We start from the raw sequence: 68,714 nt of genomic DNA, 5'->3' as shown, positions 1-68,714 counted from the left end.
TTGCAAAGGTTTACATATAAATTCTTAAACCATTATTTCCCCCGTGTTACACGCACAATCGGTTTCATTGAATATGAAAATTTTAGATTACATGTATGCTAATGGTTAAGGACAATTTTAACAAAAGATCTTAAATATCATATTATATGAATATCAAAAAATTATAATTTTTTTAGGTGATATTGTGCTGGAAAGAAATAAAAGGATCGATAATTAGTCACACAAAATTTTCAAAAGTCAACCCCGGTGATTGGCCGCAAATTTTGGGTGAAGCTACTTTCTTGTCCTTGTGATTCGACTTTTTTTGCTCAGTTATGGTAGCTTTCACAACCAAAGTTGACCTTTAAGTCTTGGGCGTGTCCCAAGGGTGAAGGTTCGGTTTTTCGATTAATCTTTAATTCGAAAAAATCTCAGTCAATCGATCGATCTATTTTGGATGAGTATGGGTTTATATTAGTACAAATAAGCATACTTTTGCATGTGTATATGAGTTGTGATTATCAAATTGATAGCGGGAGAGACTAGAGAGGATAAAATATTGCAGACTGGCCACAGTTTCATCCGCTCACCCGTTAATGCCATAGGAACGCTGCAAACAGCAAGTTGACTTTTTTAACTTTGGATAATTGGAGTTGACTTTGATCACTGGTCAACTGATGAGAGCTGGCTGCCAAGACCCAAAAGAAAGAGAGAGAGTCACGTGGGAAGAGATGAGCAGAACATGGCGCCGCGGGATGAGGATCGCCGCCAGCTATTCATGTTTTAAAGTATATAGCTTCTGCCCCACTTTCTTAAACCTTGATAATGATTACTCCGATGATACAAGGTTAACTTAGATAAGGACTGCTACAGTGATAAAAGTTAGAATTGTACTTAAGATTCCGTTTATTTCATGAAAAGTGAATGATTCAAAAAAAAATTTCTTAAAAATACATATTAGTTAATGAAAAATATTTTTATTATTGACAACGATTACTATGAACGATGAAACTATTTTTATTCATTCATTTGATAAGCAATGAACGATGAAGTATTTTTAATTTATTCATTTGATAAGCAATATAAGGAATAATTTTTAAGTAAATATTTTTGAATTATTTAATTTTCGTGAAATGAATGTACTCAAAATGCTTAAGCATTGACAACAAAGTGATGGGGACTTTCCAATGTGCATGCAAAAGGTGTTGTGAAGAGAAAATAGAGGAAATTTATAAATTTTTCTCTCGTCTTTCTTCCTCTCCATGCTTTCAAATTAATCACTATAGCATTTATTCAATTAAAGTTATTTATAACATATGTATTTACGTGCAATTTTTAGTAAAATTTGTAGGCATAAGTGCATTATAAATCCTAAAACTTGTCATGAAAGTCTTTCAAAAAGTACAATTGATTCTTCAAACTTGTCACGAAAGTATAATTGAGTCATAAAATTTTCAAAAAGTGTAATCAAGTCCCAAAATTTATTATGAATGTGCAATTGAGTTCTATAACTTTCAAAAAGTACTATGAACGAATGGACTTGATTTGATTAATTTGACAAATTTTAGGATCTAATTACACTTTTTAAAAGTTTTAGATTAAATTGCACTTTGTTGATAAATTTTAGGATTTTTAATACATTCATCCCGAGTGCAACAACTTTTGGCCACATAATATGCATATCTTGTTATATAAACTCCATTAACAGCATTTCAATTTTTCTAACCTGTTTCACATCTAATTTTTTTTGTCAAGTAATAGTGCTGCATATTGATTTTCACTTGTATGCAGGGTATCTGAAGATTTCATTTCAAATCCACACGAATATAATAAAATACTATCAGATAATCTCGAGTTTGTCATTACAAGAAGTGGCAACAAAATTAACCCATCGCTTCACATTGATAGCTTTCCTCAAACAAAAGATACTTTAAGCATGTGCGTATATGCTCGAGAGATAGCTATCCATAGTTCATATATTGATTAGGGATGTATGCAGAGAACAAAGAAGCCATGGTAGTCCCATCCCAAATCCAGTGAATTAACATGTTAAATCGCCTCATCCAATCGCCTCATCTAACTATTTTAGAAACTTTCATTACCAACGTGGTTGTACATAATGCGCTAATCCACGAGACATTGAATTGTACTTGGGCATTAAGAGGCCTTAGCACTCATGTAGAAACTTTTAGGTTTAGAATTACATGAAAGGAATCATGAGAAATTACCTTTCTATATTATAAAGTAAAAAAGAAAACCCATAAAATCCGAGGGAGGCATGTAGACCTAAAAAATTCCATGACTCTGATCTATGACTTTGCCTTATTTTTCAAATTTGCATGACTAGACAACTTCCCATATCATGAGAATTCTCATCTAAAATGAAAACTTTCAGTCCTAGTAAAAAAACATGCACATTTTACTCGATATATCCCAACTTGGCAACTTGCATTAATGAAAAACATTGATGCGGCCCGCCTCCGTAATGTAGTGTACATCTCGATTTCTCGCATTTTAAACAAAGCGTTGACCGACCGACCGAGATAACGCAATTCACGTCAGTGGCACGACCGTAATAATCCCCCAATCCGAGCCTAATCTCGTAAACCGAGAGACTACTTGTACCGTTGTGCGTCCCCCTTTCGCTCCGTTCAAGCACGACGTTCCCGATCGCTCTCTACGGCCGCTCTCCGCGCGCGTGAGCTCTCTCGCGAACAGAATGGCCGGATACCCGAACGCGCCGCCGAACTACGGCTACGGGGCGCCGCCGCCACCGTACGGCGCCGCTCCGGCGTACGGGCAGCAGCCCTACGGCGCTCCCGCGGCCCCCTACGGCGCGCCGTCCGCCCCCTACGGCGCGCCGCCCCCCGCCGCGGACAAGCCGGCGAAGGACAAGCCCCCGAAGGACCCCTACGGAGCCGCCGCGGCCGGCGGGTACCCGCCGCCGCCCGGGGCGTCGGCCTACGGGAACCCGTTCGCGGCGCTGATGCCGTCGCAGTTCCCGCCGGGGACGGACCCGAGCCTGGTGGCGAGCTTCCAGATGGCGGACTTGGACCGGAGCGGGTTCATTGACGACAAGGAGCTGCAGCGGGCGCTGTCGACGTACAACCAGAGCTTCAGCTTGAGGACGGTCCACCTGCTGATGTACCTGTTCACCAACACCAACGCGAGGAAGATCGGTGAGTCCTATTTCCCCATCTCTCTCCAGTCGATTCGTGCCTCGATCTTTGCTCGATCGATCGATCGCGAGGGTTGCGAACGATGTGCGTTGCGTTTAGCTGTTCGATTTGGGGTTTGAAGGGTTTCGCTTTGTTCTTGCTCTGTCTTACCCGCGACGACGCGCGTTTTTGGGTCTTTGCGATGAGCCCGCGAAAGCGATCCCATAACCCTGCCCTACTGGAAGTCTACCGGCGAAACGGCGCCGTTACACTCGACCTTCTTTTGGATTGGCGGCGATTAATACATTTAAAGAACTAGATCCAATAATATTTTCCCGCCAAAAGAATTAATGCATTCTATAACACTTTGTTTTCCTATGTAAAAACTTTCCATATTTGTTGTTATAGAATCTAAAAAAAAGATGCAATTACGCTTGCATTTTTAAATTTTCAGTGAACGAGAAAAGCTTGTATAATATATATTGTAACAGTTTGAATTATGAGATTTTTGAAAAATTATTATACTTAATTATTGAACTTTATTGCTACTTCAATAATTCGTTACAAAAAATTAATCAAGACATCTTGATAAGTATACTTGTAGCAAACCTTTCACAAAAAAAGGAAGGTATATTTGGGCTGCGTTTGGGACTAGCTTTACCGGTATCCAAAGCCCATTTGCTCAAATATTGGGAGTTTGGGAACATTTTTAAAACCTGCAAATGCTGGCCTTCCAAAGAGGTGCTAGGTTGTTTTGGGTTTTTAGCATTTTTGGAAGGCCCGATGCACTGTTCATCCTCTTCTTTGTCAGATTCTCATATGTCGGCCGATGAGGTTGCGATGGGACGGCAACGGGCTGGAGAGAGGTCGGCGTGATCGCGGCACCTCGGCAACCGTCGTCGACTAGTCGCACGACCTAGATCTGGGTCACGTCAGTTGCCTAGGTCGTAGCGAGGTTGGTCACTACGGCCTCCGGTGACCCACGACCTCGCCATGATCCAGATTTGGGTCTTGAAGGTCGCTGGAGGTCACGGAGGTCGCTAGAGGTCATAGTGACCTAGGCCACCCACAACATTGTCATGGCCCAGATCTGGGCCACGGAGGTCGTGGAGGTCACCTGGGTCACTTGTGACCACGCTGTGTCCTCCGCATGGTGACCCTAGCCGGACGTTGTCCTTCGCCGCACCACCTCCCCCTCGTTGGACCACCTACCCTTTGTCGGCGGTAGCCGGCGATAACGGCGAAGCCCTTGGTCAGCGGTAACCGGCAAAGCCCTTAGCCGACTAACTCTCCTTTTTTTTAATAACAAAAGTTTTTTGCAAATTTAATTTACCCAAATACTATTTTGCACAAAGATACTTCACACAATGGACTTTCACAAATAAATTTACCAAAAACACTTTGTATTTTGAAAAATTCTTTTAACTTAAAAGTCTTTACATTTTCTCAAGAACTTTTCTCAAAAGTCTTTCCAAACGCACCTTAGTCCCTTAGTCCTGTGTGCAAAAGCCGACTCAAAGGACTACCTATGCAACATCATGAAGAATTTGGTCAAAGCTACAAGTTCACTTTCTAATATTCCCAGTTAAGGGGCAAAAATGCAATTTTGCACAAGATATTCCTCAATGGCCATTATATAAGTTTTACTAGCTCAATTGAAATGAATTTGCTCTGATTATGACCCAATTTTGTAAATTTAAGCTGAAATATTTTTGACTAATGAGTTTGTTTGGTATGATCATTGACTAATGTAATTGTTTGTGTCGTAACCCTAGTGTGACATGTTGTGATTTACTAAGTTTAGTGATACATAATTTAAAATTGTAGCATCTCAAAGTTTTGGGAATTTTTTTATGTTGTAGTGTTTGCTTAACACCTTGAAAAGGGGCAACAACCCTCGTTGCAACCAAAGTAGCTACTAGAAAAATGTAGGGATAAGCATAATAGAAGTCTAAAACTTGTCACGAAAATACAATTGAATCTTAAAACTTGTAAAAAAAAATAATCAAATCCTAAAACTTGTTAAATTATTTTAACAATTTTAAAAATAAATTTTAGCTTTTCTTTTTTTAGTTTTTAAATCTATTTTTAAAAAGTTGAATAAAAAATAATTAAAAAAGCCATGTGGAAAATGAAAAATGATTTAAAATGCCATGTTCGCGTCATGTCGGGATTTTCCATTAAAAAGTTGACGGTGTTAATTCTAAAACTCGATTGAAACAATTTGACAAGTTTTAAAACTTGATTGTACTTTTGCAAATTTTAGGACTCAATTGGATTTTTGTAACAAGTTTTAGGATTTCTATTACACTTATCTAAAAATATATGTACCTAATTGATGCTAAACACAAAAAAGTATTAAAGAAAATACATATACTAAATACATATTACACATGGGCGGTGGAAAGAAATTTTACATGGTAAATCTTATTAATTAATATTTAAACATTCTCAAGTCGGATTAATTTTATGCTTAAAAACTAGTTGAACGCTTTAACTTGTACGCAATCTGTAACAATTAAAAGATGAAAAGGGATTAGTAAATCGCATACAAGTATCTAATAATTTGTGCCTAATAAATTTCACGCCTGTGATCTACGACTTTAGGTAAATTTCTTATATATGAAAATTATTTCATTTAATTACCGTATATATCGATGTCTTAGACAACGCGTTGACCGGACCCACCAAGTAAAAATGCAATTCACGTGTGAGTGGCACAACCGTAATAATCCCTCATCACGAGAACGCTCCCTTTTTTTGGGGTAGAACGCTACCTTTCACTGTCCAAGCACGAGGGTCGCGACAGCTCTCGACAGAAACTCTCCGCTCGCGTGAACTCTCGCAATCAAAATGGCCGGATACCCCAACGCGCCGCCGAACTACGGCTACGGAACGCCGCCGCAGCCACCGTACGGGCAGCAGCCCTACGGCGCTCCTTCCGCTCCCTACGGCGCGCCGCCCCAGGACCCCTACGGAGCCGCCCCGCCACCGCCGGTCGTCGCATACCCGCCGGCGCCGGGGGGGTCGCCGTACGGGAACCCGTTCGCGGCGCTGATGCCGTCTCAGTTCCCGCCGGGGACGGACCCCAGCCTGGTGGCGTGCTTCCAGCTGGCGGACCAGGATAAGAGCGGGTTCATCGACGACAAGGAGCTCCAGAAGGCGCTGTCGACGTACGACCAGAGCTTCAGCATGAGGACGGTCCACCTGCTGATGTACTTGTTCACCGGCACCAACACGAGGAAGATCGGTGAGGGTTAATTTTTCCGGCGATCTTGCTCGATCGCTCGCGACGATTATAATTATGATGTGCATTTAGTTGTTTAACTTTGGGTTTGAATGGTTTCTCTTAGTCTTGCTCTGCCTCGTGCGCCACGACGCGCGTTTTGCTCAATGCGATGAATCTGCGCAGAGACCGCTCTAATTTGGCGGGTCGTGCGGCGGGTCGTCGACTGTCACATTTGACCATCGAAACGCAAGGAGCACCAGTTTAGGCGCGTAACAGAAGTGTCTTATTTTCATTTTTCGTAGGATATATTTAAAATCTGCCGAGCGTATGTTTGTCGCCAAGTTTTGCTAGGAACATCAAAATGGATATACAAAATCCATTTGTTAGTCATGATTGATGTTTAGCTGAGCACCAAAAGAGGTGAACTTCCGGACGATTCATCTGCGATGCCGGTGGATCTGATTGTTGTGGTACCCGTCTTGAGATGTTTGAGTTTTCATCAATTCATGAAGTGATCATGTTCCTATCTTGATGACCTATGAGGACGTCCTTTGCAAATTCTCATCTTTTGGCAGGACCCAAGGAATTCACCCAGGTGTTTTACAGTCTCCAGAACTGGAGGGTAAAGTCCTAAATCTGCAGCTATCCATTTGTAAAATCTCAAACGGCACGAGATATCCACATATGCTTCCCGCGTTGCTGATTTATGTTTATGTTGTTACCAACTTCCGCAGGGCATATTTGAGAGATTTGACAGGGATAGGAGTGGGAAGATCGATGCCAATGAGTTGAGAGAGGCGCTTCTGAGTCTGGGATTCTCCATCTCGCCTGCCGTTCTTGACTTGCTCGTCTCCAAGTTCGACAAAAGTGGAGGCAAGAACAAGGCCATTGAATACGACAACTTCATCGAGTATGTACCGTGCCCATTATGTCATGAGTCTATGCCTCGTAAATTATTGGATTTTCACCACTCACTAACCGATGCTTGAATTTTCTTTGTTTGATTTTGATGCAGGTGCTGCCTTACTGTCAAGGTGAGAGTTCCCGCTCTACATAATCATTCTTTCCAATTTCTAATTGGGTTTATGCACTGGACTTTGCTTCACAATCTTTGGCCTAACTAGTATAAAAAACCGCATCTTGCTTAACTGGGCTCTTCGCTGGAAAATTTAGCTCAGAAGATGCAGCATTTATTCACAGGGGCACTCACTGTTTGCCTAAATCGAGTCTTGATTGATGTCTAAATTGGTTTTAACCAAAAGCGAAGGAGTGAGAACTTGTTGATCCTCATTGTTCACATGATGTGCGCAGGGGCTGACCGAGAAGTTCAAGGAGAGGGACACCATGTACTCGGGCTCGGCAACTTTCAACTACGAGGGCTTCATGCTGACTGTCTTGCCTTTCCTCATTGCTTGAGTTTGAGATCCTTAATATGGTTGTTGGGCAGTATCGTAGTTGTTTCCTAAGTAGTTTTCGCCGTCTTTGGGGCTTCTTTTCCCCACAGTGAACTGGTGTTAGTTTATGTTTGCTTCAGTCGAATGAACTTCCCACTTTTCAATGTAAGTTTTACTTCTTCGAGGGCTTGCCAATGCCATCAGTCGCTCCTCTACCTTTCTTAATAGAACACTTGCAAGAAGTTGGAAGGGCAATTTAGAACAAGGACGGACAGAAAGGGCGACCGACTTTAAATTGGTCCTCAGATGATGATACATTGTTGCCTTTCTTCGATCTGATTGTTGCCATGAAAGGTTTTTCTCTCTGTCTGATCTGGAACTGTTGCCAAAAATGGTGCTGCAGTGCTACTATGGCCATTGCTAGTCTTGTATGTACCTTTGCACTACTCTGACGATGCAACAAATGTACTGGTGAAGATGAAGTGTAGAATCAGACTAGGCAATTGATAAGGGAATGGCAAATTCCAGAGGTTGTTGTGGATCACCCACAATTACTAGTTTTTCCTTGATTAGATTTTTAGAAAACTTATAGCGAAGATTACTAATCGTGTATTTTTATGAGTATTATTAATTAGATTAAGTTAATGAGTCACATAATTTTTTTTAAAACTTTTCTAAGTTAGAAATGGTATTGATCAAGGATAAAGACGGAATCGGTGCTATTATATGATGCACTTTCGGTGCATGATGAAGCACAATAATTTAGATTGATCTGGTATTAAATTTTGAAGTATAGAACTTTAGTCCTAGGATGTCTAGGACATAATTTAGACACATCCTTCACAACAACTATATAATTCAAGAGCTTAGAAGACAATTCACAATCATGACTCTTTAAAACTATTCGGATAGATGAACATTTGAACTCATTCTATTGGATCGAGTTATTCATATATTGAGAATATAAAATGCATTTATATTCAAGAGCTTAGAAGATTCTTCGAATAGACATGTCCTTCACAACAATTGTATAATTCAAGAGCTTAGAAGACAAATCGCAATCACGGCTCTTTAAAACTCTTCGAATAAATATGAATAGATGGATATTTGAACTCCTATTAAATCAAGCCAATCATATATTGAGAATATAAGATGACTTTATATTAAATCTTACTAAAAACAGAAGCTCTTATATAATATTTATTTTGCGATTGATTTTTGTTCATCAAATCAATCGTACAATAACTTTATATAAAATGTTCTCTTTCTTTCCTCCACTAACTAAGATTTATCTAAGATTTATCATTGATGCGAGGAAAAAAAGGAACAAGGACAATGGAGAAAATCTATCTAGCGATGTGAGCAATGAAAGAGTCCAGCTCGGCCCGAGAAACTCCGCCCTCATCCATCGACCCCCGGACAGCTGCCCCTAACTCGGCCGCCCTCTTCCTCGCCTCCTCCCCTTCCTCCGTCACCATGAGCGCCTTCACGGCGCCTTCGATGATGGAGGACTTCACGACGTCGTCTTGGCTCATCCAATCCTTGACGATGAGTCCAATCTTGAGGACTCGTGTGATCAAGACTGCATTCCGGGGCTGATCCGAATGCATCGGCCACGCGAGGATCGGCACTCCCATGCTGATGCTCTCCATGCAAGAGTTCCACCCGCAGTGGCTCAAGAACCCGCCGGTTGCCGGGTGCCCCAAGATCTCGAGCTGAGGCGCCCAATCCCTCACCACCACCCCTAAATCTCGAGCCGCTGCCATCTCTTCAAACCCCTGGGGCAGTTCGATTATCCTCGCCTCTCCTCCTCCGCCGAAAATGTCGGCCTTATCAGCTTCCCTTAATACCCAGATGAACTTCTGTCCACTACGTTCTAACCCCATAGCGATCTCACGGATCTGCTCGTCGCTCAGCGCTGTCGTGGTGCCGAATGACACGTATATCACCGAGCTCGGTGCTTGCTTGTCGAGCCACTCCATGCACCAGTGAGCCGATCTTGTCGAAGTCTTTTCAGGTACTTTAACCGGGTTGAACGGCCCGATTGCCCAGTGCTTGGTTGCAGTGCCGTTCGCTGTTGCGCTGGCATATAAATCTACGAAACGGCCTTCAACGACCCTGCATGTGTTGTAGATACACCCCGAGTTCAACTTCTTGCACTCTTTCTGCGACGCCCTGAACTTCAAGAACTCGTCGGTGGAGGAGTCCTGGATGGACGGGAAGCCCTTGGAGGAGATGAGCTCCGCGATGTCAAGCTCCACCTCCGGTGGGGCGCCATCCCTATCCTCTCCCACTTGAACGAACAGAGCGTGAACGCGGAAATAGTTTTGAATTCGTAAATCTCGGCGTTGGGGACCGAGGCAGCGTCCTGGACCACAGACGCCATCAGCGAGTCGTGGACCACTACGACCCGCCTCGACCCCGAGGACAGGGATTGGACGAAGGAGGCGACAGGGCTGCGGAGCGACAAAGCGGCATCGAACGCGGGCTGGAGGTGGGAGGGGAACTTGTGAGGGGAACTAAGGCTGGGGGCGGGGGAGGGGATGGGCGGGGTCGGGAAGTCGTGGAAGCGGATGTCGCCGGGCGCGGATGAGGGCGGGACGTGGGAGCGGAGCTTGGCCTGGCGGTTGTGGGTGGCGGAGCCGACGTAGTGGACGGGGACGCCGTAGGAGGAGACGAGGTGGGCGAGCTGGAGGAGCTGGTTGAGGTGGCCTTGCGCCGGGAGAGGCACCATGATCACCGCCACTGATCCTGGGACGTCTTTGATATTTAGGCCATTTGGTGGATCTTGGGAGGACATTTCTCCTATGGTGTCTAATTCTTCTAAGAATGGTGTTGGCTTGAGATGCGAAATTTGGTCTGTGGTGTGCTTGAGGACCTTTAGGTTTTTATAATTAGGGAAGACGGGTTCGCTGGGAGGACATTTTTTTTTTCCTTTCAAAATTTGGGGTTTGGTCGCTTTCGGTGGCCACTAGCCGAAAGAGGTCACCTTCGTGGGGCCCTTTGTTGACTTTTGGTCATATATAATATAAAACTACGAAGGAAAAAAACTCTCTTTAGACGTGCACGATCCGTGAGATTGCTGAACCCGTAAGTCCTTGAAGCCGCCGAAGCCTACAAAAGCAGAGAAAGAAAAAGGAGCCGCAAGCCGCACAAGTCAAGCTGAAGAGAGCCGGGCGCATTTTTGTTTCGACCTCGAACGCGTGCTAATTTTTATGTCATGAGTTTATGTTCAAATGAGTTGTTTATTTATAAATACTTTGGGTTTGAGGTTAAATCTAGATATTAGAAACATTCGAGTGTGTGAATGATGATAAACTCGATTCTTCAGATTATAGTGAATTATTTCTTGTTGTTGGGCTATAAAGTGAATATAGTCTAAATATTTGATCGAACTACGTAAATTTCTGGTATCCTTATTATTTCTCGTTTATTTCTTTAACGATTTCGCGTTAACGTAAGTTGCAAGATCATTTCGTTTCTGCGTATTATATTCCAACATCGTCAATGTGAAGCAAAGCAAAGGTCCAGATACGTCAGAAGCAACTTCGTGAGAATTGGGTTCTACAGCTTTGGTAGTTTTCAGTTGTTGGGCTACTATATTGGGGCCAATAGTATAAGCATATTTACCTTTTTTTTCTTGTAATCCTTTTTTGAGGAGTAATTGCATGCGAATGACCTGACTTGATCCTATTTGTGGACCAAAGTGCATAAATTGAAATGATCTGAAACCAATGCCAACCAACTTTGTGATTGAGTCGAGACCAACTCGTTTGTCACCTCCAAATCCTATGCTTACACACTCCAAGGAAAGGGGAAAAAAAACAACCATTTAGGACTTAGAATTTGTAAGTAGCTTCGATCAAATAGCTTGCACACAATCGGTAAATAAGAATAGAAAACTTTAGCTTTTGAATTAGAAATCCCACAACCTTCCAACAAATCTCAGCAACCGTTTTTTTTTTGAATTTTTTTCCCATATTTGAGATATTTTCATATCATGTGTATTTACTAAAGTGCGAGACCGTGTTCACACGCATATTTAGGGATTTAAGTATATACTACTAACTATGCAACAAAGAACTTTCCACGAGTGGCTCGATTTGGGGTTTAGCTGTCCACTCTCACTAACCATCTAATTAGGGGTTTATCAGATGGTTTATGGAATTCTTTGCATACGGATGACATATGATATAATTAAACTTTATTTAATTATAGAAAAAAAAAATGAGTACTTGACATTTGGAGTGTCAAAACTTTGTACAAAATGATATTTAAGTATCAAAAGTTATGAAAGTGATACTTAAATGCCAAAATTGGACCGAAATGGATTACTTAAGTGCTAACGGCGAGAAAATCCAACCAAAATACTAGCGTGGTGATTTTTCGATTGTTTTGCATGCTGACATGGCTAGACAAGTGCAAAAAAGACATGGTTTTACTAGCTGATGTGAGTAAATAATTAATATAAAAATTAATTATATTAAATTTAAAACTAAATTTATTTTAAAAAGAGAGAGAGAGAGAGAGAGAGAGAGAGAGAGACCCTCTCGCTGCCTTCTCACTGTCCCCGTGAAGGGCCAATGAGAGACCCCGTCACTGCCTTCTCACTGTCCTTGTGAAGGGCCTCATCCCACCGTAGCTGGCCCTTTTTGGCGACGATGAGGAGGTGGCGGCAGCAAGCAAGGGCATAGCCCTTAATCGCTTGTAAGTGTCTTCATTTCTCTCTCTCTCTCTCTCTCTCTCTCTCTCTAAATAATTTAAATAATTTAATTTATATAACTTTTTTATATTAAAATTTAAATCCTTGCCAAAACGACATTGTTTTTTCATTTCGTTATTGGGTCAATTTTTCAGCGAGCCACAGGCGAGCAAAATTAATAAAAAATTGTCATGTAAGATTTCCGGCGGGGAAATTCATTGGAAGTGGCACTCGAGTGTCCTTTTTTTTAAAAAATGGTATTTAAGTGCTACTTTTTTAACTCTTGGCACTTAAATGTCATATCTTGCAAAGTTTTGATACTTGAGATGTACTTTTACCTAAAAAAAAGTGACAATTATTATAAGATGGTGGCCGCTAGTTGAAGTTTCCCAGTGTCTCGAAGAAAATACTATTATATTAAGAGGGTGGCTGGTTGGACTTATCACAATTCTTTCTTCCTACAAACTTTCCAATTCCATAGTCAAGCTAAACTAGTGGCCATCCACGGAAAACTAAGAAATGGTCAATTCAGCTATTACCTAACATGTTACAAAAATTTCTTTGAAAATCTAATTCTTTTAAAAAATAAGGTTGGCCATTGACGATAGCTAAAATTTGATTGTGGGAAATCATGGATTCAATTTGATACTCTAACCTCGAAGTACCATTATTTTATCAAATAAAAACTCAAAATGGACCTTGTTTCAAATAAGGGCTTGAAATGCATATATTAGCTTCAAAATAAGGGCTTGAACTCACAAATTGTGAAGGGTAATTTCGTCTTTTAGAATTTTTATTTTTTTTTTATAAAAAATTACAAAAAAGAAAACATAGGTGCGCTGCCGCCCCATTGCTGGTGGGGTGGTAGCAATGGTTGGCAGGGTTGCCGGCCTTCGCCTTTGATCGCCTAGGGTTGCCCGCCCTCCCAGATGTTGACAACCTTGTTAGTCTTTGTCACCACCCCACCAGTGATAGGTAATGGCCATAGGCGAGAGGAAGTGCCCTCCGCTTGTGTTCTCTTTTTTTTTCCTTTTTTTTTTTTTAAATTTATAATCTAATCTAATCTAATTTAATTTAATTTAATTTTGGATGGAAATACCCCGATTGGTCAGAATTTTTTGTCGTTGGCAAACGGGCGAGACTAGTCCCTTATTTGAAATGGCCATAACCACTTTGTCGCGATCTAATATTTCGGGTGAATCACCTAAAATTTGGCTAATGGATTGTTAAGCACTTAACTCGAGCTCTTCCAAATCCATACAAATTCGCGACTTATGTTTAAATTCTTAACATGCAAGTGGATTTTTCAATCAGAGTCGCCACTAATATATTTTTGTGAGTCGATTAGAAATCCAAGTAAAGTGACGGGAGGTTTACTTTATTCCTACGGACCGAGAGATTTATGAGTTCGAGAACTTGATTACGCTAGATTTCTCTAACACCCTTTCAGTACCTTTCTATTTTATTTTGAAAAAATGTTTGGCAAGTACCTTGAATTGATTTTAATTTATCTCCTTAACATGTGATGTCATCATGCGAGTGCGCAAACCATCAATTTAACATTCAAGAAAAGCAATAAATAAATTGGAGGACTTATCTTATAACAATGAAAGCATCTACAGTTTTAGCTTAAAATTCACATCGACAATCCTAGATATGATTCCTAATTAACATGCAATGTCTTTTTTTTTTTTTTTTTTTCTATTTTCACTTAATTAATGAGAATCATGCTTTGTGCAATGCATGCTACTAATCTAACATGAAATGATGTGACATAGCAATATGACTTAAGCTATATGTCAAAAGTGAAATATGAACAACAGTGAAATATGAACATGCACCCTATCCTAAAGAATGAAATTGATTCACTCTAAAGGCAATTTTTTCGTATTTTCCATGAAATTTCGAAATTAGAAATGCAATCTAAATGTGCAATCTAAATTAACCAAATGACTTAATTCTAAGGAAAAATCCCAAATAGGGACTCAAAGTGCATATTTTTCTTAAAAGAGGACTGAAATAGAGTACATGTCTCAAATAAGAACCAAAAATGGTTATTTAGTCTCAAAGAAGGACTTTACTTGTCGGCCGGTGAACATATGCATCTCCAATGCATATTCCGATGACTTTGATTAGGAGTATCTTTGTCCAAAAATATTCTTTTTTATTTTCGGTTTGTTGTTCTTCTTTTTTTTTTTTTTTTTTGGTCTATGGTTGCACTTGTTCATCATCTTCTTCGTCCCCTCTTCATTTTCTTCTTACCCAGATCAAGAAGATTGGACTTGGGAAGGGCCGGGGAGGGTTGGACGCCTATTGCTAGCAGTGGGCAAGGACTGCCAAGCCCTCGCCGGTCACAGGCGAGGGCTTGTGGCCGACTCTTGCCAAATGGGCGAGGGTGGCCTCGGCCGCGATCGGTGAGGGCCGTCGAGCCCTCGCGCTACGGGCGAGGGCTTGCAGGCCCTCGCTGGCCCTTATCAGTGGCTGGTGAGGTGGGTGAGCCCTCGTCGGCTGTGGGCGAGGCCACCCTCACCAGATCTGGCAAGGGTTAGCCTCTCCCAAGGCTAATGAGGGGCGACCTCCCTCGCCTCCACCCGCCACTCCATTGACAACCTCGTCTTATGCTAGGACTACGACTGGGACGCCCATGTCATCTTCTTCGTCCCTTCCTCCCACCACCGCTCCTAGATCTCCAGCTTCTCCGGCTACCCCTTTTGCCCTCGAGCACCTCCTTGTAGGGCCTCAATTTGGACAGCTCCCCTCCCCCACGGCTAGCGAGGGCTCGATGGCCCTCGCTCGCTGCTAGTGATGGGTGTTAAGCCCTCGCCGGCCTTTCTGAAAGTCCAATGTTTTTGATCTGGGCAAGAAGATGAATAGGGAGAGTGGAAATCGTTATCAAATCTTCACTTTCCCGTCGTTTCATTCCGACTCCTTTGCTGTTCTAGGTGACGATGTCCGAGAACCTATTCCTTAGTCTCTTCCAAAATCTTGAGAAGATATCCAACTCCATCCAGAACCATCTCTCTACCTTAATCGCTCGTCCCGCTAACTTGTCGCAGACTAATAACAATGCTCTCTTCTCCATCTCGAGCTTGCCCAAACTGAGCGCGCCGAGCACAAATTTCCAGGCTTTTCGACCAGAAGAGGTGCTCAAGAAGGTGGGCACTTCGTTTTCCTTCCCCTTTGCTTTGTGTCATTATCGTCTCGAGTGAATAGTTCAGGGTTTTGCATGTTTTGGATATAATGGTGTGTATGCTCGGTTGGTGTTTGTTGATATTCCTAAGTGAAGGCAGCAAATGGGTGCCTTTCGAAATGCATCACTGCAGTGTGTTGTTTCATGGGGGAAATCAAAGGAACCGTGCCTTGAAGAAGACGATGAACAGAACAACCAAAAATGAAAAAAAAAAAGTTGGATGAAAATACCCTAATCAAGCCACCGAAATATACATTGGAGATGTAACTATTCACCGATGATGGTCGAGGTCCTTCTTTGAGACTAAATGACAACTTTGAGTTATTATTTAAGACAGATTTCACTTTAGGTCATCTTTTTGAGAAAATGAGAGCATTATGAGTCCTTATTTGAGATTTTCTCTAATTCTAATGACAGTCAATTTCTAATCAAATGGACCTAGATGACGTGCATTTCATAAACCTAAATCTATATGATATGTTCATGATTTTTTTTGTATTTTTTTTATGAAAATTCGTAATTAAAATCAATATAAATCTAACTAAAGTGAAAACTAAAGTGAAATGTTATCTATTCTAAATGCCTTCTAAACATGCAGAAATAAATAATCTATCATGCAATTAATCCTAATCTACATGGAATGCAAAATGCAATTTTTTTGTATTTTCGAGATAAATAAAGCAATTGAGAGACAAACCCTCAAACCATCCATAGTCATAAAAAATGCTATCCACCGTTCGAATTGAAATTCAAACTTGATTATTTTGCTAATAAAAACGATAAATTAATCTTAAGTATTAAAAATCAAGATATCAATTTTACTTCCATGTGAAAAATATATATATATATATATATTTTTTTTTGTTAAAGTCCCCACGTGAATAATTATTCCATTTAAACCTTTATAGATAGAATAAAAATTCAGGCGGTTGCGATTTGGATGTTACATCATGGAACTTCAATCATGCATTGGAAAAATTTTCACCAAAAACCAAACAAATAAATAAATAAATAAACAAAAACACTACCTAATTTAATTTTCCTTTTTTTCTTTTGTCTTTTTCTTCCCAAGCACGGCTTGTGCTCGTGCGGCTGGTCACCGGCTCCGGTGAGGGGCGGCGGCTGTAGCGGTGGCGTCACCGTCGATCGAAGGTCGTGGAGGTGCGGAGCTCCGGCGAGGTCCGGCAATTCGGAGCTGCAGGAAAGAAAAATCAGTGACTGGTTCGGGCTCGAGCAGAGGTGCGGAGCAGAGAGCTGTGCCGAGGCGAGCGAGTGCAGGCGCGATGACTGGCTCGGGCGCTGCGGAAGGGTGCTCGTGCTGGACCGAGGCAGTGAGGCGGCAACGCGGCGTCCGGCGGGGCAGCAGAAAGGCAGCGAGGGTTCCTGTGGCGTCGGGCAGCAGCAGAGGGTGAAACTGCAGGGGCGTCGGGTCGCGGTTGCTACAGTGAGGTGGCCGTCACGGGTGAAGGAGGACGAGGTGGTGAGCAGCGGCGGGTCGCGGACCAGTGCGGCGTGACGGGTGCGGCGAGACGGGCGCGGCGACGAGCAGCGGTGGACGGCGGGCGGAGGCGCGGCTGCTGCGGCGATTCGGCGAAGGATCGAGCGCTGCAGGGGTCGCGGAGAGGACGGCGACGGGTTGCAGCGGCGGCGAGGCTGGTGCAGTGGTGGTGCCGGTGCGGCGGCCGGCGCAACGGGGGCCTCGAGCGGCTGCGGGGCGGAGCACGAAGAAGACGAACAGTGCTGCCTTTTCTTTCTTTTCTTTTCTGCTTTCTGCTCATGTCACTCACCGGTCTTCTCTCTCCCTACTACAGACCGGTCACGTTTCTCCTCCTTTTTATATTTTCTCCTTTTTCTCTCACTCTCTCGTACGAATTTTTCTCGGCTCTTTTTCCCCGAAAAATCCCCCCATTTGTCACGAAAATTGTGGCCCTTTTATAGTGTTTCCGGACGACCGCTTTGTACGTAATTTTCCGAGTTTCTATCTTCTATTACATTAAATCAAAAGTGTAAATCGGAGCAGCGTGATTTCGATCGCCCGATTTTCTTTCATATTTTTTTCATTTTATAAAAATTCTTGCCATTTATTTACTTAATTTTTAAATTCTTCGCATTTAATAAAATCCGAATATTCATCGGAATTTCAAGCTTTTATGCATCAACTTGATGCCCACTTTGGTATCAAATTTTTTTTCAAACAATTTTATAAAGCAATCAATTAGGTGACTTGGGTGATGGAAAATATGACATGGCTCACAAGTATCTCCTAAGTAGATGCGTTAAAAGAGTTCAGGTACTGAATTGATCATTCATAAAGTCGTGGTATTAAGGTGATTATTCTAAAAGTGTCCAAAAATTTCAGCACAAAAACAATCTAGAAATATGTCGTGCTAAGTTATGCGTCGAACAATGTCTTTAAATGCATCAAAAGGATCTTTCAAAAAATGGATTTGTATTCGAATAGTGCATAACTGCGCTAATTGAAAATTTTAGATTAAATTAGATCTTGAATGTTTCCTGACATTAATCGCCACAGTGATTAAAGAGACATTCATTTCCACAACGTTCAAAATTCTGTCATTCAATCTCAAATAAAGCAAGTTCAAAGAAGAAAAACAAACACGAAATTACGACAGAGGCAAAGGAGTTTTTACTAGCTTTGCTATTTTTTTTTTTCTGGAAAACAAACTGACCTTTTGTTATTTTTGATGATTCTGCGTTTTAGTCTAACAAGACCAAGAAAAAAATGGCAAAGTTAGAATTGGAATAAAATTGTCAATCTTGCATGGTGCTTTCATTGGTGTTTCAGTCGGTCAATTTGCATAGACAAATTATGCATCGATGGTCAGGATACCCACGGCCATGTAAGACCCTGCAGGATAGAAGATCCGTGTCTCATGTATGAATTTTATTCAAGCGTAATATTATTTGAATCAAGATTATTAAAAAAAAAAAGGGGAAGCTAATGGCAAGAAACTGGGCGAGCATGGGCGAGTTATTTCCATCCTTTACATGACTAGACCCACTTACTTTCATTTAATAAACAAAATATTCCTAAATCATTCAATTACAAGTTAAAGTGACGGCTTCAAATTTATTTACTTTCCTATTTTGTAGCTTTTCTATTTGTACATAAGATCTAGTTGCCATAATTAAAAATATCACATGCTTTGATTTTTTATTTATTTATTGTGGGTATCCGAGGTATGTTAAATGTGTTATTTTTTTTGTATTTTAAAATTTTAGTTCAGTAATAATTAGCTTTGTTGAAAAGTGAAAAATTTAAGGAACCTATTTCTTTTGTACAATATTGAGCAAATTTATGGATTAATTGTCAAGTAATTCAAAAAGTTCACGACATAAATAGCTGCTAATATATTCACATGTTTGTGAGCTTTTTTTGTGTACATATCATCACCAAACTCTTTTTTATCAGTTATCTTTTATACATATAATTTGATGATTTATGAAAGATAAATCTTGTATACAGATATTTTAGAACAAAACCATAACTACATTCCCTTGAGTAAAACTTTAAAATTTGAAATTTTGATTTAATTTAATTTTGCATAAAATAAGATTTCTTTAAAATGCTGTTGAAATGTCTGGATGTGCATAATTTTCCCACACCAATGGTTTCAGTATATTTCTAAATACTCATATACACATTATGTGTAGAAGTGTTTCGCCAATAACGAGGACAAAACATAAATTCTTTCACAAATGAAACTAAACAGTAAAAACTTCATTATGAAAGTAAATATTGAAAATTGGAGGGACGAAAAATAGATAGTTGTTTTAAGAGTAATGATGACGAAGAAATCACTTTTTATTTCGTAAATAGCAAAGAGTTTAATTTGATGAAAAACCATTTAAGAAGAATAACTACTTTAGGGAAACTGTGCAATATAATGGGTGAAAATAGCCCTCCAATTTTAAAAGTACTCATTTTTTTCCACATTCACTTCTCAATTATTCTCTCCTATCATTCCTATTCCTAATTTAAAATATCACTCAACTTACGGGTCGGATCTCGGATCCAACTTACGAAACTTGACCCGGGAAATCCGAGGAAAACCTAAGCGCACGCAGAAGCCTAAGCTCTTCTTCTCTTCCTCCTCCTCATCTTCCGTCGGCGGTCGAACGAAGGAGAGGGACGGCAGAGCCATGGCTTCGTACGACCTCACGCCTCGCATCGCGCCGAACCTCGACCGGCACCTGGTGTTCCCCATGCTGGAGTTCCTGCAGGAGCGGCAGCTCTACCCCGACGAGGAGATCCTCAAGTCCAAGATCGAGCTCCTGAGCCAGACCAACATGGTCGACTACGCCATGGACATCCACAAGAGCCTCTACCACACCGAGGACGTCCCTCAAGGTCTTCGGTTTTTGTTTTATGTTTCCTTTTTCTTTTCCTTGTTTTCTTGATCGATTTTTGTGCGTTAGCGCTAGGGTTTTAGATGATCCGGCGTCTTGATTCGGGGGTCGTGTGCGCTGTTTGTCGTGTGTAGATATGATGGAGAGGAGGGCGGAGGTGGTGGCGAGGCTCAAGGCGCTGGAGGAGGCGGCGACGCCCCTCGTCAATTTCCTGCAGAACCCTAGCGCCGTCCAGGAGCTGAGGGCCGACAGGAGCTACAATCTCCAGATGCTCCAAGATCGACACCAGGTAAAAATCGCGACGCGCGTTTGGTGTTTGTGAGGTCATGCTAGCGATTTAAGTAAAAGCTTTGTCACGGGTAGTGCAGTATTTTGATTTCTTGAGTTTAGATGTTGCTTCTTGTTGTTCTGGTTATCTTAATGTGGTATTGTTTATGATATGAGTTTGGTGTGCTTGGGGGTGCTGTTCGGCAGATTGGTCCGGAGCAGATAGAGGCATTGTATCAGTATGCCAAATTCCAGTTCGAATGTGGGAACTATTCGGGTGCTGCTGACTATCTGTACCAGTACAGGGCGCTGTGTACAAACAGTGAAAGGAATCTGAGTGCATTGTGGGGAAAGCTGGCTGCTGAGATTCTGATGCAAAACTGGGATATTGCTCTCGAGGAACTTAATCGTCTGAAGGAGATCATAGACTCCAAGGTTTTTGCCGAATACCTGACTGTTTTATTCGGATTGATTGAATAATCCTTTTATCGGTGAAATTGACAGATTAGTTTTTGTTGTTGAGCCTGGGTCGGAATTGTTCATGCCGGTTTCTTTTGCAGAGTTTCTCATCCCCTCTGAACCAAGTGCAAAGTAGGATATGGTTGATGAATTGGAGTCTCTTCATCTTTTTCAACAATGAGAATGGGAGGACTCAGATCATTGACCTGTTTAATCAGGACAAGTATGGATCTTTATTTTCCTGTTTAATCACTCCATCTTTTATGCATTATGCCTTAATAAAGGCTTCTGCCCAACATGTCACTCATGCTCTTCATGCGGTATTGTGTTAACACGCATGTACTATCATGATATTGTTGAATAAGTTTGTCTGAAAATAATTTAACTTTCTTCTTTGCAGATACCTGAATGCCATTCAGACAAATGCTCCCCATCTTTTACGTTATCTGGCCACTGCATTTATCGTCAACAAAAGAAGGCGTCCTCAGTTCAAGGATTTTATCAGGGTTGTTCAACAAGAGCAGCATGCCTTCAAAGATCCAATCATAGAGTTTTTAGCATGTGTCTATGTCAATTACGACTTTGATGGTGCACAAAAGAAAATGAGAGAGTGTGAAGAAGTAAGTTTCTTGTCCTGATGCTACTCTTGATTTATTCAAGGCATTTTGGTGAATGGAGGCTCCAATTTAGATCCTCTTTTTTGTCTTGTAAAAGGGGAATTGATATTCTGCTTTTAATAGGAAAGATATGCCGCATGGTCTTTGAAGTTTCATTTAGCCTTCTTTCTGCTGTACCATGTTCACAAGTGAAGTGCTGTCGCTTGGACTGTGGGTTTACTAATTGTCATTTAATTGTCATTCTCTGCAGTTGATCTTGAATGACCCTTTCCTTGGAAAAAGAGTTGAAGAAGGGAACTTTTCCACTGTGCCATTGAGAGACGAGTTTCTAGAAAATGCCCGCCTTTTCATATTTGAGACCTACTGCCGAATACATAGAAGAATTGATTTGGGGTATGTATGTGATGACTGAATGTGTAATATAGTTCCATGTGAAGGCATTGCTATCTCTTTGGTTGCTTGAAATAGTTTGCATGGCAATGGATATTGGTTGCTCATCCTACTTCTATTATTTTTCATTTTTTTCCCTCATTTTGCCATTGTTTGACAGTTCATGTGTGGAACATACCTTTAATAGAATTGGTAAAAGAGTAACAGATTGTAACATGAATTGAAGTTTTCTTCTCTTGCTTATAATGAGTTAGGTTGACCTTATTGCTTACTCAACACTTGCAGTTCAAGAATGTAGGTAATATTATGAAAGGAAGAAATCACCCAAGTCGCATGATTATCCTATTTAGATGGAAGATTTAATTTAAGAGACAATTTGAAGTTAATCTTTTCACAGTGTTTTGAAAATGTTTGATATTGCTTTGAGCTCTTTTATTCGGAAGCTCTTTTTGGGGCATCCATTGGAACTTCATTTTATTCTCACAGTCTTGTCTTAGTGATTGTACCACATAAAGTTAGGGGACTCCTTCCATGAGGGTTCTCATTTGATATCATTCATGTCAAGGGGTAAGCAAATAGCAATGTGATCATCTCCATTGCAAGAGATTTAAAAAGAATTTGGGGAAATGTGTGGCTTTCAGCTCTATAGTAATTCCACTGACCTCACCCAAACATGCAAGTTCATCTTGGTGGAGAACATAGTTTCCTGTTGTCTTGATTTAAATTAATCTTGCATGCAGCTTTTATCATAGCAAAAAACATCAGTTGAATACCAAAACAACTGAGGACCTAACATGTCTAATTGCTTCTACTGTTTTCTTGAAGATTCTACGACCCAAAATTGTTTTCAACATCGAAGGGATAGCTGTGATCTTCTTAGACTGTGTTCTTTAATCACTTGATGCATGGTTTCCATTTATTTACCACGTATAGAGGCTTCTTAGACTCTGTTCTAATAGTAGGACTTTATGTGCAGGGTCCTTGCAGAGAAAGTGAATTTGAATTACGAAGAGGCTGAGAGATGGATTGTCAATCTTATTCGGACCTCGAAACTCGAAGCCAAGATTGATTCCAAATTGGGGACCATTGTCATAGAACCTAACAACCCGAATGTGTAAGATTGCCTATAAATTCCAAGCTCTTTACAAATATCTGCTGATCGTTATGATATCCAAACCACCTTCTTTTCATTTCACATCTGCATCTTTGTACTCTTGGTGTGCAGATGTGGAGAACCACGTCCGTAAATTAAGTGTGCTGATATTATACCTACTTCTGTTTTTATCTTTTCCTGCAGGTATGAACAGCTGATAGACCATACGAAGGGACTCTCGGGGCGCACTTACAAGCTAGTCACTCAAGTTCTGGAGCATGCACAGGCACAGCCTGCTCGATAACTTTGGTGCTGAAGATTTTGAGTAGCTCTCCTTTTTTAGGGTTAAGTTGCCTTTTACTTTATATGTCAAGCTTTTGCCCAAAGAAAGCCTTCTGTTGTGAGAGTTGAGATAAGTCGAAATTTGTGGGAGACAGAATCCTTGTTAATTATTTGTATTGACAGACGTCCATTTTCAATTTTGCGCCGGCCATTCAAATTTTTGTGAACGGAACGTTACTTGAATTTACTCCGTATAAATGGAGGTCCGTTGAGGCTTTCATAGGACGTGGATTGAATTTTACGATCAAACGTTTCAGTTTTCGGTTGTCAGTCTCCGAAGCAAAATCCAATTTCGACGGGCTCTCGATCTCGAAGGCATCAGCTGTGACTGCCCTGAGCAAGGTTGGGGACTTATCCGATCATCCCTGCTCCCGGATCGATCTCATAAAACTTCAATCAAACACAAGTTCAGCTGGCAGAAAATCTCTAGGGTGATTTTCAATCGAGATTTTATAGAAGTTTTGTAAATTAGATATTACAAACCTGGTCACTTTGGATATCTCGTTCTCTGTTCCAAGTTCCACGCGAACATGGAAGACACGAACAGCAAAGCGTCCTCTTGCACAAGGGTTTGAAGTAAAGACTTTAGAGGTTGCATTTATTTCTCATAAAATTAGAATATGTCCTGAAAAAGCGTTTTAGGGTGCTTTGGTAACTATTATGTTCCTGGAAGTAGATTTTGATCAAGAAATTATTATTTTTTATTTTGTTCCCGAGAGTAAATTCTGATCATAAATTATTCTTTTTTATTCTATTTACGGAAACTGATTCTAAGCCGTTTAGAATCGTCCAAAATTTCGATTCCTGGAATAAATTGCGTTTGGTACCGTGCTCATAATCTGTTCCAAACCAATTTCTTTTAATTTTTTAATAATTTTTTTCCTTTTTCTCCTATTCTTCTTCTTCTTATGGCCGTTCGCCGGACCTCGCCTTGGCTTGGCAAGCTTGCTGGATCGCAAAGCCGGTGGCGGACGGTGGTTGGTGGCGGCGGACGGTGGCAAGCGGTGGTGGACGGTAGTCGCGAGATGGCCGAAGGGAAAAAGAAGAGTTGTTGGTTTTGATTTTCAAATTTGTTCCCGGAACAAGAATCAACTTTTTTTTTTTTTTCTTGATTTCACTCCCAATATGTGCCGAGAACAAAAATTTTACCAACCACCCGCTGCGATGGCTCTGCTTGATAAGGTTCCGTTGATCCTTACCCTCAAGGTGAGGGGTTCAAAACCTAGCAGAGGCGCTTGGTGCCTTAAACGTTTGCATGGGGTGGTGGTTCTCTCGTGCGGCCCACGATTTGCCCGCCGGCAGACTGTACGGATTTTCCTTGGTCATAATTTTTAATTTTTTTTTACCAAATGCGATTCTGGATCCGAATTGATTCTGGGAATAAAAAATCACAATTTGACCTTATTTGGATGGTTATCAAACAGGGTCTTAGTTATTTAAGGGAAAACGGTTTAGTTTTTCCTGCATCCGGTTGGACCTTTTTGATAATGATGAATTGGAAGTAACCTCTCGCGTCGCTCTAATAGAGGTTTTAGGATTCAGGTCCCGGGCCGTGTTGGGCCGGGCAGAACCATCATCGACCGGGCCGACCCGAATCAAGCTTGAGTTGCTCTTGCCGGCATAAAAAACACTCTTTCTCCGATCTTGGTCGTTTTGGATCGGGTCGCGTCCGCTCAGGTACTCACCCTCTCTCCCTGGTTCTGCTAAATTTCTCTAACACAGCACGTCTCTCGATCCTCTCCATGTTTTGATGTCCGACGGAGTTCGTCGGAAAATCTAGAGACTAGTTTCTAGCCACACGAGACGCCAAAACTCGTTTCTTTTCCGCTTTTGCGATCAATACGAATGGCCCCGACCGAATCTCGTCGCGGTTCTTGTTCCTACGGGGGAATAGTCGGAGTAAGATTGGTCGGGTTTTGCTTTGTTCCTGGAGGAGGGACGGTCGTCTAGCCGTCGGTTTCTGTAGGTATTCGTCTGGGGGAGTTTGTATCTGGCTTTTCGCTTCTCGTGTGGGTTTTGGGTTCGGCCTTGCAGCTCTTTCCGAGGTAGCATATAGACTTATTAGCCGACGAATTCGCGTTGTTGCTGGTCGAAGTTCTCGTGCTTTTTGTGTTATGAGATCTGGGTTTCATTAACTCACCATAGTAAAATCGTTTTCATCTGCTGCGCCGGGAATGCTTCTTTGCATGATGCGATTTATCGTGCTCATTTTGGGCCAGTGGTGGAAACGGAAAGTTTCTGTCCTGCCAACCGTTAGTATCTTGATTCTCTTGTTTGGTTTTCACAGACAAGTTTTGGAGGGACTGGTACAGGAAGTATCGCACAAAAGTTTCCCCCTTTTGCTCGAAAATAGTTGACATCACATGGACAATCGGTTGGAAACTTCACTCGGTAAGAATTTACTCGTTCCATCTTTGATGATGGATTTTTTTTTGCCATGACCGGAGCTTGTGTGGGTTTAGGAACAGAGAAGCTGTTTGAAATCCGTCTGCTGTCGAGAAATATTTGGGTCTTAAGAGAATTTTAAGGGGGTTTGATTTCTCGTAGAGTTTCAATGAAACATTACATGGTACATAAGATTACCGTTGGTGCCCCTTGTAGAATTCTTGCCCCTCCCTCGTGTACATGATCTGCTGTTTAGAGGGATATTCTCACACGTCCTTTCCACGACAGATTTTGAAGGTTGCTGTAATGCGTGTAACAGGGGCCATTTGTGCAGCAAATAGATGTCATGGTTATTTATAGTTTATATCTCGATGATTTCTGTAGGGTGACTTCTTGAGATCTCTTATGTTACTGTAAAAATGAATACCAGTTATTGGTAGTTTGAGTCCATTGCTGACTTCTAGACTGGAATGTCGAGACATCTACGTCTGTGCCCAGTCTTTTTCTCTATGTTGGTTCCCTGTCACTACCTTACCTCTTGGTACTGAATATAAGAATATACCAATTTGAAGCGAGAATTTCTGGCAAATTGTCACGTCTGGCATATTAGTTCAACCATCGTAATTTTCTGCTTGCCTTGGATAAATAAACTTGTTCTTCCCGTCCTTTTTCCAAATTGAGAATATTTGTGTTGTGGGTGCTCCAGATAAGATAAACAGCAAGAAGAGTGACAAGGGGGTTGATGCTATTAAGGAGGATCAGCTTTCCTCAATCGAAGTTAAGAATGTCTCGAAACCAATTCCAAGTTCCCCTGGAAGTATTTGGCAGGCCAAAGTTTTTGATCCAGAATCTGGGGGAACTGTTGGACCGAATGCAATTGTTGATGACACTGACGTTTCTGGTGAAGTATACATGGAAGCGTGCATAGTTCCTGAGGATGTAATGAGGGCTGGAGGTTTTGGGGCCAGAGACGATATAAGTAGATTTCTTCCAGTTGCCAGTGATTCTACAGACTTTGAAGCTGCTCTGCGTGATGCGCGGGACTATGAGGAATTGCAAGAGGAAGTATGCAGACCGGGTCTTGGCTGGACAGAAGGTACACCAAGAGAATAGCTACCTCGTCTCTAACATTTGTGCCTGTTGATTAGCTCAACTTCTTCTGTACTTCCACACCATTTGCTCGATCAACTCTCTCTTTGATGTACTTAGTTTTTTCAGATGCTCAAATTTGTGTCTCCGCGTCTACTTGTGAATGTCGTTGTAAGTTTTGTAACTAACCAGTTATCAACTTAACTCAGAATAAATGAATTTTGTCACTTGGCAGTAGCTTAGTTACATTTATGCATTTCTTAAATGGATCTGATCTTTAGCAACCATAAATTTTTCTCTTGCGTTAGCTCGTGGAAGTCATCCTTTATTTTAACCACCTATCGAGTAGCTATATTTTATACCAAATGCTCAAACGCAACACGGGAGTTGACACGTTGGTCGATATTGTAAATTGACTGCTGGTAATGAAACGAAAATGATGGCATCGCCTAATGGGTCACCATTAGTCCCAGCGTCAAGTTTTTCAGCTTTTCATTGAGCACGTTTAGGGTGGTAACGCTAATGAAAGCCGATGGTGCAAAGACTAGCAACTCGGTCTATGCAAGCAAAAATTTAAATGCCATTCGTTTGGGCAACTTGTGTTGAGATTGATTGACTAAAGAGAAATTCTAAACTCAGTGTTTTTCCAAATATAAATCCAGGATTCAATGTAGCATGCCCCTTCAACCTCGTGTTCATGAAATTTTGCTTCTATTCAACACTGCTGCATAGTTATCATAAGGACAACCTTCACACTGATCAGGTCCCAATAGTCAGTGAAAACCACCCGGGCAGGAGACCAGCAGTTCCATAACTGGGAAAATCTTCACATCTTCACCCTCATTTTCTTATTCTAGTTTAATACATAGAGCGTCAAGATACAAGCAAATGAAGGACTGAGAAGTTAACTACCGTAAAGAAAAATTCTCTCTTATTACCCATGGTGGCGCGCTGCACCAAAGATGCTTACGTAAAGAACACTGCATGAGGTTTCTATACCCCCAAATCTTCACTCTTTGACAAGGCTCAGAAAGAGTCAGTCTAAATGGCGTCCTCCTCCTCAAAATAACTTCATACTAGCAAACCGTCCTTCTGAACTCTAAAAGCATATAACTAGGAGCTATGTAAGTAAACAGACACAGATCAACATGAAATTACAGGCTTCACCCATCCACCCAAGACTTTTGTTCAGTTCACCATGCAACTCTGTATTATAGTCAAAAAGGAAGAAAAAGATTCCAACCTCTCTATTCATTCAAACATTTGCAACCATGTGACTACGAGACATATGCAGAAGATTTCAACTTCTTTGGTGGCGGATTTCCTCCCGACAAGATTACGTACGAATAGAAGCACAGCATCGCAGCACTACATGCACAAAATGAGAAATCAAATGAGTCACTTTACCCAATTAACAGTCTAGTAAGCAAAGCATTTCTCTGCAACACCAGAAGTACCTGATAAGTAAGTTAAGCCCGGTTGGAAATACTTTCTTCGTCTGCATCCATGACACAAGAGGCGAGTATTAAGACAAAGAACTATCCGATCAGTCTTTATACGCAATCTATAGGAAATGCCCAGACTTGTGCTCCTACACATCGCACTTCCACAGATAAAGAGTATCATAGGGTATGGTGCTTGAAACCTACCAGAGAGTAAGTCTGAAAGTTCTTCCAGAAGATGACAGCAGAGAGGACTGCAAGATGAAAAGAAGATGCATAATAAGCTCAGATAAGCTCAGAGAGATCTCTACACAAAAATTGTGACCAAGGATGTCCATTAACTCAAATACACAACACTGCAACAGGCAGTGCCCAGACCGTATAACTACTCCTTCATACATATCATACAATAACTACTACGATCAGTACAATGAAATAATTGCAAGTCATACTTAGCAGGTTTTGATTTAAGGAGAGAAGAATCTTCTTAGATTTTTTGAAAATTGTACTAGAAAGACCACAAAATAGATTAGTTGAGGTTAGAAAGGTGCCTTCTTTTGTAAAAAAGTAGATTTAAAGATCCAATGATAATTAAATATTGCATCTCCTAAACAATCGAGGTTCCCTTCTGGAAAATCCTCCATTTGAAGGAGCAGAAGCACCTCTAACAAGCATGCTGATACATCTCCACATATCTATCACTAGTTCCATCAGCAGAAAGTGAAATAAAACCAGGTTCCTATGCAGAAACTCTACAATGCCAACAGTTGAGTTTGCTATAACAATGTACACACTTCGTTTGGTCAAGTAGTTATATTCACTTAACATGAACAATGAGCTCCAGCCCCATATGCAAGGTGCATAAACACTGATTCTGAACCCAAGACAGTCCAAAGAACACAAGATTTACCATTTGATGCAGAAAGCAAGGCACTCAAAATGGAAAATATCACGCTGATACTTCCAGGTTATCTATCATATGCTTTTTGCTTGTACTACTCATAAATATAAAGATGAAAATTCACGAGGATGGTAAAGCCTGTATGGAGGATGGATTAATAGAATAACAAGTACCTATTTGTCCTAAAATGAAAGGCAAGCTGGATTTTCCTTCTCTCCAGATCTTCAAGCTAAGTGTGCTAAGGGCTAGTATAGCACCTCCAAATAGTACACCATTGCCCAGAGCAGTTGGATTTCTTGAGAAAATGAAACCAAGAAGTCCACCACTGAAAACTAGACCGCCTGTTAGAAGAAATAATAAAATTACATGAGTAATTTTCCTCCTAAAGCTGTCAAATTACAAACTTTAATAGGTTTGGAAGGTGAACATGTAAGATGGAAAGGATATATGAACTCAAGTGATCAACAAGACAAATCTCAACTACAATTCAACGGTGTTATACTAAGATGAGGATCAAAGGCATGCATTACAGAAAGGCCTCAAGTTATATGTTCTTATGATGAAGAGCATCGAGGAGTTCATATTCAGCACACTCACCAAAGGGAATTCCAAGGCAAAAATCATGAATTTTAGCAGCCCTCACTGGCGTCGCAACACCCTGTTCCTGTTCGGGCTCAGTTAGTCCCCTATTTTCAGCATGATGGTCTTCCATGGATGTATATGACTTTGTTGCCCCGTTCATTTCTGATCTTGAAGCGTCATCTGTGTAACTCAAAGAACTTGTGTTGCCAGGGGAAGTAGTCTCTGGGCCACGTCCTTCAAGACTCATGACGACTGATGACTACACAATTGTTACAGTCATTATACAAACATCACAAGGCGAAAAAAAAGAAGAAGGGAAAAAAGAGTATGACTCCAATAAATTTGAACTGAATTTACAGTTGGAAACTTATTTAATGGACCAAGATAAAGCCGTTGATAGGATATAAGCTATTTACAATACTTCCTGACACACGAAATCCCCTAATTGAACTTCATAGAAAAGTAGCAGGCAATGAGATAACACAAAACACTCTCCACTTGCACTCCCAATGTGGAATGAAAAGCCCTGTCTTGCAAAGGATCTGCAAGCGTCACCCCAATGCTATCCTGGACATCTGGCTACAGTCTACAAACATAATTGAAACATCCGAGGATAGGTCCTGGGACAAAGACACAAATATTGGGTCCATGATATCTACGACCCATTAACGGGCAGAACAATGATTCTTAAAGTATATCTCTTCCTATATTGGAAAAAGATTCAAAAAGCTTGTCCGGTGTATAGAAATGCAAGATATGCAGTTGAAAAAAGCCATTCTAATTCCATAATGCCAACATTGCAAAAGAGTTATGCAACATCAAACAAATATACCAGATCATCCCAGTTGCACAATTCGATTGCAAGGGATGTGAGACTCAATGAACAAGCACAATAGCACGATTCTCAGCAGGCACTCCTATTACGGCCCTCCGCAAGAATATCAAGAACGCCACGACCCACATCGCTTATCCCCTAAAAGACCGAGTTTTGACGCATCTCTCGAGCAAACAAGCAAGACCCTGCAAAGCGGCGACGCGGAGCAAAGCACGATCGACACAATTCCGCGGCGGGTACCTTGGATCGATGGCTTCGGAAGGACAAAGCAGAGAGCTTGCGAAGCTGGAGCTTGCGATCGATCGCGGAGAAGCAGGAGAGCTGGGACGGAGAGGCGGTCGCCGCTGTCGCTGTCGATGCCATCCCGATGCCGCTGAGTCAACTCCGGGAATCGAAATCGAAGACAGGAAGAAAGAAGAAGAAAAAGAAGGCTCCTTTGCGGTGACCTTGGCTTGAGGGAGTTCCAATCAATAGAGGAAAAAGGTCGTGATTTGATTTTGACTTGTTCGTGATGGTTTCGGTGGCCGACTGGTCGATGTCTGGTTGGCTTTATTCGAAAAATTCTGACAGACCGTGATCGTGCGACGTGAATCATTAATCCCATCGAAAAATCGTGTTCTTTTCCCTTCTCGAATAGCCTGTGTTTTCCTATGAGAATAAATTTTTTCCATACCATCATTTTCTTTTACGAGGCTAAATTCGTCGAATCGATAAAAAGAGATTGAAGAAAAAAAAGGAAAGGAAGAGTCGGTTTGTGATTTGAACAGGAAAGAGGAATTGTGTGGTTTGTGCTTGCTCTACCCATTTGACATCTTTTGAGCCTAGAAGTGATTGATAGGCAACTTAAGATGACCAATTTGAGATGATATCGGCTCGAATTGAATATTTTTATGTAGATCTTACATAAGGATAGACTTCAGTAATTATTAGTTGCAATCTTCTACTTTGGTGCAGGAGAATGGGAATTTGTCTTATCAAGTTCATAGAATTGTCGTAAAGTTTTATAATATTTTAATTTTCAAAATTTGGCTCTCGAGTTTTTGAAATCAGTTAAAATAAGCCCCTAAGGCAAATCAACCAAAAAAACGAAAGGACAATTGAAAAATACGTTGTATTTGAGAATAAATGATGAAAAATCTTATGGATATTTAAGATGGGTTAATGGTAGGTACACATTAACATTATATTTTTGAATCATCAATTTTTTTCCCATATATTTAATATGTAACCAATCCGCCCACAACAAATAGTAACGTCAAATCATGCAGTCAGAGTCGCAAGCAAAATTTGGTCGGAGCACATTACCGCCGATTTCGAATATTCAGAACAAATTTGCAAAATTCGAAAGGTGGGGGCTATTTGCCACAATCCAAAAACATTAGGGGGCCAAAATAAAAATCTCCCCGCGCAAAAATGATAAATACCAAGAAGTTCAGGGGGTTCGATAAAAAAAAAAAACTGAACCGAAACGAAAAATGGCGAAAGGACGAGGAAGGAAGAAAAACCAGAGGAGGAGCATCTGAAAAAAGAGCAGTGGGGAAATTGGCGCTTCTTCGCGCCATTTGAAAACCCTAGCGCCTTCCGCTTCCATCACCGCGATCGCCGGAGAAGAGCCATGGCGTTCCTCGCGCGTCCGCTTTCTCGGCCTCTCCACCTCCGAGCCTCTCGCGGGTTCTTGCTCTCCTACTCTCTTCTGAGCTCCTCCGGCCAGGTGCGTTGCTTGACACCGAGTAATTCGATTGAAGCTTTTTTTTTTTTTTTTTTTTTCTGGGTCGTTACGAGTGCATAGGGACGTGGCGTGGATGGCGAAAGCGGAAAGCTAGCAGCTTTCTTTAGCTTTGAGTGGGACTCGTTAGGGAGGGAGGCTTGTGTATAAGCGTTTCGTGCTGGACTGTTCGCGGGCAGGGCTGGCCATGCAAGTTTGGCGACACCAAGTGACTCGATTGAAGTTTTCTTTTTCTGGGTAATTGCAAGTGCATAGGGATGTGCTGTGGATGGCGAAAGCAGAAATCTAGTAGCTTTCTTTAGCCGTGAGTGTTTAAGCGTTTCGTGCTGGACTGTTCGTGCCAGGGGTGGCCAGGCAAGTTGCGCGACACCAAGTGACTCGATTGAAGTTTTCTTTTTCTGGGTCATTATGAGTGCGTAGGGACGTGCGGTGGATGGCGAAAGTGGAAAGCTAGTAGCTTTCTTTAGCTGTGAGTGGACTCGTTAGTGGGGGAGGCTTGTCTATAAGCATTCCGTTCTGGACTATTCGGGGGCAGGGGTCTTCTCTTTGTCGGGCAATATTGTTTTCTTGGTAACTGGAGGTCTGGGTTGTCTTAAAGTTTTTGCCTTGGTAAGAGGGTCTTCGTATCGCATCTGTTGCTTTTGGTTTGGCATGTCTGTACCCCCTCTTTCTTTATATTCCCTGATGTTTTCTCCTCCCGTCGACAGAGCAATGGAAGGAATTCGGTTTCCAGAACGAGGACGCGGGCATGTTACCTTTCCACTGTAGGTAATCAGCCATTGTCGGGGCTCACTCCCTTCCCCCGTGCATGTATATTTTTGCCGATGCCTTGCAAAATTGTATTCTAGGAATTGTTATATGCAAATTTAGCGTTACTCTCTTTCTCTCTTATGAGTTGACTCTAACTGCCTCCCAATTTTCAAGGCTCTGGTTTTCGGTGGCATGACTTGTAGAGTTTTGATGTCCCTAGTATTCTGAAAATTAGCTGCAAATGTTGTTGGCATTTCTTCATGGGATTCTGCTTCACAATCTTAAAATGCTGCACCTTGAAAATGCATCTTACAGACTGTAGCACGTAGGAGCTTCTCTGGCATGTTTTGTATGGTTGGATGGCGCATTCTTAGCTTTCTGAGTCACATTCTTCATTCGTATGGCTGCTGGAAAAGATGTGACTTCACATAGCATTAATGCTTTGTCATTTGAAAAACATGTCTAGCAAAAGTTCTTTTGCCAGTTGAGTCATTGGATTGGTCTTTGATGGTGGTTGGGACTAATTTCTGAGCTTGATGCATGTTCTTCCAATTTTAGTTGAAGAGTTGGATTTTGAACGTGATGGACTTCATGATGATGTCAAGATGATGGAGAGAGAAAATGCCCTACGTCATGCTCTGTCAAGCCTTGCAGGTGATTTTGGTAGAGAATCCATGCTATCTTTGAGGCGATTTTTCAGTTCACGACGTCAACCAGTAATATCCACTGGTTCTTTGAAGCTCGATCTAGCCCTCGAGATTGGAGGGTTACCAAGGGTAAGGATCTCTTTCTATTGGAGCTATCGAGATAGCAAAGGCTCGAGGCAGAAATTTATTTACATATTTCTCCATTGCAAACATTTACATTCCGAGTATTATTTGACAAAAGTTTACAATCAAACAGAATATCTCTATAACTGGAATTCATCATAGATGCGCCGTTTTTTTAATAGTGAAGTTAATGGTTTACTTGGTCACAAGGCAATGGTTATGTACAGATGATTGCGATAGCTATTGCCATTGGATTTCCTGACAATTGTATGTTGGATTTTAGTTATGGAAATTGTATTGAATGCATTTTCTGTCCAGATTGGTTGTTGGTAAGAAAAGAAAGCTTTTGTCGTTCAAGCTTAACTTAAATCTTGGAACTAATCTCAGACATGATTTATGAGCTACATTGTAACATATTGCCTGAAGATATAGTACCATGGTAATTGCTTTATGGCTGCTTTTAGCACGATCTATTATCTTTATGTTAAAGCTGATTAGGTTTGGACTTTTAATTTCTGTTCGATATGAATTCTCTATGTCCAATTGTTTCATTGCATAAAGAGTTTGAGTTGAACATTTTGATATGCCTGTGCTGAAGTTTTGAATTTTTTAGATTATTCATGCTGTGAACCCAAATATAAATCCATTTTCAGGGTAGAATTGTTGAAATATATGGGAAAGAGGCATCTGGCAAGACAACACTTGCCCTTCACATTATTAAAGAAGCACAGAAACTTGGTGGTATGTGTCTGTTTTCTTGCAGAGTTGCTGTTTGTAGGCTATGATTTGATTTCTCTTGGTCCTGCCATTAAGATGGCAAGCTCAAGAGACCTTTTTGCTTTCTTCAGAGTTAGTTGTGTTTCTAAGCAATTGTTTGCCTATTTTATGTGTGACTTTTAAGTCTCTTATTTGATTATTTTGATTGGCTTATCCTCAGGGAGACTGTTATCTTCATCCCCTTTAATTTTTCTTTTTTTGAGCAGGTTATTGTGCATACTTTGATGCAGAGAATGCACTCGACCCATCACTCGCAGAATCAATGGGCATAAACACAGAAAATCTTCTTCTTTTCCGTCCAAATTCTGCTGAAAATTTGCTTAGTGCAGTTGATACACTGACAAAAAGTGGGTCCTTAGATGTCATTGTCATTGATAGTGTAAGCGGTTGGCTCTTCTCTTTGTTTATCCCTTGTTTTAACTAGAACTTTTTTCTGTCCCTTTAGTATTATCTATCTTTACACAACATTTTTTCTAGAGCAATTCTAGTGTTTTATTCCTACAATCATTTTTGTTGGTTTCTGATAATGCTAGTTGATAAAGTGGCCTAATATTACTCTCGTAGAGAACGCAGGTTGTGACTGAAGGGTAGCATGCTTTTTGTGGGCTAGTGGCTATCTCTCTCTGGTGTTACTACTACCATGCATTTTTTCAAGCTTTTTCATATGCCTAGGGCATGCGTTGCTCTTGCAGGTTGCTGCTCTTGTGCCCCAATGTGAAATTGATGAACCAATAGGCTGCAGAAACAAAGACATACAATCAAGAATCATGACACAGGCTCTTAGAAAGATCCATTGTTCTCTTTTCCAGTCAAAAACTCTCATTGTTTTTGTGAATCAGGTTTATTTTAACTTCCACTTCCCTTGCATGGGATCACTTGTCCCTTGTAGGAAGAAGCTTGATGGCCACTAAACATGAGCTTCGCTCAATTCCAGGTTAGGTCAGTTCCAAAATATGGTCAGGGTTTTGGAGGACATCGAGATGAGGTTACATGTGGTGGAAATGCTTTGAAGTTCTATGCGGCTGTCCGGATGAGACTGGTCAGGATGGGATTGCTTAAAACGGATGATAAGGTAAATGACCATTTGGTTTCAATGAAGAAGATAACCTCCCTTGACTTTTCTAGATACTATTTCTTTTGGGGGTCACTGCAAAGCAATTAAAGATACTAGTTCCTTAAGAAACAGTTGAAGTACATTGTACCGCTTTAACATGTTTTCAATGGTCTTTTTACATGTAATCATATTCCACCAAATAGTATTTGCTAGTAGTTTGCATATTCTAAATTGGTATCAGGGTCAAGTTTGATTTCTTAACCTCTATATATAGTCTCCTTCTAGTAGTTTTATTTATCCATTCCTTGGAAGTAGGGGATTTTCTCAAATTGTTGTTATGTACTTTTTCCATGGAATCAGTATTGGCATCGGTACACCTTTCTTAAGTTTTAATTTACCTTACTTAAATAACTTTTAAGTATTTTCATCAATATGTTCTAAGCAGTACAAATTTCTATGAATTAATTGATAGAGCATGTAGTGTCCTCTATCATGCTTTTGTTAGGCTCTCAAAATTTGAAAGGGAGCAGATGTATGACAAGATTTGCTCATTACGATCTTGTTCTGATTTATAGGGAAAGCTCATCTATTTGAATATTTGTGTGGATGATACATAAACATTATCTTCAGGATGGAGTTTTCTTTTTCCAACTGTAAATATGAGAATGTCTTGACTTTCGTAGGGTTGTTTTTATTAGTTAACGGAATTCAGTTTCTAACTTTTGATTGTTTTTACAGTGAATCATCTTGCACTATGATTTTCCAATAGTATTTATCCCTTATTATTTGTTTGACATTTACTTTTGGGTGGCATTTTCACTAGCCAACTGGTCTTGGTGTTTGCGTGGAAGTGGTGAAAAATAAGTTGGCACCTGCTAAGAAGAAAGCCGAACTAGGAATCATGTTTGGAAAGGGTTTTTGCTTGGAATCTGAGGTCTTAGAATTGGCCTGTGATAATGGGATTATCTTGAAAGAAGGATCCACATACAACATATATGGGGAGGTTTTCCATGCTAAACATGAAGTGGAAGAATTCCTGGCTCAAAATGATGGTGTTCTTCAAAAGATAACCATGATATTGAGGAGTTATCTGCTTGAAAATGGAGAGTGATGACACTAGGTCCTTGGTTGGATGAGGATGACATGTCCTTAGGTAATTGACCTTTCCTGGACAACCTGCCTAATGCCTTTCCATTCCTGGTGATTGGATCTGGTTAACAATGAATGACAAGATCTGACCTCATTGAACTGCGGCATTTGTATGTGCTCGCATATGCGCGGATTCTTATAAAATGGGCATGTCAAGGATCAGCTCCAAAAAGTGAAGTTGATCTGTAGTGAGGCACCCTTTTCTATTTAACTTTCTGGGAAGGATTGGATATTCATCTTCACGGCTTGTAGATTGACACCAATCAGTATATTGCCGAAGCAATGGTGATTCTAGCAACCATCTAATTGCCACTGGTATGTTAAGATAACTTTTTCATTGTAAATTGATCAACAGCATCTGGTGCTGCATTACTTATGAGTTTATACTTCTGTACAACAGTTAATTGTCTGTCAGTAGATGAAGTGGAATTTTTCCCCTTTTTCTTTTTGTGCAAATTACTGTTCTGTACTCATATTAGTACGGTGGAGCTCATTCTGTTTCTTACCAAGCAAAGAATCAAAATAAGTTATTCTGATTACTCTTTGATGAAATTCTGTGCAATCAATATTTTCATTTGTGTTGATTTATATGCTCTTCCTTGATTTCTGTAGTTTAGAGAGTGAAAAGCAGTTAAAGGACAGGACAAGATATCCCCCGATCGGTGGCGCAAGTTCATTTGTCTAGAAAGGATAGCTTTGTAGCTGTCCCTGATACATACCTAGATCCATCCATGACAAGGTGGTGACACGAAGTGAAGCCTCTTAATTTTTTACAATTTTCGATGCCGTAGATAACTTTACATTGAGTTAGCCAAGAATAAGTGCTTAAAGACATTTGATTCATAAGACTTCAATGGAATGACGCTAATCACGGCGCTTGAATCGGAATGTCAATGGACTAGGTCCACGGCTTGGACTTCAGCCTTGGAATTCATGAATCTGCGTCCAATCTCGGCAGCAAGATGACTCCCAGTACCGGTAAAATTTGACGGCTTTGACTATTGTGGCAGCCTAAAATTCCTACCATCCAAACAAGATTTTCCACAAAGAATTAGTGGAGTGGGCGAACGGTCGAATAGGTTGTTTGATCAGGTCTATCCATGAAGATAAATAGAGGCAGAGGTTTGGAAGCTATTAAAAACACTCCGTTTCAAAATGGAAAACCCCCTCCAAGAAAATAATAGGGAAAAGTCTAATAAACGTGAGGAGTTAGATGGCTTTATGAATTTAAGATGCTCAATAAGAATGTGCTTTCACATTCTAAAAGTTTAAAAGACCTCGAGTACAAAGAGCCTGCAGAGAGTTACCTTTTCGGCGTGTGTATATACACGTGTGAAGAAGGCTGGGCATTGCTCAGAGAATCTTACATCCGCCACAGAATTTGGTTTCCACATGCAATTTTAAGGATGAGCTTGTTACCATTGCCCGACTACTAAGTAAGCATGCACAAAATCGAAGGCTCGCGATGTCCCGGAAAGAAACATGATTTCTTTATCAATGTCATCATTAGTATCGTTTTTATTTTTTCGCAGTCGTGGAAGAATGTCCTGATTTCTAGTGCTAGCCTCCGCGCCAACTTTTCAAACTCCTAAAGATATTCATGCCACGATAGCTTGAACGGAAAATTCTACTCCGCTTAATAGAGATAACCTCATGATCTCGTTGGACTGTAGCTGAAGATGTCTTCATAGGGATAGCGTGCTTGACCCGGCAGATGATGAAGTCTTGATCAGATGGACATGAGAGAGAGAGAGAGAGAGAGAGAGAGAGAGAGAGAGAGAGAGAGAGAGAGAGAGAGAGAGAGAGAGAGAGAGAGAGGGACTGTGCTTAGTCTTCGCATGTCCCTACTCAGACATCTGCACATGTAGTGATACAATGCACCTCTCCCTCTATAAAAGGGAGCCTCGTCCGGGATTGCAAAGTGCAACTTTCTCACTCCGTCCCAAATGGCTTCGTACATTTCTCCCGCATTCTCTGCGATGCTGACACTGGCTCTTTTGGCAGCTAACTTTGATACATCAGGTATCCGATAGATTCATTTCGTCAGTAAGATGATGGATCAAATCTTTTTTCTTCTTGATGGACTAGAAGTCTACTCGTTCTTATCTTGTAATTCTGTGTGTGTGTTTTCTTCTTTCGCAACTAAGGATCTCCATGGTCGCTAGATGAGTTATATAAGCAAGTTAGTCATTCACGTACATGGTGACATGTAGAGATTACACTGACTTGTTCTCTCGGTTGAGCAATTGTGAGGAAGAGTAATGCATGGCATCTTTCTTCATGAATCAATAGATTTCCGTGCTCATTATGCTATGTATATCTAAGTGGAATGGAGCCATACCCGCCCGCCGGTGTATCTTGACCTTTAAATGGATTCTCCTCGTAGCTGAAGATTGTTATCTATGCATACCGGTTATCTATGCAGCAGTACTGCTGATAAATTCAGTTTGTCATATATAAAACATGCATGCATGGAATGGTATACAGATGGCCATAGCTCTATTCTACCCTTAACCCAAAATGAAGAAAGTTACAAGGAAAATGTATGGAAGAATTTCTAGAAACATGTCATTTACAAGGTAAGATGTGTACTGGGGAAATTCTGTGGCCTCTCAAAAGTTGGGCCTACCAAACTATTTTGATTGATCATGCCTGTAAGTTTTAGCTGGTGAGGTCACAAAACCAAGCTTCTCTTACATTAGGAGTACAAACATGCTTTGACAGTACTAGGTACACAAAAAATATTAATCTTTTTTTTGGGCCAATCAATAATCATAAATTTGAAACCGCACGAAAGACCACTTTTCCTGTCAACAATTTTCATTCAACTGATGATGTTAGGTCTCGCAATCTTTTCATTCACATAATAAGAAGAGCCAAGAATTATGCTGAAGCAATTATTCTCCTGTCCATTCCATGCAGGTGCTCAAATAGGGGTTTGCTATGGAATGCTTGGCAGCAACTTGCCTTCGCGGGCAGACGTGGTTGCGCTCTACAACCAGCGCAATATCCGCAGGATGCGGCTCTATGGCCCGGACCAGCCTGCTCTCCAAGCCCTTAGGGGCTCCAACATTGAGCTCATGCTGGGCCTCCCCAATGATGACCTCCAGAGGATTGCCTCTAGCCAAGCCAACGCAAACACTTGGGTCCAAAACAATGTGAAGAACTATGGCAACGTCAAGTTCAGGTACATAGCAGTTGGCAATGAAGTGCAGCCTTCTTCTCAATATGCTCAGTTTCTCGTCCCCGCCATGCGAAACATCCAGACTGCCATCTCGAACGCCGGACTTGGGGGCCAGATCAAGGTCTCAACAGCTGTGGACACGCGCATCTTAGGAGAATCGTCTCCTCCATCTAAGGGCACACTTAAGGCCGATCACAGACCTCTCCTAGATCCTATAATCACATTCCTAGTCAACAACAAGTCCCCTCTGCTTGTCAACATCTATCCGTACTTCAGCTACAGCGACAATCCCAACGAACGCCTCGACTATGCTCTGTTCACGGCGAACTCGGTTGTGGTGTCGGATGGAGCACTTGGGTACCGGAACTTGTTTGACGCAATTCTAGATGCTGTTTACTCTGCACTAGAGAAATCCGGCGGGGGGTCCCTAGAAGTGGTTGTGTCGGAGAGTGGTTGGCCATCTGCTGGCGGGAAGGGAACGTCCATTGAAAACGCGAGAATTTACAACTCGAATTTGATTCAGCACGTGAAGCAAGGGACTCCCAAGAAGCCCGGAAAGCCGATCGAAACTTACATATTTGCCATGTTCGACGAGAACCAGAAGAACCCGGAGTACGAGAAACATTGGGGCCTCTTTTCGCCCAATAGACAGCCAAAATACCCTATTAATTTCAACTAATGGGTGCACGCTGCCTTGTATTAAGGAATAAGGGCACACCTGCCCAGTGATGTTAAAATAAGAGAGTTGCTGCACCGTGTAACATGCAGAATCAGGAAAGAAGAGGAATGGCAATCACAATAAATCACGAAAGTTCTCTTATAATTCTTCCTCTAACGCATATGACACTGCTCATTTGAGTATTTAGTTAAGAATGTTTATCCTCAGACGCCCATCACACACGATCAACTATTATTTAACGGATGAATGTTCATAATCATAAGCTTCTATTTTGATAAATTCCAACACCAAAAAACGTAATCCAATAACTGTAAAGCAGGTATAATGCTTAGCATCTTGTTTTAGGACGACCGGTTTTTAAAAGACTAAGAATAGTGGTTGATCTGTGGCTGCATATAACCTCAATTTGATATTAGGAGTCCCCACATCACCGTGCAGCAAGCTAGATTTTTCCTTATCCCTGTCCTTATATTGGAAAAGGTATCGTTCTAAAAGCTCGTAGGGTATGCAAATGCAAACAAACTTGCCTAGTTGCACTGATGGAAATTAATTCTGCCGTTTGATGAATTGATATTATACTATGCTTGGAGGAGGTAGAACTCATTTACAAATGATTGTGAGGATTTTCGTCTTCGGCGTTGAAATGGGTTCAGTATTGTGATCGAGGTTATCATGAATGGGTTGCCAGCACGATATAATCATTAAAGATGCTTAGATTGCCTTTTCATATTTGTTTTTCTTCCCCTCTTTGTTGCCGCATAAGTCCCTGCTTGTGATTCCCGGCATCAAGTATCACATGTTGGTGAATCTGTAAGTCTAGAAAGAACAATGGCAAAACAGTTGATGTCGCCTACGGGGTGCTAGCTCCTAACCTATCATTCTGTCTTTCCTTAAGTGCGACCGGCATCCCTTATTTATCTTCTATCCATCACGAAACACACTGCCTTTCCTCTCAAGTTGCCATGACAACACCCCCTTCTCTCTCTCTCTCTCTCAAAAACCTCTTTTGTCAACGGTAGTCCTTTGGCACCAGGGGATGCGAGGTGGTAGTGGAATACGAGTGCACTGTGCAGATTCAGCAGTTGCGTTCCCTCTCGAGCAAGATATGTTCAGCCTATTGATCTCATGAATATTGGTTTCAAGTTTCTCATTGGTTTGCAGAAGTTCTTCAGATCCATTGACTCAAATTGCATATTTTTCAATTGCGATAGATACTTTCAATGAGTAATGGTAACTTTTATGTGTGTTAATAAGTTTATGTTGAGTTTCGCATTTTGGTGGATTCCATAAACATGCTAGTAAGCCATGGATCTGTGGAATCGTCCCTCCATTGCTTATTGCTTTCAACACTCCGTCAGAATCAGTCAGGCTAGCTGGGCTAGTCCGACTTGTCATTGATTCATTTTCATCACCGCTCTTCTTATTATGTTTGCTTAATTAGGTGCTTGAGTGCATGATGTCGCGACCAATTTTTTTTTCGAGGGTGAATCACCTAGGGTTTGGCTAATGGATTGTTAAGCCTAGACTTATCTCGGGCTCTCCCAAGCCCATACCAATTCGCGACTTAGGTTTAAATTGTTAATATGCAATTGAATTTTAACTAGGAGTCGCTACTAATCTATTTTTGGTGGGTCGATTAGAAACCCTAGTAAAGTAACGAGAGATTTACTTTACTCCTACGGACCAGAGACTAAGGGTACGGAGACTTGGTTACGTTAGATTTCTCTAACGCCATTTTGATACCTTTCTTTTTATTTTGAAAAATATTTGGCAAGCAATTTGGATTGATTTTAAATCTATTTCCCTAACATGTGAGGTGTTCATGCATGTGCGCAAATCACCAATTTAACACCTAAGAAAACAATTAAATGATGCAGAACTTACCTCAAAGTAACGAAAGCATATGCAGTGTTAAATTAAAATCCACATCAACAATCCTAGATATGGTTTCTAATTAACAAGCAATTACTCAATTTTTGTTTTCTCTTTTCCAACGAAAATATAGTCTATATGCAATGCTTCTAATTCTAATATGAAATGATATGGCATGACAATATGTCCTAAACTATATGACATAAATAAGCATGCAGTCTATTATAAAGAAATGTAATAATTAAATATGCAATTTCAATTAACCCAAATGACTTAATTCTAATGACGTGTAATGTAATGCAATGATGTACAAAATTATTTCAATTAAAATGACATGCGGCATACAATTTAATATGCGAGTTATATGTTACGCGACATTTATTAAATGACCTAATCTAAAGACGGACAATTTCTAATTAGAAATGAACCTAATAATAATCACTAAATGACGTGCATTTCATGGACCTAATTCTATATGATTTCCTAACAAAAACATGCAATTTATCTAGGAGAGATTATTTACCTATAATTAATAAACGTGTAATCCTAACATGCAATGATGTGCAATAGAATGCCCTAATTCAACATGATATATGCATGATGATTTTTTTTTGTGTTTTTTATTAATTTTGAAATCAAAATTTTCACACGATTAAATAATGATAAAACTAACATCCTAAATGAATGTGTTTTTTTTTCTTTTGGTTTTCTTTTCCATGATTCAAAATAAAATTCTTATTTTAAATGTAAAAGATAATAACCAAACCAAACCTAATCTTAATTCAACATTTTTTTTTTGATTTTCTTATTTAAAACTCAAAATAATATTGCAATTTTAACCCTAACACATGAAATATTCTAAAGCAAATCTAATCCTAACTCAAATATTTTTTGGATTTATTTTATAAAAATAAGATTGATTTAACCAACTTAACGACAGGAAATCAAACAAGATAAGATTGATATCTAAAAATCAACGAGCCATATCTCGCGCATGAAATCGGATTGGTCAATTTTAAATTAAATCGCGAATCGAATCTCTACTAAGATTGGATTGTCGATTTTTTTGAAGTGATTACGAGCCGGATTTGGACGCGAAAATCGAACTGTCAATCTCTACTTGAGGGGCACTTTCATGTTGGAACATCAATCATATATTTATGAATAATCCTACTAAAGAAAAAAAAGTAAACAAGTGAGAATAACATAAAAAAAATAAAATAAAGTAAATAAAGAAAAAGAAAAGAACTACCTAATTGATTTTCTTTTTCTTCCTTTTCTTCCAAACAAGGCTTGGTAGCTCGTGGTGGTGCGCAGCCAAGGGTGGTGGTCGCCGGCGTTCCGGTGAGGAGGCGGCGGGCGTCAAAGCTCCGGCGAAGGGCGGCAGCCGGCGAACCAGCAGCGGCAGAGGGCGGAACAGCGGTGCTCGAGCGAAGGCGCTGGGTCGCGGCTCCGGGCTGCAACGGGGGTCACTCGGAGAGGGGGCCGTCGAGCGTCGGACCAGCGCAGAGGCGTGCGGCGGCTCGGCAACAGGGGCAGCAGCAACGATCAGGGCAGGAGCAGCGTCGGGCTGAGGCAGAGTACGGCGAGGACAGGAGGCGACGCTCAGAGAGAGTGGCGGCGCACGATGACTTCGGGTTGCAGCTCCGATGCGGTAGATCCGGCGGTGGCGTCGGCAGAGGGAGCTCCGACAGCAAACGGAACGGCGGAGGCCAGCGTGAGAACTCGTGGGTCACTGTATGTCAAAGATGGCAAGTGCTGTGCGGGGGTTCGGCTCCGGGCGGCGTCGATTCGTCGCGAGGAGTCAAGCGGCGGTCGGCGTAGCTGCTCGCGGGCGAGGGGAACCCTGTTGGTGGCGCGGCACGAGCAACAGAGGAGATGCGGGCCGGTGCGGGGCCTCGCTCGGCGGTGGAGAGACAACCGGCTCGGATCTGCGCTCGTCGGGGCTCTCGAGTGGGCAGATCGGGATAGCGGTGGTGTCGCGGAGAGGCGGAGACGCGGCGTGGGCGGCGTGGGCTGCGGGGTGGCGACGGCGCAGGGGTGCGGAGGCGCGGTGGAGGCTGGCGTCGCGGTGCCGGTGCAACGCACGGCAGACGCGTCGGGGTCTCCGCGAAGAAAACGATGCGTGCCCCTTTCTCTCTCTCTCTCTCACGTCACTTGCTGCTGCTTTCCTCTGGGCTTTTTCTTCCGTCCATACACTGTTGCTTTTATAGGGGGTAGGAGATAAGTTTTCGATTTCCCCTTTAAATCTACATCCGCGATACCTTTCACCAATTGATCACTATTGATAAGAACTTAAGATTACGATAAATATTTTCTCGAAATCCAAATCTTAAAAAAAATAAATGGCAATATTTTTTCACACATATGCCCTATCTAAAAAATTTATATCCCAGAAAAATTTCAAAATTTCCATTTTCCCATGAGATAATTTTCAATTAATAAAAAATATGGGCGCCAACTTCGAAACTTCGCTTCTGCGCTTGGCCCAATTAATTTGAACCCATCTGCACCGGTCCAATAAAATAAAATGCCAATTAAAATAAAATAATAAAAATGCACATAAATCTATATGTTACGCAATTAATATATATATAAATTTTTTTTTGGATAAAATTAAATCCTAATTTTTAATGCGATGAATGACTAAATGAGCCGTCAAAATTTAGGTGTCAACACATGATAGCGTCAACGTTCTCTTATTACAGGGAGGAATGGATTGATGTTCATATAACAATATTTATGGCGAGTGGATACTTCTATTGATCAGATTTGTTCCGAGCTGGTATACGACATATTTACCGGACTCTATGAATTACAGAAAATATAGGTACCTAAGGTTGGATGGATCCTCCACAATTATGGATTGACGAGATATGGTCAGAGACTTTCAACATCAGTAGGGCCTTTAGAATGATGTTCTGACTCACTTTGTCTGCAATAAAAATAATGTTTTGTGGGTGATTCCTCGTTCTTTGGAAAATTAAGCAGTACAACTATTGTCAAATTGTTTAATTTCTCGTGCAGGAATGATATTTTTGCCTTCTTACTAAGTACCAGAGCTGGTGGACAGGGAATTAACTTAATAGCAGCTGAAACTGTCATATATTATGAAAGTGATTGGAATCCAACACTGGATTTGCAGGTGACGGATTGAGCTCACAGATTGGGTTGAACAAAGGATGTTAGTAGGAAAACTGTCGTGGCCTCTTTTTAATTCCAGATCCTCATTTTTTCATTTTAGTTCTCTTAGGTATACATCTTTGCCACCACCCCTTCCAGAAAAGATCCCTCCTTGTATAGCATTTAAGTAACCTTGTATATGCATGCCAACAGTCAAGAACCATCTGTGCTTGCAAGAAAGCGAAGCTCGTGTGTGCGATCAGACGTGGCCGAGCAAGACTGCTGTGCACGGCGGCCACTGGATCAAGATCGCTGCTGCGAGAGGCTCAGCCACGTGATGCTTGGCCAAACACTCCTCTCTCCCTTACGTGTGTTCTCTCTCTATTTTGGTGTCCATTTGGCCTCTATAAAAACGTTTTGTGATATGCCTGTTGATTTTGGATTCCATCTTCAAATGAAATTTCAGTCTTGTCTTTCTGTGTGGTAGGTTACTGTTTATCGGTTAATCTGTAAAGAGACAGTTGAGGAGAAAATTCTTCAAAGAGCTAGTCAGGAAAGTACTGTTCAGCAGCTTGTCATGACAGGTGGTCATGTCCAGGGCAATCTGTTGGCCCCTGAGGATGTTGTGTCGTTACTTTTGGATAAAAAACTAAGAGAGATTCCACCACAGATTGCAAATAGAACGTCTATCATTATCGTCTTTTTCAGACTTTAGTTGATGCAGTTTTTCCTGTCCCGTGTTTGAAAGAAATATCCTAACGAGATGGAGAAAGCACAGTATAAATGAAGCTTGAGTTTTGCAAGGGGTGAGATATTATCTCATCCCATTTTCAGGTTAAGTATATACAAAGAAAGAAGCAGCCAACAAAGGGCATCCGCTTAGATGCTGAAGGGGATATGTGTATGGAAGACTTAATAAACATCGCTGCCAAGGGCGCCGGAAATGAGCCCACTCCTGATGCAGACAAATCAAAGTCCAGTAGCAAAAAGGAATCCTCACGTGTCATCATTTTATTTTAAGAAACTGGGATTTACTATGCGAAACTATCTAAAAGAGAGAGGCATGAGGCATGACTAAAGGAGCGTAATTGTGGTGATCTGGGATAAAATTGTCGAAATTTGTTATTACCAGTGTAAAAACCTAGACTTTTGAAGTTACTTCCTCGTTTGTGCAAGCTCTCGATCTAATTAACGAAAATTCTGTCTCGGTTGGCACGAAACGAGATGTGGGGTGTTATCTGAGGTTTTTCATTTCAAGTTATAGCAGGAGGGGAGTCGCAGCACCCCGGGGAACACTTTCTAGCAGTGGACTGAGGAACAGAAAATTTTGAACTTACTGGAAAATTTTTGGGAATGAACTGTGTATGTAAAATGCGTATTTTATGCTGCTGGCATCAACATGTACCTTGTTCTGAATGTTATACTTCTTTGTTTGCTCCCTAGCATAAAAAGCGGTTCTTGTGGATTAATTGCCTGTAGTTTACCCATCACATTTATTGTCAATGTACATACTAACTTGGTTGCTGCTGTGGCACTGTTTTTGTTTGTCTTTTTTGCCTTATTATGCTGTGAACTATTATCGCTGGTGATTATTTTTTGACTCTCTGTGTTTTTGGACATTAGCATTACTTGTGAGGATGGCGTCAGTAGCATGCTCTGCCTTGCTCCCGTTTTTTAACTTGCTCTGCTGGTAACGCAGAGGAAAGCTGCTGCCGACAAGCAAGGCCCGTCGAAGTCAAGAAACCCCCCGGCCTAGGATGAACGAACATAGCTCATCGCCCGCAGAGTATCCTTTTGATGATGGCTTACAATATAATGACCAGCAACCACAGAAACCGAAGAGACTAAAGAGGCCTAAGAAGAGCGTGAATGAGAATCTCGAGCCTGCATTTACTCCTGCACCCAACATACCTCCACAGAAGACCCTATTTCAGCCTATTCATGAATTTGGTTCCAGTGATCCCAGTACCTGAACACACGACAACTCGCGACGTGATCATAGAAAGGAATTACAGGGCGTATAATTATATCCGCTCTCACTTGCAGACCTTCTACATCGCGAAAGGCATCGAGGGCCACTTTTTGGCCCCTTCACGGTGTGAGGGGAGTGATGAGAATCGAGGAAAGGCGAAGTCTGACCTGTATGATTTTTTTTTTTTTTTTTTTGTATAGTTTTCGGCAAAATTATTGTAGATCTACTGTTTATTGATAGCTTGTATAGGGCCAGAGTATATCGAGTCTTTCTCCCATAGTGCAGAGAGAAACATTTGTACATGTCAAATCCCATTTATAATGGAAAGTCCTGTTCGGAAAAGTCTCTGGTTCCCTAAAACCCTGTTTAGTAACTATTCAATAGTGTTTGATTTTGATTTTTTGTTTTCGAAAGTACTTTGGGAACAGAATCGCATTTGGTAAAATGTAACGCCTAAAGGAATTGCGAAATGTATAATTATATCCTCTCCCACTTGCTGGCCTTCCACATCGCGAAGGGCATTGAGGGCCGCTTCTTGGCCCCTTCTCGGCGTGTGGGGAAAGTGATGAGAATCGAGGAAACGCGAAGTCTGACATGTATGATTTTTTTGGACAGTTTTCGGCAAATTCTTGTTGGTCTATTGTTTATTGGTAGCTTGTATAGGGCCAGAGTTAATCGAGTCTTTATCCCATAGTGCGGAAAGAAACATCTGTACAGGTCAAATCCCATTTGTAATGGAAAGTCCTGTTCGGAAGAGTTTCTGGTCCCCTCTCTGCCTCTCCCTCCCTCTCTCTCTCTCTCTCTCTCCAACAAAAGCAGGCTTCAAGTCTTGTAGCCTACACTTTCATGAAAGGAAAGTCTCTTAGCGAACTCATTTCCTTGATAGCCTTACACTCGGACGCTGCTTGTTTGAGGAAACCTAAAGTGCCAAATCCACCGAGTTCACTAGTTGCTGGAAAAACTTGGTGAAATCACTTGTGAGAGAAATGCCAAGCGTATTAAAGACAGTAAAATTGCCATGCTAAATTTTTTCGTCTGATATCAAGATATTGGAAATATTACTTGGTACTTGCAGCCTACGCTAGCCAGCTCTACGTCGGTCATTTAAAATGACCTGCTTACTTAAAAGCTCCTCATCTGCCATTTTTTCTGATCAATCTTTACTAGATTCAGCGGTGCCACTTTTTTATCTCTCTTTTGCCCAAGCTTCACCTTGCCAGAAAAACCATAGACATATTGGGGGTTAACGGGCTTGAGTAAGGAAGCTCGGCCCGAGAGAGAGAGAGGGGCAGACCTACAAACGAAGAAAGCAGAGTCAGATGCAAATGGCAAAAAACACAAGACACGAGGATACGGGACTGATATTGAGATCCCATGTTTATGTTTCGAGTCCCTTCGTGGGTATACTCCAGCTCACCAGTTTCTCGTTTCAGCTTTGTGAGCTAGCATGCAACTCCTCTTAGGTTCACCATGACTCGCTAAAATTCGCAGTCGCAGTCGCAGTTGCGGTCTTAACATGCACCCGAGCTTTAGTAGGTTCTTGCCGCCTGCAATGGAGTCTTTGAATGGCAGAAGAAATGGTCAAGTTTATCGGTGGGAGTGTCATTAGGATCACCAGTAAACGACCCTTCATTGGTCGCTTCGACATTGGAGGAAAGGTAATGGCATTTTGGGCATTTACATTGAGCTTTGTAGTTGGGTAGTAGATGAACGAACTTAAAGAAGCCGGAAGTTATAAAGACGTGTGTCGGTTTATTTCATCCTGTATTTGGTGCTTGCTCAAGATAAAACAAAGTTGTATATAAGAAAAATATGCCCTAGGATAAAATTATTTCATGAGGAGGTGAGATAAAGATGGATAATATTCTTAATATTAATAATAGGAAAGTTATTTTTCTCCAATAACAAATTTCTTAAATAAATAAAATTAAAATTATATCTCAATATAAATAACATTTGAATTCTAATTTGTTATTTTTTATTATATATTCAAATTTAATTCTATCTTACAATATAAATTCAATATATAAATATAATTATATATAATTATATTTATCACATAATTTATTATTTTAGGTATATTAGTATGATTTATTATTTAATAAAATCTTATTATAGAATGACGTGGGAAGAAATAAAAAAGAGAGAAAAAAATAAAAATAAAATAAAAATAAAAGTAGACAAGAGTGTTGCAAGAGATTTTACCATCTTCGTTTGTGTAAATTTTAAGTTCATTTATACAAATATGCCGTTTATATTAAATAATGTATATGATATAATATGATATGAATATATTTGAATTTATAAGAAAGTAGCAAAATCTCTAGATTTTATATCTTATTATATTTAGTTCTATCCCAATTGAAAATTCAAATGACCAAACATAACTTTAAAGTATTTTGTGGAATTGTTCTTGCTATAAGTTAATACCTCAAATTTGAGTAGTGGAAAAGACAAAAGAGGGAACCAATGGAGTGAGCCAATGGTCGAAGAAGTTGTTTGATAAGGTCTATCCATGAAGATAAATTCTCTTGGTTAGAAGCAAAATTGAAGGCTCGCCGTGTCCTGGAAGGGAAATATGATTTCTTGATCAGTGTCATCATTAGTGTCGTGTTTATTTTCCTAGTGGTGGAATAATATCTTCATTTCTAGGACCAGCGTCTGCCAATTTTCGAAAGTCCTAAAGACTTCTATGCCACGATAGCTTGGAGTTCCACTCGGTAGTGGAACTCGTGGGGTCTTTGAATAGTCTTAGTCGCTTGAGTGGAAATTTCCATTCGACTTGATAGATGGAGATAACTCCAACAACTCGTTTGACTCTACCTGAAGATGTTTTCATTAGGACTGCGTGCTCGACCTGGCAAATGCTGGAAGTCTTGATCAGATGGACGTGAGAGAGAGAGAAAGATAGGTAGAGAGCAGGAGATTCTGCCTAGTCAGCGCATGTCACTACTCAGAAATCCTGCTCAAGTTCTGGTACAATAACCTCTCTTTGTTCTCTGTCACGCTGACATTGGCTCTTTTAGGCCTTGTTTGGTAACCATCCAAACATGGCCAAATTTTGATTTTTTATTTCTGGGATCAGTTTGGGAACAAAATTGCGTTTGGTAAAATTTTTGTTCTTGGGAATAGATTGAGAGTAGAATCAAGAATAAAAAAAAAAAATATGATTCTTGTTCCAGAATTAGAAAAAAGAATCAAATGTAACTATTATTCTCTTTTCTTCTTCTTCTTCCTCAATCGCGCGCCACCATCCACCACCATCTGCCCCCATTCGTCGCTGTTTGCCGTCGCCGTTGGTTGCCGGCAATCGGTCCAACAAGCTTGCTAGGCCAGGGCGAGGTTCGGCGAGCTCGCCGGAGGCAAGCCCAGCCACAAGTGAGGCTCACCTAGCTGTCGGCGAGGCTCGACTGACGAGGGCCGGCCTCGCCGAGGGCCAGCGATCGGCCACAAGAAGAAGAAGAAGAATAGGAGAAAAAGGAAAAAAAGAAAAGAAAAAAAGAAAAGAAAAAAAAGGAAAAAAAGAAAAGAAAAAAAGGAAAAAAGTAAAAAAATTATTTAAAAATTAAAAGAAATTGATTTGGAACGAATCAATGAGCACAGATCAAACGCAATTTTATTCCAGAATCAGAAATTTTGGACAATTACCAAACACGTTCTTTTACTCAGAATCAGTTCCCGGGAACAGAATAAAAAATAATCATTTATAGTCAGAATCTCTTCCCGGGAACAGAATCGTTACCAAACGCGCCCTTAGTAACTAACGTTGACACAACAGACCCGTCTTCTCTCTCTCTCTCTCTGCAATGATCATCCAATGGCTTCATTTCGTCGTTAGTTAGATGATGGCCCAAATCTATTTTGCTTTTTAGTGGATTATAAAGCTTACTCATTCTTCAAGGAGCCAACCCGTTGTTCTTGGGCTTGGAAGAAAATTCTTCAACTTAGGACAGAGTTCCGGTTCCACTTCCACTGGAGGAAAGGTAATGGCATTTTGGGAATTTTAATTGAGCTTTGTAGTTGGGTAGTAGATGAATGATCTTAAAGAAGTCGGAAGTTATAAAGATGTGTGCCAGTTTGATTGATCCTGTATTTGGTGTCTGCTCAAGATAAAACAAAGTCGTATATAAGAAAAATATAACTCGGATAAAATTATTTCATGGAGAGGTGAGATAAAAATGTATAAGATTCTTAATATTAATAATAGGAAAATTATTTTTCTCCAATAACAAACTTCTTAAATTAATAAACTTAAAATTATATTTCAATAATTAACATTTGAATTCTAATATAAGAAATTCAAAATAATAAAATATAACAATAAAATATTTTTAAATTTAATCTTATTTTTTTATTATATATTGGAAATTAATTCTATCTTATAATATAAATTCAATATATAAATATAAATATAAAATTATATTTACACATATTTTAGTATTTTAGGTATATTAGTACGATTTATTATTTGAAATTTTTTTATTAGAGAATGACAGGGAAAGAAAGAAAAAAAGAGAGTAATTAAAAAAGAGAGAAAAATAAAAATAAAAAGTAGGCAAGAGTGTTGAAAGATTTTTGTTATATTCATTTGTGTAAATTTTAAGTTTATTTATATAGATATGCTGTTTATATCAAATAATGTATATGATATGGTATGAATATATTCAAATTTTTATGGATATAGCAAAATCTTTGAATTTCATATTTTATCATATTTAGTCATATCCTAATTAAAAATCCAAACGACCAAATATAACTTTAAAGTATTTTGTGGAATTGTTCTTGCTATAAGTTAATGCCTCAAATTTGAGTAGTGGAAAAGACAAAAGAGGGAACCAATGGAGTGAGCCAATAGTCGAAGAAGTTGTTTGATAAGGTCTATCCATGAAGATAAATTCTCTTGGTTAGAAGCAAAATTGAAGGCTCGCCGTGTCCTGGAAGGGAAATATGATTTCTTGATCAATGTCATCATTAGTGTCGTGTTTATTTTCCCAGTGGTGGAATAATATCGTCATTTCTAGGATCAGCGTCGGCCAATTTTCGAAAGTCCTAAAGACTTCTATGCCACGATAGCTTGGAGTTCCACTTGGCAGTGGAACTCGTGGGGTCTTTGAATAGTCTTAGTCGCTTGAGTGGAAATTTCCTTTCGACTTGATGGATGGAGATAACTCTAACATCTCGTTTGATTGTACCTGAAGATGTTTTCATTAGGACTGCGTGCTCGACCTGGCAGATGCTGGAAGTCTTGATCAGATGGACGAGAGAGAGAGAGAGAGAGAGAGAGAGAGAGAGAGAGAGAGAGAGAGAGCAGGAGATTCTGCTTAGTCTTCGCATGTCACTACTCAGAAATCCTGCTCAAGTTCTGGTACAATAACCTCTCCTTAGTCTTCGCATGTCACTACGCAGCTAACTTTGACACAACAGGCCCGTCTCTCTCTCTCTCTCTCTGTGCAAAGATCATCCAATGGCTTCATTTCGTCAGTGAGATGATGGCCCAAATCTATTTGCTTTTTAGTGGATTATAAAGCCTACTCATTTAATCTAATGATTCTGTGTGCGTGTTGTCGTGCTGTGTTTTCTTCTTCCACAACCAGGATATCTGAGGTAGCTAGATGAGTTATATGAGCAATATATATATTTTTTTTGGTCGGACGATTATATTAGCAAGTTAGTCACTTACATAGATGGTGACATGCAGAGATTACACTGACCTGTTCTCCTGGTTTAGCAATTATAAGGGAAGCAATGCATCGCATCTTTCTTCACGGTTCACGATAGATTTTACGTGCTTAATATGTCATGCATATCTAAGTAGAATGGAGCCGAATCAACCCGCGGACGTACCTTGTGACCTTGAAATGGATTCTCATCAAGGTTGAAGACTGTAATCTTGGCATCACTAATGCAGATAAATTCAGTTTATCGAATATAAAACATGCATGGGACGGAATGGTATATAGATGGGCGTTGCCTATTCTACCCTTAGTCCAAAATTAAGAAAATTGCAAGGAAAATCCACGGAAGAATTTCTAGAATTGATGTCCTTCACAAAGTAAGATGTGTACCGCGGAAAATCTGTGGCCCCTAAAAAATTAGGCTTACCAAACTTTTTTGATTGACCATACCAGAAGTTGTAGCTGGTAAGGTCACAAAACTAAGCTTCTCATATATTAGATGTACAAGATATGAAACCTTGCACGTGAAGCAAGGGACTCCCAAGAGGCCTGGAAAGCCGATCGAAACTTACATATTTGTTACGTTCGATGAGAACAAGAAGAAGCCGGTGGAGCATGAGAAACACTGGGGCCTCTATTTCCCCAGTAAACCAACGGGTGCACATCGACTTTTATTAAGGAATAAGGGCACACCTATCTTGAGCTCAATGATCTTAAAATAAGAGAGTTGCTGCACTCTGTAACATACAAAAACAGGAAAGAAGAGGAAATGGCAATCACAATGAATAACGAAAATTTTCATATAATTTCTTCCGGTAATGCATATGACAGAGTGCTCAATTGAGTATTTAGTTAAGGAAGTTTATTCTCAGATGCCCATCACGCATGATCAACTATTATTTAACAGATGAGTGTACATAATCATAAACTTCTATTTTGATGGAATCCAACCCCAAGAAATGAAATCTGATAATTGTTGGGCGGGTATAATGCTTAGCATTTTGTTTCAGGACGACCAGTTGTTACAAGACTAAGAATAGCGGTTGATCTGTTGTCGTATAGCAACTCAGTTTGATAGTAGGAGTCCCCACATCATAGTGCAGCGAGCTAGATTTTTCCATTCATTGTCCTTATCTTGGAAAAGGCATCATTCTAAAAGCTCGTAGGGTTTGTGAATGGAAGTAAACTTGTCGAGTTGTATTGATGGAAATTAATTTTGTCATTTGATTAATCGATATTATACTTTGCTTGGAGGAGGTAGAACTCAGTTACAAATGATTGCAAGGATTTTACTCTTCGGGCATCGAAATGGGTTCGGTGTTATGATCGAGATTATCATGAATGGGTGACCTACACGATGTAATCAATGATTTATAATACTGCATTCTTTATAAGAGCTAGATACATCTGCCCATGATAACGCTATCCTTTATCATCTAGCATTTATTTTTCACCATACATCGAAAGCTTTTAAGAACTCAAATCAACTACGCTGTATATATCGTGATTCTCCATCCTTGTCCAATACTTGATAGAGAAAGGTTGTTGATTTATCTCAACAATTTTCGCGCCTTTAGCCCAAGTGCCATAGCCACCGTACCCAGTATGCCTGGCACAGCATAGCCACAGCTTGTTGTCGGGGCAGCACCAGGGGTTTCCGTGGTTGTGTTCGACAAGTACTGCCTGCCATCATGACAAAAGATTACAATTTTAATCATACCGAAATGCTATATCGCAGAACTTATTGCAGGAAACTTGTGGCATATGCTTCCACCGGCAATTTTTCATGCCAAAGAAGTTTGAGAAGCAAGATTCCTTTCTTTCTTTATTTTTTTCTCAAGAAAGCACTCGAGACCTTACCGGAGTAACTTGTACATAGCCACATGCATTTATACCTAGAGCAAGAATGTGCCGACCGGGGAAAAAAACTAAAGAAGAAACCAGGCAAGTCTTTGAAAGTGGTCGAAACATTTAGTGGTGCCGCTATTTATTTGTTTCAATGCCTATCTAGCTTAGAGATGATAATTGCATGCGGACAATGAAGAAACCAAATGATCGTTAAAGTAATAACAAAATTCCTATATTTGATAGAATATCTTACTCAGATTAGAAATCTAGACGACCAAACGTAACTTTATCGTTTCCAATTTTCGATGCCGGATATAAGTTTAGATTAAGTGGGTTAACAAATAATAAGCGCTAAAAGGCACTTAATTAGTAAGACTCTAGGGCAACGACACTAATCACGGTGCTTAAATCGGAATGTCAATGGACCATGAGGCTTGAACGTCACCCTTGGGATTCATGAATTTACGTCCAATCTCAACAGCAAGACAATCCCGATACCGGTATAATTTTACGACTTTGACTATTGTGGCAGCCTAAAATTCCAACCCTCCAAGCAAGATTTTCCACAAGGAATCAATAGAGTAGGTAAACGGTCGAATAGGTTGTTTGATGAGATCTATCCATGAAAATAAATTCTCTTGGTTAGGAGCAAAACTTTGAAAGCTATTAAATATACCCTGTTTCAAAATGTGAAACCCCTTGCAAGAAAATATCATGGAAAAGTATAATATGATTTTAAAATGTTATGAGTTAGATGGCTTTATGAAATTGAGATTCTCTATATGAATGTGTTTTCACATTCTAAAAGTTTAATAACCATAACAAACACCTCGAGTACAAGTAAAAAGTTATCTTTTCGACATGTATAAACATGTGTGAAGAGGGTGAGAATTGGCGATTGACGTTAACAACCTCTCCCAGCATTACTTAGAGAATCTTACATCCGTTACGGAATCTGGTTTTCACGTGCAATTTTAAGGATGAGCTCGTTACTGTCGCTTGACTACTATCAAAACGTGCACAGAACCAAAGGCTCGCCATGTCCCGGAAGGAAACATGATTTCGCATCACTAGATCAACAAGTGACTTGTTATTATAAATATAATCCTAATTTATGGGATCGTCAATTGCACGAGTTGGGTTACCATTAGTGTTGATTTTCCTCAACTGGCTTAAGTCCCATTCCCCTCAATATATAGTCAGAGGATTGCTTGAATCCACTTTTGACTTTAAAAATAAATGGACATAATTCCATCTTTAAACAATTGTTTTACTACATCATATCTCGATTAGATGTGTTTCTTTTAGCCAATGAAAATATTGCCATGGCTATTGCCACTTGACAATCACAATGTCTAGACACAGAATGTGTCGGTTTCATTCCCAAAGGAATATTTGCTAAAAACTTTATTAACTACTTAGTCTCATTTCCAAATATGAGTTTGAGAAGAACTTTTTCTCTCCCACAAACTTGAGTAGTTCTTGAATCACTAAAATAAATAATCTCTTCTCCTTCCTCTAATAAACTGTAGGAGGATAAAATATTTTCTTTGTACGTATATGCTTGGCAGCACCCGAGTCCACCATCTATTTTTTCACATTGGCCACAATATTAGCTTAAGGAATAATCAAAACAATTAGAATAATCTTGTTCAACCGAGTTTACTTTTGGGTTAACAGGATTGCTATTTCCCTCATAATTTTGTTTAGTTGATTTCTAAGATACAACACTTCCACTTTGTGTGAACACATATCCACCATGGGATTCTGTCCTATCTGAATATGAGATCTAATTACCATCATTGTATCCTTTTAATACAACAAGAGATCCAATAAATAAATTGCATTGTTTTCTTTATGCATTGTGCTGCATTCTTTGTCTCAGCTATTGTGTTACTACCAAACACATCAATTTTTAATATAGGAAATCCATATGCAACACCATGTTCAACATGATCAATAAATATGGCTACAATGTAAAGTGACTCAACAGTATTTGTAAAAAAAGTATGGGGGATGAAGTGATTCAATTTCAATGATGCACACGTAGACTCAATCGAGGATACATATATCGATATCATATTGTAATAAGATTGGGTTTAAATTGGACTCAAATTTCATCACATGTAGTTAAATATGGTAGTGAATCTTTTCAATAACCATCCAAAGCTGATGTATACAAACATAGTAGTAAATCAAACTCAGAATATACTTAGATGCCAAATCAACTTAGGGACAAACATGAATCACATTATGTCAAATTGACAGAAATTTTTGTTATTTCTTTTGATATCAGCTGTGTTTGGGAACTGCTTTCCCAAGGATCTTTGGGGGGCTAAAGGCCTTTGGGCCAAATATTTAGTGTTTGGCAAGGTTTTTTTCATTTGCCTTTGCCAAAGGCAAGCCTTCCCAAGGCTGAAAGCCCAAGGTAGGTTGGGGGCTGCCTTGGGCATTCGGCTTTCTCGGAAGGCTGAGGGGAGAGTAAGACAAAAAAATTTCTTCCATAAATGTCCTCACTAACATTTCGTTTTTCTTGTTTTGTCTTTGTGACTGTTCATCTTCCTCTTTGTTGAGGTTGGTCGGCGAAGTTGCGCGGAGCTGCAAGGGGCCGGCGACGAGCTGAACAGAGGTCGGCATGAGGTTGGTGTGTCACAGCAACCGTTGGCAGCAGGTCGCGTGACCTCGGCAACCCCCTCCGAGTCGCGTCGCCACGACCATTGCAACCCTCGGCGACCACCCAGATCTAGGTTGCAGCAAAGTCGCGCGACCGCTACAACCTCGACGATGCTGTGACCCCCAGTAGATCTAGGTTACCGGAGGTCGCCGCGACCCAGATCTGGGCCGCGCGACCTCTGGCGACCCAAATTGAGCTATCGGGATCGCGCAATCTGGTTGCGATCGGGACAATCTAGGTCGTCGCGGACCTCGCCGGAAGGTCGCGCGACCCGCCGCACTGCGACCTTCGTGCGAAGGTCACTGGGGCTGCTCAATTTGGTTGCGGCAACCCTGATTACGGCATATCCAACAAAACTAATGAAGTAAAACAATCCCAACGATAAGCGCTAGGCGTTCTTGGTATCAAGTAAGGTAATTCATGTATCATCCTCCGAAATCTTATGACATCCGCCATGATATCAGCGAAGTGGTCACAAAAATTGACACTTTTGTGTCTCAGCACTCTGGTATCGATCCATTGGCAATCCATGATATGGTTAAACAAGCTGTCTTGCTAAGACCACGTCCCAGAATTTGTGGACATCGACCAAGACAAAAGCGTCGATCTCGACTTGGGATATCTCAAGTAATCTCTCCATTATTGATGCTGGGGACCCACGAATAGCATGCGGATACCGTCGCTGGCTTCCACCGCTCGATCCGATGCACGGACGCGGGGAAAATAGTTCGATGTTGACGAGACTATATAAGTGGGGCTTGTCTTAGAGACTCTGCCCCCCATCGAAGTTGCGATCGTGTGGAAAACGGAATGAACGCGCAACCACGGACGCCTCATCTTGATACATGTGAACGGGTGGAAAACGGGTGGTTTTAAGTCAGCTATCGCGTACAAACAACAAGTTCACCAATCGCGTTGTCTGATGATTTCTGGAGCTGTGTGACAGGCTAGATGGGACGTCGAGATAAGGGCGGGAAGGAAGGGAGGCTCTGCGTTTTCTCCATGGTTGTCCCGTGGCCCATCCACCGTCCTGGAGCGGAACTTGTCATCATCATCGTTGTTGCTAAGGTTGAACGGTTCCAGATTCCATATAGTTTTCATATGAAACCTAGAACTTACCCGTTAGAATAGATTATTTATTTTTTGAAACCTGAAATCTACCATATATACCCTAGAAACATATTCATCATTTTTTGGAAACTGAAACTTACCATGCATGCTCTAAAACCTGAAATTTATTTTGTTATAGGTACCGCGGTCAGTTCTAGGGTCTACTTAGGTTCCACCTATATTATTAATTGAAAAATTATAATAAATTAAAATCTTTAATGACCACCACTTGTTGCTTCAATTCACTAACCATAAAGACACATGAAATATATGAATATTAATAAAGCCAAAGTTTCAGTCATAAAATGGAAGCTCATATTAGTATTTCTAGATTATACATGCACGGAATATCATAAGATAGTGCGAAGACATGAACCAAGAAAAACATTAAAACTTATTACAGATTCTAAGTTATAGGTTATAGGTTCCAGGTTTCTCCAATTAAGAACTCGGAACCTACCCGTTAAAACGGGTTTTTCATTTTTTGAAACTTAGAATCTGGAACTTATAGGTTCCCACTGGTTCCAAGTTCTACTATAGAACCATGTCATTGGATTTCCTTCCTTTTGCCAGAGTGAATGCAAATAGGTACGAAGTGGGAAAAAAATAAATAAATCAAGGGGGCTAAATGATGGTGATTATTAGGTCCTGCACAACTCGACTATCGACCATTCAAGTCTATTTTCCACCGCGAGTACAATTTGGAGAAGGGTGCCAACTTCTAATGCAACATGATGATCTTGACTAGTGTTGGAAACGGATTCCTAATAAAAACGGATACCCAAACTCTCAAGTAATACTAAAATCAAATACGGAAATGTGGAAAGGACTCTTGTATCATCAATCGTAAAGTACATCACCAAAACGGACGTACCTTAATTTCCACAAATTAAACGCTGTTGCAGTCTTGAGAGGGAACAATCTTTTGACCGTCGATTGAAATCTCTTTTACTTCTTGAGTAAGAGAGTTCTTTTGCTTGAAAGAGAGAATCCACAAAATACAAACTTGCAAAACGTTGTCCTTTCTTTTTTCTTTTTTTTTACGTTCTTTTATATTGCAATTTCTTTTACACGAAAATAACTGCCTTCTCTTATGGGCCCCTTCTCTTTTGGAATTACGGGCTGAATTTGGCCCAAAATGGACGGCCCAATATCTTTTATAAAACCCATCAACTACAAATAGGATGAGAATATACTGTGGATAGTTTATCGTGTTAGGACTTTGCTTGTTTCATGAAGAATAATTTTCAGTTTAATTTTTTTTTGAATTTTCCAAGGTTTGGTTCAAAAAAATAAATTAGTTAAGGAAAATATTTTCTTTATCAATGTCATCATCAGTATCGTGTTTATTTTTTCCCAGTCGTGGAAGAGTCTCCTGAATTCTAGCGCTAGCCTCCGCGCCAACTTTTCCAAGTCCTAAAGATATTCATGCCACGATAGCTTGCGGTACCACTCAGTAGTAGAACTCGTGGGATTTTGAGTAGTCTTAGTCGCTTGAGTGGAAAATTTCACTCCGCTTAATAGAGATTTCTTATCATCTCGTTGGACTGTACCTGAAGATGTCTTCATTGGGACTGCGTGCTTGAGCTGGCAGATGATGAAGTCTTGATCAGATGGACGTGAGAGAGAGAGAGAGAGAGAGAAAGGAGAGAGGGGGGGGACTGTGCTCAGTCTTCGCAATGTCACTACTCAGACATCTGCACATGTAGTGATACAATGCACCTCTCCCTCTATAAATAGGAGCCTCTTCCGGGATTGCTAAGTGCAACTTTCTCACTCCGTCCCAAATGGCTTCGTTCATTTCTCCCGCATTCTCTGCGATGCTGACACTGGCTCTTTTGGCAGCTAACTTTGATACATCAGGTATCCGACATATTCATTTCGTCAGTAAGATGATGGATTCTTGATGGACTAGAAGTCTACTCGTTCTTATCTTGTAATTCTGTGTGTGTGTGTTTTCTTTTTTCGCAACTGAGGATCTCCATGGTAGCTAGATGAGTTATATAAGCAAGTTAGTCACTCACGTACATGGTGACGTGTAGATATTACACTGACTTGTTCTCTCGGTTGAGCAATTGTGAGGGAGAGTAATGCATGACATCTTTCTTCATGGCTCACAATAGATTTACGTGCTCATTATGTTATTCATATCCAAGTGGAATGGAGCCGTACCAGAGCGCCAGTGTATCTTGACCTTTAAATGGTTTCTCCTCGTAGCTGAAGATTGTTATCTATGCATGAGTAATGCTGATAAATTCAGTTCATCATATATAAAACATGCATGGGATGGAATGATATACAGATGGCCATAGCCCTATTCTACCCCTAACCCAAAATGAAGAAAATTACAAGGAAAATGTTTGGAAAAATTTATAGAAATATGTCATTTACAAGGTAAGATGTGTACTGGGGAAATTCTGTGGCCTCTCAAAATTTAGGCCTACCAAACTATTTTGATTGACCATGCCTGCAAGTTTTAGCTGGTGAGGTCACAAAACTAAGCTTCTCTTACACTAGGAGTGCAAACATGCTTTGACAGTACTAGGTACACAAATAATATTAATCTTATTTTTGGGCCAATCAATAATCATAAATTTGAAACCGCATGAAAGACCACTTTTCTTGTCAACAATTTTCATTCAACTGATGATATTAGGTCTTGCAATCTTTTCATTCACATAATAAGAAGAGCCAAGAATTATGTTGAAGCAATAACTCTCCTGTCCATTCCATGCAGGTGCTCAAATAGGGGTTTGCTATGGAATGCTCGGCAGCAACTTGCCTTCACGGGCAGATGTGGTTGCGCTCTACAACCGGCGCAATATCCGCAGGATGCGGCTCTATGGCCCGGACCAGCCCGCTATCCAAGCCCTTAGGGGCACCAACATTGAGCTCATGCTGGGCCTCTCCAACGAGGACCTCCAGAGGATTGCCTCTAGCCAAGCCAACGCAAACACTTGGGTCCAAAACAATGTGAAGAACAATGGCAACGTCAAGTTCAGGTACATAGCAGTTGGCAATGAAGTGCAGCCTTCTTCTCAAATTGCCCAGTTTCTCGTCCCTGCCATGCGAAACATCCAGACTGCCATCTCGAACGCCGGACTTGGGGGCCAGATCAAGGTCTCAACAGCTGTGGACACAGGAATCTTAGGAGAATCGTTTCCTCCGTCGAAGGGCACACTTAGGGCCGATCACAGACCGCTCCTAGATCCTATAATCAGCTTCCTAGTCAACAACAAGTCCCCTTTGCTTGTCAACCTCTATCCATACTTCAGCTACAGCAACAATCCCCAGGAACGCCTCGACTATGCTCTGTTCACAGCGAACTCGGTCGTGGTGTCAGATGGACCACTCGGGTACCGGAACTTGTTTGACGCAATTCTAGACGCTGTTTACTCTGCACTAGAGAAAGCCGGTGGGAGGTCCCTAGAAGTGGTTGTGTCGGAGAGTGGTTGGCCATCTGCTGGCGGGAAGGGAACGTCCATTGAAAACGAGAGAATTTACAACTCGAATTTGATTCAGCACGTGAAGCAGGGGACTCCCAAGAGGCCCGGAAAGCCGATCGAAACTTACATATTTGCCATGTTCGACGAGGACCAGAAGAACCCGGAGTATGAGAAACATTGGGGCCTCTTTTACCCCAATGGACAGCCAAAATTCCCTATTAATTTCAACTAATGGGTGCACACCGACTTGTATTAAGGAATAAGGGCACACCTGCTCAGTGATGTTAAAATAAGAGAGTTGCTACACTATGTAACATGCAGAATCAGGAATGAAGAGGAATGGCAATCACAATAAATCATGAAAGTTCTCTTATAATTCTTCCTCTAACGCATAAGATAGTGCTCATTCGAGTATTTAGTTAAGAAAGTTTATCCTCAGACACCCATCACACACGATCAACTATTATTTAACATATGAATGTTCATAATCATGAGCTTCTATTTTGATAAATTCCAACCCTCAAAAATGTAATCTAATAACTTTTAGGCGGGTGTAATGCTTAGCATCTTGTTTTAGGACAATCAGTTTTAAAAGACTAAGAATAGTGGTTGATCTGTGGCTGCATGTAAGCTCAGTTTGATATTAGGAGTCCCCACATCACCATGCAGCAAGCTAGATTTTTCCTATCACCATCCTTATATTGGAAAAGGCATCGTTCTAAAAGCTCGTAGGGTGTGCAAATGGAAACATACTTGCCTAGCTGCACTGATGGAAATTACTTCCACCATTTGATGAATTGATATTATACTATGCTTGGAGGAGGTAGAGCTCATTTACAAATGATTGCAAGGATTTTGGGGAAAATACACTAGAAGTGTCAAAAGTTGTGTATGTCGCTCACTTTAGTGCCAAAAGTTTCCGTCAGATAACTAAGGTGCTAAATCGGAGAAAAAATGATCATTTTGGTACCACTACGCGAGAGATTCTGGTGAAATTAGTTATGTGGCTTTTATATTAAAAACAAAAAAAATTGATGTGGCTTTTAAATGACATCGTTTTCTGTCCTCCTTTAGAAACGACGTTGTTCTGCCGTCATACGTGGATGGCCTAACAAAAACAATGCCACATAACTCGTATGGGGACTAAAATTAGGGCTCTTTGTTCGATCCTCGCCCAATGCTGACCATAGCTCGCTCGGCCACCGTCGTTCACCTGCTGTTACTTGACCTTCGTCACTCGGCCATCGTCGTAGTTGCTCAACTAGGTGAGCGAGGAGAGGTTGAGGTTGTTGCTCGAGTAAGAAGCGGCAGGAAGAATAGGAGGCTAGGGCAGAGGAGGAGGAGGAAGAAGGGGGGCTCGAAAGTGGAGAGAGTGAAGACAAGGAGGGTGAGGGAGACAAGGAGGGCACGGATGGAGATGGTGGATTGGGCTCTACTCAGGAAGTGGCTGAAGTGGGTCCTTCTGAAGGAGGAAGGAGAAGGAGGAGAAGGAGGAGAAGGAGGACAAGAGCTTGGATTTGTCAACAATGTCGAATGAACTGGAGGCGGAGCGGTGCTGATGCCAATGCTATTGCTAGTGTTGTTCTTCGGGAAGAAGACGAGAAGGAAGCCTTTGCTCTCTCTCTCTCTCTCTCTCTCTCTCTCAATTTAGGGATTTAGGGTTCTTACTTGGGGAAAGACGCCGAACAATATCATTTTGTTGTTTGGATGCTGACTACTCTCTGACGAGTTACGTCAAATTCAAAAATTAATAAAAAAGTGTGCCGTCGGATTTCCAGTCAATCAGATTGGCATTGGCACTGAAATGATTGTTTTTCAAACTTTTTGACATTTAAGTGATCCAAAATAAACTTTTGCACTAATGTAAGCGTCGTACATAACTTTTGGCACTTCTAGTGTACTTATCCCCAAATATTTTAGTTTCAGGCGTCGAAATGGATTTAGTATTGTGATCAAGGTTATCATGAATGGATTGCCAGCATGATATAATCAACAAAGATGCTTAGAGTGCCTTTTCATATTTGCTTTTCTTCCCCTCTTTGTTGCCGCATAAGTCCTTGCATGTGATTGCCGACATCAAGTATCACATGTTGGTGAATCTGTAAGTCTAGAAAGAACAATGACAAAACAGTTGATGTCACCGACGAGGTGTTAGCTCCTAACCTATCACTTTGTCTTTCCTTCCTTAAGTGCGACTATAAGACCCTAGCTCTCCAGAGTACACATATTGTCCGCTTTGGATATTAAGTTCTCATAGTTTTGTTCTTCTTAGGGCAAGTCATACTACCCCAAGAAAACGCACGTGTACAATTAGATATCCCATTGCCTTATAAGACAGCTCGGAACTCCCTCCTTAGGTGATGTGGGACAAGAGACATGCCCCTCCTTGCACACGTCCGAGGACCCAGGCGTGGACGCACCGCCATCCCTCCTCCTCGCGTATCGCCGCTTGGGCTGTCACACTCTCCACCCCTTAGGAGCACAGCGTCCTCGGTCCCCGAACATGCATAGGGAGGGGGCATGTCTCTTGTCCCACATTGCCTAGGGAGGGAGTTCTGGGCTGCCTTATAAGGCAGTGGGACCTCTAATTATACACACGCGTTTTCTTGGGGTAGTATGGACTACCCTGAGAAGAACAAAATTGTGATGACTTAGTGTTCAAAGCGGACAATATGTGTATAGTGGAGACTTGGGGTGTTACAACTGGTATCAAAGCCGACTCCTGACCGCGGCTGGCCATAGTGAGGACACTGTGCTCCTAAAGGGTGGAGAGTGCGATAGTGCGATAGCATAAGTGGTGGTGCGTGGAGAGGAGGGATGGCGGTATGTCTGGCCTCGGTCCCCGGATGTGTGCAGGGATGGGGACATGTCTCTTGTCCCACATCGCCAGGACTTAGTGTCGAAAGCGGACAATATATCTACAGTAGAGACCCAGGGTGTTACATCCTCTCTCTCTCAAAACCTCTTTTGTCAACGGTAGTCCTTTGGCACCAAGAGATGCGAGGTGGTAGTGGAATACGAGTGCACTGTGCAGATTCAGCAGTTGCGTTCCCTCTCGAGCAAGCTATTTTCAGCCTGTTGATTTCATGAATATTGGTTTCAAGTTTCTCACTGGTTTGCAAAAGTTCTTCAAATCCATTGACTCAAATTACAAATTTTTCAATTGCGGTCGATGCTTTCAATGAGTAATGGTAACTTTTATGTGTGTTAATAAGTTTATGTTGAATTTCACATTTTGGTTGACCCCATAAACATGCTGGCAAGTCATGGATCTGTGGATCGTCCCTCTGTTGCTTATTGCTTTCAACACTCCGTTAGAATCAGTAAGGCTAGCTGGGCTAGTCTGACTTGTAATTGATTCATTTTCATCACCGCTCTTCTTATTATCTTTGCTTAATTAGGTGCTTAAGTGCATGATAGCGTCAACGTTCTCTTATTACGAGGAGAAATGGATTGATATTCATATAACAATATTTATGGCGAGTGGATACTTCTATTGATCAGATTTGTCCCGAGCTGGTATACTACATCTTTACAGGACTCTATGAATTACAGAAAATATAGGTACCTAAGGTTGGATGGATCCTCCACCGTTATGGATTGACGAGATATGGTCAGAGACTTTCAACATCGGTAGGGCCTTTAGAATGATGTTCTGACTCACTTTGTGTGCAATAAAATGATGTTTTGTGGGTGATTCCATGTTCTTTGGAAAATTAAGCAGTACCACTATTGTTAAATTGTTTTATTCCTCTTGCAGGAATGATATTTTTGTCTTCTTACTAAGTACCAGAGCTGGTGGACTGGGAATTAACTTAACAGCAGCTGACACGGTCATATTTTATGAAAGTGATTGGAATCCAACACTGGATTTGCAGGCGACGGATCCAGCTCACAGATTGGGTCGAACAAAGGATGTTAGTAGGAAAACTGTCATGGCGTCTTTTTAATTCCGATCCTCATTTTTTCATTTTAGTTCTCTTAGGAGTACATCTTTGCCACCACCCCTTCCAGAAAAGATCCCTCCTTATATAGCATTTAAGTAACCCTGGATATGCATGCAAACAGTCAAGAACCATCTGTGCTTGCAAGAAAGCGAAGCTCGTGTGCGCGATCAGACGTGGCTGAGCAAGACTGCTGTGCACGGCGCTCACTGGATCAAGATTGCCGCTGCGAGAGGCTCAGCCACGTGATGCTTGGCCGAACACTCCTCTCTCCCTTACGTGTGTTCTCTCTCTATGTTGGTGTCCATTTGGCCTCTATAAAAACGTTTTGTGATATGCCTGTTGATTTTGATTTCCATCTTCAAATGAAATTTCAGTCTTGTCTTTCTGTGTAGTAATCTGTAAAGAGACAGTTGAGGAGAAAATTCTTCAAAGAGCTAGTCAGGAAAGTACTGTTCAGCAGCTTGTCATGACAGGTGGTCATGTCCAGGGCAATCTGTTGGCCCCTGAGGATGTTGTGTCGTTACTTTTGGATCAAAAACTAAGAGAGATTCCACCACAGATTGGAATAGAACGTCTATCATTGTTGTCTTTTTCGGACTTTAGTTGATGCAGTTTTTCCTGTCCTCTGTGTTTGAAAGAAACATCCTAATGAGATGGAGAAAGCACAGTATAAATGAAGCTTGAGTTTTGCAAGGGTGAGATATTATCTCATCCCTTTTTCAGGTTAAGTATATACAAAGAAAGAAGCAGCCAACAAAGGGCATCCGCTTAGATGCTGAAGGGGATACGTCTATGGAAGACTTAATAAACATCGCTGCTAAGGGCGCTGGAAATGAGCCCACTCCTGATGCAGACAAATCAAAGTCCAGTAGCAAAAAGGAATCCTCACGTGTCATCATTTTATTTTAAGAAACTGGGATTTACTATGCGAAACTATCTAAAAGAGAGAGGCATGAGGCATGACTAAAGGAGCGTAATTGGGTGATCTGGGGTAAAATTGTCGAAATTTGTTATTACCGGTGTAAAAACCTAGACTTTTGAAGTTACTTCCTCGTTTGTGCAAGCTCTCGGTCTAATTAACGAAAATCTGTCTCCGTTGGCACGAAACGAGATGTGGGGTGTTATCTGAGGTTTTTCATTTCAAGTTGTTAGCAGGAGGGGAGTCGCAGCACCCCGGGGAACATTTTCCAGTAGTGGACTGAGGAACAGAAAATTTTGAACTTACTGGAAAATTTTTGGGAATGAACTGTGCATGTAAAATGTATATTTTATGCTGCTGGCATCAACATGTACCTTGTTCTGAATGTTATACTTCTTTGTTTGCTCCCTAGCATAAAAAGCGGTTCTTGTGGATTAATTGCCTGTAGTTTACCAATTGCATTTATCGTCAATGTACATACTAACTTGGTTGCTGCTGTGGCACTGTTTTTGTTTGTCTTTTTGCCTTATTATGCTGTGAACTATTATCGCTGGTGTTTATTTTTTGACTCTCTGTGTTTTTGAACATTAGCATTACTTGTGAGGATGGCGTCAGTAGCATGCTCTGCCTTTCTCCAGTTTTTTAACTTGATCTGCTGGTAACGCAGAGGAAAGCTGCTGCCAACAGGCAAAGATCGTGGAAGTCAAGAAACCACACCCCCCGGCCTAGGATGAACGAACATAGCTCATCGCCCGCAGAGTATCCTTTTGATGACGGCTTACAATATAATGACCAGCAATCACAAACCGAAGAGACTAAAGAGGCCTAAGGAGAGCGTGAATGAGAATCTCGAGCCTGCATTTACTCCTGCACCCAACATACCTCCGGAGCAGACCCTGCTTCAGCCTATTCATGAATTCGGTTCCAGCTATCCCAGCACATGAGCACGCAACGTCTAAAGGAATTGCGAAGTGTATAATTATATCCGCTCCCACTTGCTGGCCTTCCACATCGCAAAAGGCATTGAGCGCCGCTTTTTGGCCCCTTCTCGGCGTGTGGGGAAAGTGATGAGAATCGAGGAAAGGCGAAGTCTGACCTGTATGATTTTTTTGTACAGTTTTCCACAAAATTATTGTAGGTCTACTGTTTTTTGGTAGCTTGTATAGGGCCAGAATCGAGTCTTTATCCCATAGTGCGGAAAGAAACATCTGTACAGGTCAAATCCCATTTGTAATGGAAAGTCCTGCTCGGAAGAGTTTCTGGTCCCCTCTCTGCCTCTCCCCTCTCTCTCTCTCTCTCTCTCTCTCTCCCCAACAAAAGCAGGCTTCAAGTCTTGCAGCCTACACTTTCATGAAAGGAAAGTCTCTTAGCGAACTCATTTTGTTCCTTGCTAGTCTTACACTCGGACGCTGATTGTTTGAGGAAACTGTCACGAAACTAGATTCAAAGATAAAGGGAAGAATTTCTGAGAGGAAAATTGTGCCTCTGTTTTCATTGATTGTAATATGATGTACAATGCTGTATATAATCACAAGAAGGGATGATAATAAAAGAAAGTGTACATTCCTGTAATCCCTCTATTCCTAAGATATAAACAATTTCATCTATTTATGA

At 40.9% G+C, this 68,714-nt stretch overlaps 8 protein-coding genes and 2 long non-coding RNA genes across 16 annotated transcripts; 7 read left to right on the top strand and 3 right to left on the bottom strand.

The window, feature by feature from the left end:
- Positions 1-2,621: 2,621 nt before the first annotated feature.
- LOC104414537 (calcium-binding protein CBP) lies at positions 2,622-8,125 on the top strand. Of its 2 annotated transcripts, none has more exons than XM_018877088.2 (5): positions 2,622-3,158; positions 6,942-6,988; positions 7,101-7,276; positions 7,382-7,400; positions 7,678-8,125. In XM_018877088.2, the coding sequence occupies exons 1-5, from the start codon at positions 2,699-2,701 to the stop codon at positions 7,780-7,782; spliced, it is 807 nt and encodes a 268-aa protein (XP_018732633.1). In that variant the 5' UTR covers positions 2,622-2,698; the 3' UTR covers positions 7,783-8,125. The 2 variants fall into 2 exon arrangements, with proteins under 2 accessions (XP_018732633.1, XP_018732634.1); XM_018877089.2 differs by lacking the exon at positions 2,622-3,158 and adding an exon at positions 5,916-6,387.
- Positions 8,126-8,923: 798 nt separating this feature from the next.
- Positions 8,924-10,631, bottom strand: LOC104444710 (zeatin O-glucosyltransferase). The gene is given in 2 exon segments (XM_010058446.3): positions 8,924-10,039; positions 10,042-10,631. Coding segments are annotated over 2 exon segments (1,452 nt in total). The 5' UTR covers positions 10,561-10,631; the 3' UTR covers positions 8,924-9,106.
- A 9,118-nt stretch (positions 10,632-19,749) lies between these two features.
- LOC104444702 (eukaryotic translation initiation factor 3 subunit E) lies at positions 19,750-23,358 on the top strand. The gene is made up of 8 exons (XM_010058439.3): positions 19,750-20,024; positions 20,158-20,312; positions 20,498-20,725; positions 20,851-20,972; positions 21,150-21,369; positions 21,617-21,759; positions 22,733-22,870; positions 23,054-23,358. Exons 1-8 carry the CDS (start codon positions 19,817-19,819, stop codon positions 23,151-23,153), a joined length of 1,314 nt encoding a protein of 437 aa, XP_010056741.1. The 5' UTR covers positions 19,750-19,816; the 3' UTR covers positions 23,154-23,358.
- A 1,416-nt stretch (positions 23,359-24,774) lies between these two features.
- Positions 24,775-26,915, top strand: LOC104444676 (hypothetical protein). Of its 4 annotated transcripts, none has more exons than XM_010058423.3 (3): positions 24,775-24,868; positions 25,479-25,582; positions 26,283-26,915. In XM_010058423.3, the coding sequence occupies exons 2-3, from the start codon at positions 25,555-25,557 to the stop codon at positions 26,687-26,689; spliced, it is 435 nt and encodes a 144-aa protein (XP_010056725.2). In that variant the 5' UTR covers positions 24,775-24,868; positions 25,479-25,554; the 3' UTR covers positions 26,690-26,915. The 4 variants fall into 4 exon arrangements, with proteins under 4 accessions (XP_010056725.2, XP_039171127.1, XP_010056731.2 ...); XM_039315193.1 differs by lacking the exon at positions 24,775-24,868 and adding an exon at positions 24,882-25,157; XM_010058429.3 differs by lacking the exon at positions 24,775-24,868 and adding an exon at positions 24,882-25,236.
- A 523-nt stretch (positions 26,916-27,438) lies between these two features.
- Positions 27,439-30,957, bottom strand: LOC104444669 (protein FATTY ACID EXPORT 1, chloroplastic). The gene is made up of 6 exons (XM_010058404.3): positions 30,666-30,957; positions 29,606-29,849; positions 29,182-29,349; positions 28,315-28,361; positions 28,123-28,163; positions 27,439-28,033 (listed from the first exon to the last, which is right to left on the bottom strand). The coding sequence occupies exons 1-6, from the start codon at positions 30,786-30,788 to the stop codon at positions 27,943-27,945; spliced, it is 714 nt and encodes a 237-aa protein (XP_010056706.2). The 5' UTR covers positions 30,789-30,957; the 3' UTR covers positions 27,439-27,942.
- Positions 30,958-31,913: 956 nt separating this feature from the next.
- On the top strand, positions 31,914-37,490 carry LOC104444658 (DNA repair protein recA homolog 2, mitochondrial). Of its 3 annotated transcripts, XR_001988863.2 has the most exons (9): positions 31,914-32,136; positions 32,859-32,919; positions 33,460-33,677; positions 34,325-34,412; positions 34,655-34,827; positions 35,141-35,287; positions 35,383-35,520; positions 36,326-36,966; positions 37,264-37,490. XR_001988863.2 is itself a non-coding variant. In XM_010058391.3 (8 exons), exons 1-8 carry the CDS (start codon positions 32,041-32,043, stop codon positions 36,611-36,613), a joined length of 1,209 nt encoding a protein of 402 aa, XP_010056693.2. In that variant the 5' UTR covers positions 31,914-32,040; the 3' UTR covers positions 36,614-37,203. The 3 variants fall into 3 exon arrangements, 2 of the variants coding, with proteins under 2 accessions (XP_010056693.2, XP_010056700.2); XM_010058391.3 differs by lacking the exon at positions 37,264-37,490 and having other exon boundaries at positions 36,326-37,203; XM_010058398.3 differs by lacking the exon at positions 37,264-37,490 and having other exon boundaries at positions 31,915-32,136; positions 32,859-32,915; positions 36,326-37,203.
- Positions 37,491-38,535: 1,045 nt separating this feature from the next.
- On the top strand, positions 38,536-40,658 carry LOC104444649 (glucan endo-1,3-beta-glucosidase, basic isoform-like). The gene is made up of 2 exons (XM_010058381.3): positions 38,536-38,673; positions 39,574-40,658. The coding sequence occupies exons 1-2, from the start codon at positions 38,598-38,600 to the stop codon at positions 40,512-40,514; spliced, it is 1,017 nt and encodes a 338-aa protein (XP_010056683.1). The 5' UTR covers positions 38,536-38,597; the 3' UTR covers positions 40,515-40,658.
- Positions 40,659-45,070: 4,412 nt separating this feature from the next.
- Positions 45,071-45,987, top strand: LOC120286476. Its single transcript, XR_005545137.1, has 2 exons — positions 45,071-45,285; positions 45,414-45,987. It is a non-coding gene; the product is annotated as an uncharacterized LOC120286476 (long non-coding RNA).
- Positions 45,988-54,523: 8,536 nt separating this feature from the next.
- Positions 54,524-59,798, bottom strand: LOC120289643. Its single transcript, XR_005547751.1, has 2 exons — positions 59,663-59,798; positions 54,524-54,839 (listed from the first exon to the last, which is right to left on the bottom strand). It is a non-coding gene; the product is annotated as an uncharacterized LOC120289643 (long non-coding RNA).
- Positions 59,799-60,496: 698 nt separating this feature from the next.
- On the top strand, positions 60,497-62,610 carry LOC104444640 (glucan endo-1,3-beta-glucosidase, basic isoform-like). Its single transcript, XM_010058371.3, has 2 exons — positions 60,497-60,651; positions 61,526-62,610. Exons 1-2 carry the CDS (start codon positions 60,576-60,578, stop codon positions 62,464-62,466), a joined length of 1,017 nt encoding a protein of 338 aa, XP_010056673.1. The 5' UTR covers positions 60,497-60,575; the 3' UTR covers positions 62,467-62,610.
- Positions 62,611-68,714: the final 6,104 nt, after the last annotated feature.

Source organism: Eucalyptus grandis, chromosome 1 (genome assembly GCF_016545825.1).
Source record: "Eucalyptus grandis isolate ANBG69807.140 chromosome 1, ASM1654582v1, whole genome shotgun sequence".
NCBI classification, from domain to species: Eukaryota; Viridiplantae; Streptophyta; class Magnoliopsida; order Myrtales; family Myrtaceae; genus Eucalyptus; species Eucalyptus grandis.
The sequence above is the reverse complement of the archived record's forward strand: the minus strand, read 5'-3'. Positions and strand labels throughout refer to the sequence as shown.

Bases quoted from the DNA above. Each gene is read 5' to 3' on its own strand.
- LOC104414537 (XM_018877088.2), top strand. From the start codon at position 2,699: ATGGCCGGATACCCGAACGCGCCGCCGAACTACGGCTACGGGGCGCCG. The intron at 3,159-6,941 runs GTGAGTCCTATT...ATCTTTTGGCAG, and splicing joins CACCAACGCGAGGAAGATCG to GACCCAAGGAATTCACCCAG. The intron at 6,989-7,100 runs GTAAAGTCCTAA...CAACTTCCGCAG, and splicing joins ACAGTCTCCAGAACTGGAGG to GGCATATTTGAGAGATTTGA.
- LOC104444702 (XM_010058439.3), top strand. From the start codon at position 19,817: ATGGCTTCGTACGACCTCACGCCTCGCATCGCGCCGAACCTCGACCGG. The intron at 20,025-20,157 runs GTCTTCGGTTTT...TGTCGTGTGTAG, and splicing joins CACCGAGGACGTCCCTCAAG to ATATGATGGAGAGGAGGGCG. The intron at 21,370-21,616 runs GTAAGTTTCTTG...CATTCTCTGCAG, and splicing joins AAATGAGAGAGTGTGAAGAA to TTGATCTTGAATGACCCTTT.
- LOC104444676 (XM_010058423.3), top strand. From the start codon at position 25,555: ATGGACAATCGGTTGGAAACTTCACTCG. The intron at 25,583-26,282 runs GTAAGAATTTAC...TGGGTGCTCCAG, and splicing joins TCGGTTGGAAACTTCACTCG to ATAAGATAAACAGCAAGAAG.
- LOC104444669 (XM_010058404.3), bottom strand. From the start codon at position 30,788: ATGGCATCGACAGCGACAGCGGCGACCGCCTCTCCGTCCCAGCTCTCC. The intron at 28,362-29,181 runs GTACTTGTTATT...TTCATCTTGCAG, and splicing joins TTTCATTTTAGGACAAATAG to TCCTCTCTGCTGTCATCTTC. The intron at 28,164-28,314 runs GTAGGTTTCAAG...TCATGGATGCAG, and splicing joins ACTTTCAGACTTACTCTCTG to ACGAAGAAAGTATTTCCAAC.
- LOC104444658 (XM_010058391.3), top strand. From the start codon at position 32,041: ATGGCGTTCCTCGCGCGTCCGCTTTCTCGGCCTCTCCACCTCCGAGCC. The intron at 34,828-35,140 runs GTAAGCGGTTGG...TTGCTCTTGCAG, and splicing joins ATGTCATTGTCATTGATAGT to GTTGCTGCTCTTGTGCCCCA. The intron at 35,521-36,325 runs GTAAATGACCAT...CATTTTCACTAG, and splicing joins TGCTTAAAACGGATGATAAG to CCAACTGGTCTTGGTGTTTG.
- LOC104444649 (XM_010058381.3), top strand. From the start codon at position 38,598: ATGGCTTCGTACATTTCTCCCGCATTCTCTGCGATGCTGACACTGGCT. The intron at 38,674-39,573 runs GTATCCGATAGA...CATTCCATGCAG, and splicing joins AGCTAACTTTGATACATCAG to GTGCTCAAATAGGGGTTTGC.
- LOC104444640 (XM_010058371.3), top strand. From the start codon at position 60,576: ATGGCTTCGTTCATTTCTCCCGCATTCTCTGCGATGCTGACACTGGCT. The intron at 60,652-61,525 runs GTATCCGACATA...CATTCCATGCAG, and splicing joins AGCTAACTTTGATACATCAG to GTGCTCAAATAGGGGTTTGC.